Genomic DNA, 72,089 nt, shown 5'->3' on the forward strand with positions numbered 1-72,089 from the left:
GACCATGCACAAAGGACCCCCATGGGAACCATGATCTAGCCGCAATTTGTGCAGATAGCTCGTGGCCCCATATACAGTCGTGTGCACAAAGTTGCAATATAGTTACTGAATTAAATATATGTAGGCGTTTAGGTGACAGGATCACCTACCTGGCAGTTTTCCTTTATAAGTATACGTCAGCCGGGGCACAGGCCAGTCCTGAGGTAGCACAGCTAACCTCACCTTGTCTTCCCTATAATCAGATTGAAGAACTTGTTGTGATCTTTTGTAACTGTGGTTTTGTCACCCAATTAATGATGGGGAGATTCATCAATTGATATAGTTATTCTGGCGATGTTGTAGCCAACCTGTAGACAACGTGTGAAGTTCCTCGTGAGGAATCAACAATCCTAAGAATCATTGTTGTTTGTGTCATCGGCAAGTGAGCAATACTGTAGATCAGGGTCCTCCTACTGATTTTCACTTTTGCAAAACTACAATGCCCAGCATTCCCTGGCAGTGACTATATGTAGCCCGTGCTGGCGTCACTTGGTGCTATAGTCAGAGCGCTCAGTCTTCCCAACTTACACCAGACCTAGAAATATAGCTGACATTAGATTTTTCTAGCTTTTACGATGGTTCTTCTTCCATATCCAATAAAATAAAAATAACAATGTACACGACTCAGCATCTTCACAATCTGATTCTCATTATCCGCGCAGTTCACTGTAGCTCCAAACTAAGAACTGGCATCCATAGCCCATTGTAACATGCAATCCTGGAGAGAAAAGAAAGCTGCGGATAATACACATCGAAGACTTCCAGGGATATTTGGCTGCAGGTTTGTTTCACGTGCGCAGTAATCCTCATTCTAAATTTTCTCTTCCAATAACAGCATCTCTATAGTTGTTATATTATTGGCCTTTATGAGCAATGCTTAAGCGGCCATAAGTCTGCCTTTAATGAAATCACCAATTGCAAAATTTGGGGCCTCTTAACTCTCCTGTAATGACTGATGTCAGGGACTAACACTTCCAACATGTGCACTGCATTGCAACACAAAAATACCTCCCCAGAAGGTGCGCATTACCACATAAAATACCGGAAGCACCACATTACCATAGTACCACACAAAATACCCAATTACCAAACTGTAATGAAACAACACACAAACAACACCCAAGCACTGCCAAATTACTTACTGCAGCACAAAACACCTTCTCAAAAGCGCAAAACAACCACAGTGCAGCACAAAATACTCAGAAATGCCAAATTCCCATACTGCTACACAATATTCCTCCATAGAAGTTCAAAATTATGACAGTGACACATAAATACCACCCCAGAAGCACAATTAACACAGAAGCATCAAATTATCAAAATACCTCACCCAAGCTCTAAATTACCACAGTAAAGAAGACACTCGCCCAGAATTACCAAATTATTAGTTGACACACAAAATACTAAATTTCTGCACCAAATACCTCCCTAGCAACACCAAATCACCACACTGCGGTGCAAAATACCTATTCAGAAGTGCCAAATTAACACAAAATACCTCCCCAGAATCAACAAATTACCACATAAATAGCGGAAGTGCCACAAAGCACCAAATTACCACTATGCCGCACAAAATTTCTTCCCCTACCCTCCAAATTACCTGAGCTGCACAAAATACCTCCAAAGAGGCCACCAAATTACTACACCCAAGCACAAAATACCCACCCACAAGCACCAAATTACCACTGTGACACACAAAATATCTCTCCAGCAACACCAAAGTGCTTCAGAGTGATTCACAAATTGTTCCATATTACACAGAACAGAATAAAGACATTGAAAATATTAGATTTTTCATTCTTCAGTGATTATGTATGGAATAGGATGTTAGCCATAAGGGATGGTAAAAGGGAACTGAGTTGAACTCTATGTCACTTAACGAGAATCAGATCTGAAGATTCTAACATGTGAAGAACGTTAATATTAAAACTTTTTACTAAATGTAAAAGATGCCTTATAATAAAACACCCCCAAGTGGCTCCTTCATAAAACTGCAGCATAAGGCATCAGTCGCACCAACGCTGCACGGTCAGCAAGGATGTGGTTTCTTCAGGAGCTCATTAAGCGTGTCATAGGCCGTACATTCATGGTTGTCACTGACAGAATTCTGCGTTCTATTCCTTATTCCCAGTAATATGGCTGCCATGTGTAGCTGCTAGTTGAAGGGGTTAACAATCTTCCAAGTTTCATAGTAAAAAGTACTTTAAGCGTTTAGAAATCCTGGCCCGGATTCACCTTGACTTCATATATGTGTGAGTGCTGCAGCTCCACAACATATGTCATTTCACTTAACCCCGCGCTGAACACTGGAGGCTTTTGTATGTCTGGAAGTGAAATGTAGTCAAATGAAGTTTCCACGTGTGCAGTAGAGATGAGTAAGGAGGGTCAGTCCCCAGAGAAGACACTGAACTGTGTATAAATACTTGAACATCCGGGTTATGGCTTCTCTTAAAAGGAAAATATTTCCACACGTTTAGGCCTTCAAATGGTTTTCAGGATAGGCCACCAATATGGGATGGGTGGGGGGCAGTCAACCACCCAACTCTGATCATGTGGTCTCACTTCAACGGGAAAGAAGCTGCGATAATGGTGTGCGGCCACCAGCTTCCAGCTCTGGCCGTGAACCCAAATAGCTAATTTGTGTCTGTGTTGGGTCTTGGTCCTCCAGGATCAGATAAGTTAATCTTTTAGATAGGCCATTAAAAAAAAAAGAAAAATCACAAGCAATTCAACCATTTCTTATAATTGTTATCCATGTCCTCCATCATTCTATAATCAACTTTGACAATTATTATAATGAGGTCTCAAGGGCTCCTAGAGGGCATTACCACTGCCTCTGTGCTGCAGCTACGCAGGCTGTTACACAGTCTCCCCCTCCATCTGTCTGCTGTAATCACACAGTAGGAGCGGAGAAGTGCTTCTATACAGTGTAACAGTCTGTGAGGCTACAGCACGGAGGGGCATCGTTAACGACCCCCAGAGCCCTGCTGGCTCAGCATAATTTTAACCTTAACTACCAGGCTTCTTTGTTTTTGTTTTTCACTCCCCAAAAAATCTGTAACTCTCTCACTATGTGAGAGTACTTCATAGTGATGGTATTTAATATTCCATGCGGTGTACTGGGAAGCAGGATAAAATTCTAAATGCAGTGAAATTGGTGGAAAAAAAAACATTTACAACATTTCCTTGTGGGCCTGGTTTTTATAGCTTTCACTGTGCGCCCCAAATGACACAGCTCCTTTATTCTTTGGGTCAGCACGATCACAGGGATACTACATTTATATTGGTTTTGTGTTTTTATTAAAAAACATTCTGTACAAAACAAAAATCTTCATTTCGCCATCTTCTGGCACAAATAACTTTCATACTTCAGTGCACGGAGCGGACGTTTTCATTGCTACTATTTTGAGGACTGTATGGCCTTTTGATCACTTTTTATTAAATTTTTTATGTTTTCGGTTAAACACTGGGAATAACCATTATTATACTTTGATAGATTTGTATTGCCACGTCCCAAAATGACCAAACACGTTTATGTTTACATTTTTTTTTTTTATATCAGTTGTAGAGAAAGGGGGTCATTTGCACTTTAAGGTTTTTATATTTTCTTAACTTTTTTCCCCCTATTTTTTAGACCGCAAACCTTTAACCCTTCGGTGCCTGCTCACTTCTACCATATACTGCAGTATTGCAGTATATGGCATCTTTGTTAGTGATCTTTTAGCGATCAGGCTGAATTATATAGACTCCCAGCTGTCATAGTAACCGAACGCCGTTACGGCCTATGAGCCTTCTCTGTCCAATTGCTACCAACATGCGCCGTAAAAGGAAGGGGTTGAAAGTTGATTTTAGAAGGAAGGAGGCCATGGATAAGAAATATAAGAAGATCACCACAGTCACCGTGCCTGGATCTATGAGTAAGTGTCCCTGGTTTATCATGATGGATCCTGAAGGTAGATTTTCTTTAAGCCTTTTTGCTGTCCATGAATCCTAGTCATATACTCAACAAATAAAATATAGACATCCCAGAAAAAAAAAAGACCTAAAAAGAGACAGTTAGCAAACTGGAAACCCCATTAACCCTTACAGTCCATAACCCAATCTCTCATGATGTCACCCCATCATTAGATCACTTCTATGAAATATATTCCTTATAAAGAAAACACAAAATTAGGGTCAGCAGCAGAAAACCTCAGGCTTGACGGAGGCCGACTGTCTGTGGACTGAGGTTTCACACAGCTAATATTAACCTCTCAGTCCAAGGAACATCTGACAGGGATGTCTGGTTACGCCAATACTCATGATGGGCACATGTCAGAGACTTACTGTGATATATATATATATACATATACATACACACACACACACACACACACACACTAAGACTGGGTATACCGATGAAGAATTAAACCTAAGCATAATTATGTTTCCAGATCTTTACCTTCAGGGAGATTGGATTAGGTCTCATTTACAATAGCTGCTAAATGAAGAAAAAGCTTCCCTATAATTGGAAAAATTTAGTGATGAGGGGTCAAACCATAGGAAATATCTCATAATTTTTATACGAGACTAGCTGTAGCTTCCGTTGTTGCCTGGGATAGAAATTAACTACTCTTTGCTATAACAAAATAGAATGGGTTCCAAAAACATATTTTACACATAAAAGATCACAAATCAGACATTTTATTATGAAAAACAAAAAAACACAAGCATTTCAAATCTTGTATTCAAATATGCAGATTCAACAGATTAAATATTTATCCAGGTAATGAGACGTACCATATCGACTCGAGTACAAGCCGAGGTACCCAATTTTACCACAAAAAAAATGGTAAAACGTATTCACTGGAGTATAAGCCTAGGGTGGGAAAATTTAGACGCTACTCTATAATAAAATGTTCCCGGCCTCCTCTTCTCCCTCTTTGGGTTCCTGGCAGGGCCGGCAGATGCATGTCTATGCGATCTGCCGGCAGAGAAACCAAGACGCGGCAGTGTCGCAGCCTGCTGACATCATAGTTCTGTGCTGACAGATTGCATAGTACTGTGGGGAGAAGACTGGAGTATCACGTATGATATAAGTGGTGCAATTGAAAACATTTCCTCACACCTAAGCATCCTTATGCTAAGAATAATAACAGCAGATTGATACTCCAGTCTGCGATGATCGCCGGTGGATCTATCTTGCTGATCTGCTTTCCCTGCGTTGGTCTTCTGCATGCATAAGAAAGCAGAGGTGCACTACCAACCAGCCAACCAATGGCACCAATTGCCTTTCTAAGGGCGCACTACTGTATGTATCAGTATCAGAATACAAGTCAACGGGGACCAAGGAAAACCAAAAGCTGCACAAGTAAGAAGAAACTGAGGTGCCCTTACATAGGAGACCACTTTAAGATCAAATTCCCCTCAAAATTTTGTCGTACACTGTTGATGTCCAGCTGCAGATTGTTTTTCATAGCCTTTAGCTAATCAGCCAAATCCACCAAAATGTAGAAGGTTAGGATTAGATATCTCAGAGAAAGGCCGTCTGTCGTTCATTTCACAAAGATCGGTCCAGGAATCAACACAACAGACGAATATAAATATCAAAACCAGAAACCATGGTGTAAAATATCATGCAGATTTATTGTTGCACATGCACATATTACATAGCATCACATTCCCATGTAGAACAGTACACATACAGCAAGTGCTCTAGGATCATATACATGGCATTAGACGTCCATAGCATGAGATTATTTCTTCAGATCTTCAATGGCTCATCTAATACGGCAAAATTATTCTCAAAATATCCAAAATATTGTATACACCATTCACTCACAGTCATCCGCGGTGTGTGCCTCTAAGCGGTATATCACATACAAGGTTCATGAACATGGCAGACATCCGCCGGCTTCTAGCTGCCGAGACTCTCTCAAGGATAGCCGCTACGTAGTGCCGAGCCTCACAGCTTAATATACCAAAATATAAGATGGCCTGAACTTTGTGACTACAGCCCTTTAGAGCCACCTAAGTGCAAAAAGATTTCATTATCCCCATATATAATGATTATATATAGTGTGAAGCATACTCAACGTATGCCCTCACACCTACAGTACAGAGTTCAGGGACAACATGGACCCTGGTGTGGGTCCTGATGTGGGCACATTATTCCCATATACCCATTAGTATACCCATCACTCAAACTTACAATCACTGACTGTTCCCAGTATAGAAAATATCTAACGATTGGCAAATAGGCCATGCTGGTGATTCTGCAGTCATAAGGCAAGGGAGATATAATTAAAAAAGGATGCGGCCATGATCCCCTGAAGTGTACAGGAGAGGTACATCGGTGCCTATGGTCCATCAAGGCTCCTCTAGAAAAACCTAACCGGCTTTGGTATGAAATGGCATAACTGGTGTCTTAGTAGCTTAAAAAGAACAATAGAATACACCTTATTATATGATGTAAAGTTAATAGACAGAGGGATTTGCATCTCTTGGCCAGAGATGTGACAAAGAGCGTCCCTCGTTGTGGAGGACCTAACAATCCATTGATGCCAATGTGTACCTTGTTATACTTTGCTTCTCCAGTGGTGGTGCTGCAAGGAAACGGAACCATTTCTGCCAGAATTACCACAGGATTACGAGCGATTGCTTAGGTATCACTTTACAATTAGCTTATTGGGATCGTCCAAAAAAAGGAAAAAAAACTTTAAGATGAAAATTACTGAGGACATGTTCTTAACACAGAATAAATATAATATAGAAATAATGACATTTTTAAAAAAAAAAAGATATCTCCTGCATCTCAATATTTTTTTCTGCTTCCCTGATAGATGTATTGGGTGAAAGTTGTTAACTACATAAAGGTATAATAAAAAAAAAAAAAAACAACAGATTATGCCTTGGCACCTGATACACATCCTAAAGCCTCTTAGCTCCTCCCACACCTATAAAAATAAATAATTGCTAAAAAATAAAAATCTTTCCCATGTATCCCATCCCACTTTATTCACATTCTGTGTGTTTGTTATATTTATCTCTTCATAGGCCGTATCCAGTAAGGTGGGCTTCAACAAAATGGCAGCTGAAGCCTCAAAAGTGCTAAACTGCCTCTACAAAGGCAAAATCTGCCACATGTGTGACTATAATGTGAGTGTGTACCCATTCAGTACGAGGGGCTGGTGGATAGACCATGGTCGATTAGCGGGTTAGTGAAACTTTCAGGTAAACGGCTGCTAGCGAGGGTCACAATAGGAGCAGACGTGAGATCACTTAAAACGCTTTCCAGTTTTTTCATAATATACATTTTTGAAAATGCTGGGCGACTACAAATACATTGCATACATTGTTTGGATTCCTTATTTTGGGGGGCGGGGGGGTTTCTGGGTATTTGAGTTTAGATCAGATAAAAGATAAAAATATCCTGATAATATATCGGACTACTGCTTTAAAGTGCACCATTAAATAAAAGCTCCACCTTTATGTTTTATTATCATGTCATTTTGAGGGTTAAAATTCTGTGCCGATTAATTTCTTAAAATATCTATGGTCTATCGCTGACAGTAGTATCTATAGGGTAAATAGCGTCCGCATCATCGCCAGGCCATACCATTACAGCGCTGGTCCTTAGCATCAGGCCTTTGGCGCTGCAGAGCATAAGGCCATGGGGGTAATAATGGGGGTATTCTGTCTAGGGGGACTGGTGGCTACAATAAAATGTATATTAAGCCCCCCTGTCTATTCTACTTACCACAAAGCTACTGAGGGGCGCTAACAAACAGGCTCTGCACCCATCCTTACTACATAGTTCAATGTGCTCCCTCTACTGGTGGCTGCAGACATACAAAAAGCTTCATATTTTTATTTATCCTCTCCAGACATCTCTATGTAAGTAACTACTTGTATTCCCAAGGAAATAATGAATCTTTCCCTATATATTTCCCGATTGTACCTCTATTATTTCTCCTAGTAATGCATGAATAAATAAATACATAACTTTTACAATTTCGTGGGGGAATGTCCATGCATGGTCTGACATTACTCAATCAGGGTTGATAGTATCGTGTTGTGAAGTGGAACCCCCCCCCCCCCAATTGCCAATTATTCTAGGAGGAGTAACAGAGGAACAACACAAAACAGATTTGAAGTGCACTCATAACTATGTTTTGCACAGGATCAGTATCAGTAAAAAGTGCTGCTGTAAAGATATATAAAGAAATTAGGCAACACAGAATTGAGGGCCTATGTAGAGTAGTACAGCACATACATTCCCTTTAGGATGGAGCACGTGCCTGAACCTGTCACTATATATTCACATTACAGATAAGGAAGCATCGTGTCAGACACTGGTCCCTAGAGACTCATGAAGAAGAACCTGGACACATGAGTTTCCACTTCTACTTGTTGCTGGTGGCCAGTGGGATGTGAGCCAGATGTGCATGGAAGTTCCCTGGAATATTAACAGCCAGCAGATTATCATAAGGACAATGGTGGAAAACTCTAGAACTGGTCTCAGAATCACAAATTCCTGCCAGCAGTTTTAACCAGTGTTGGGTATTGCCCCTGGAGGTCTTTGTACCTTAGTGCATGTTAGTGGCTGCAGAACTGTGAAAAATAGCTTCTCCGATTGCACTGGGAGCGTGTCCGCACACTGCTGTTCTCTTAGTTCTCTGCACTGAACTGCTACACACACCCTGCTGTCCTCTTAGCTCTCTATTGTAGCTCTATGTTGTAGCATCACTACTCCACACACCCTACAGTCCTCTTAGTTCTCTGCACTGAATTGCTACACACACCCTGCTGTCCTCTTAGTTCTCTGCATTGAATTTCTACACACACCCTGCTGTCCTCTTAGTTCTCTGCACTGAATTGCTACACACACCCTGCTGTCCTCTTAGTTCTCTGCTTTGAATTGCTACACACACCCTGCTGTCCTCTTAGTTCTCTGCTTTGAATTGCTACACACACCCTGCTGTCCTCTTAGTTCTCTGCTTTGAATTGCTACACACACCCTGCTGTCCTCTTAGTTCTCTGCATTGAACTGCTCCACAGTCCCAACCCCCTAAAGATATCTGGGTGAATACTATGGCAAACAAAACAGATAGTAGCGGCTATGTAGCAGTTAAATGCAGAGAGCTGAGAGCACAACAGTGTGAGGACAACCCCCAGTGCTCTTGGAAATTCTCAAACCCTGGACTATAAATTCCTATTTCACAATCCTGCTGCTACTAAGAACGTACACACAGATTACGATAATACAGCTCTCCATGTGTTATGCCTAACATTATTAGGTGCATTGTGCAGGCAGACTCTCTATAAATATTACACACGTAATGTGTCCTTATGCCCTCCCCCTGACTGATGTGTATGTGCCATATAGGATTTCTGCATTATGATCAGCCATGATGGAAAGCCCTGAGCATTGTACATTCATGGTACATCATACCGGGTGCGGCCTAGTTTTTTTACGTGTGACCTATACACTACGCCCTACGTAAGCGGTAACCAAGTATCATCAATTACTGCAGTCTACATTACGCCGTGTTCACCAATGCCTACAGCTGGTTTTCCGTGCCCCAGTGCCCACAGCATGCCCCGGCTCTCATATAAGCCTGTCCTCCTGCACCTGCTGCTCACAGACCCCTGTGAAGCAGATGCCCCCGGCCTGTGCATGGCTACCATCATGATTCTCAATCCGTTGTTCAGCCGGGTGGTGCGTCCAGATCTCAAGGGGCAGATCCTTGGGTAGAGGCCGCTCTTTCAGATGGACGTCTAATTGGCGGAAAAGTTCTTTGGGTTTTTTCTTGGCAAGAACTTCAACCTCTACATTGGGAAAGAAGAATTGATAATAGTGAACTGGTTGCTTTCCAGCCATGGCTTTAGCCACATATACTCTGCCCACACATAAAGGGGTTAACACAACACAACCCAAAAGTACAAATCAACCCCCTTTCTCTAGAACAAGTATAAAAAACAAACAAAAACAGAAAAGTAAACATGTCAGGTATCACTGTGTCCCAAAATTCCCAACGCTGAAGTGTGAAATTAATACTGGCGTCCGAATAGGTCAAAAACTAAAATTCATACAAAATTTTTTTTTCTTTTTTTTTTAGAAATCTATTAAAACATAATAAAACATATACAAAATGTGATATCTGTGATCACACCAACCCCAAAAATACAAGGGGAGGTGTCACTTGGAGCGCACAATTAAAAAAACGGAAAAACTTTGACCACAAGAAAATGGGACAAATGCGTTACTGTGACCCCCACCAATCATGAGAACAGGGTGAAAACATTATAGCCGTACGGTAAAGCTCCCAAACGTATATCACATATACATAGAGGTCCCCAATTTCCCGGCAGGCTTATATAGCGTCCTATTGCCTTCTGTATGTACATACACTCATATCCCAGTCATAGCAGCAGAAGGTTAAGTGCCCAACCCCCTCAGCCCCAAGACATCCATAACATTCAGGCATTATAATTGAAGCAGTATGTAGGCCGAGGCCTGTGCTCCCAGGACATGGGCCTGTTCATCCTGGAATTCATTATGTGCTTCTGCCGCCAGGTACTGATAGATTTACTAGAAGGAGGATGGATTTATGTGACTGGAGATATAAGATGAGAAGGCCCGAGACGCCGACCTAGGCCTCGGTGACATTGATATATACACACAACATAACAGCGTGAAGATGAAGCCTTACACTCACCTTTCAGGACGTAGCCGGAGTCGCTGATGGTTTTGTTCTGCGTCTTCCACACGTGGTAAAGGTGGAAGTATACGGCCACGTAGAGGTCATTGAGCACAGCAAACACCTGCTGTCTGCGGTTACACTCCCTATAAGAGGACACATACACATTTAACCCCAAGGGTTGTCCACTTTCAAAAAAAAATATTTATATGGTGTCTAATGAAAAGTTATACAATTTTCCAATATACTTTCTGTATCAATTCCTTGTATCTTGTATCCTATCTTATAGGAAGCTCCATTGTTTACTTCTTGTCCCTGGTCATGTGATCATGGTCACACAGGTACATAGTTCGTTACATACCTGGTCGTGTGATGTCACACAGGTGCACAGCACGTTGTATCCCTGGTCATGTGAGGTCACACAGGTGCACGGCACATTGTATCCCTGGTCATGTGATGTCACACAGGTGCGTGGCTCGTTATATGCATGTTCATGTGATGTCACACAGGTGCACGGCTTGTTGTATCCCTGGTCATGTGATATCACACAGGTGCATGGTTTGTTATATTCCTAGTCATGTGAGGTCACATAGGCTCACATCTTGTTATAATACACAGCTCCAAATACTTCCTGTGGATATAACAAGCCGTGCACCTGTGTGACATCACATGACCAGGGACAGTTTTCTATCCACAGAAAGTAAATGGAGCTTCCCATTGAATGTCATAAGAGAATTGTTACAAAAAGTATATTGGAAAATTCTCTAACTTTCATAAGACGCACAATATTAACAATATTTTGCTGCAGAGTCTTGGTATCAAGAGAAAACAGCGTTAGCCTTCTCCGCAGCAGATATTTAAGGTGGCTGCACTACCCAGGGAGCACAGCATCCACGCCATACAGTTACATGCCGCCAGTCATGGCTGTGCAGGATATTGTAGCATCACTACTACTAAAATAGTGGAAAAAGTTGCATTATCCTGCACAGCCACTATGGAGTAAACGTTATGTAGCTGTCCGATAGTTGCATAATCCTTCATCTAGCCCAGTGCAGGTGAACCAATGGCATGGGCGCCAGAGACAGCACTGCGATCTCTCTTTCCGAGCACATGGGCCATCCCCCCAGCACAGGGATTGCCATCCAGACAGCCCAGTGCTATTTTAAAGGAAAGGCCATTTGTTATCCATGGCCTCATTCCTTCTAAAATCAACTTTTATAATTATTCTAATGACCCTAAAGGGCTCTGATGGGTGTTTCCAGAGCACCTCAGTTTTGTAGCTTCACAGGCTGTTATAATGAGCACAGCACGTCTCCCCCTCCCCTGAACTTCATGCTTCTGCTAGATTACACAGGCAGAACGAGGAGGGAGAGGGGGGGGGGGGGTGAAACCTATTCTGCTCATTGAATAATATTATAATTTAAGGAAGGCGGTCATGGATAAATAATACAATGTAATGTTGGTTTATCACGATGGTAGATTTTCTTTAAAGCTTCCTATAAATAATCACGGATATTGTCATTACTCAAGGTAAGTCTCTTCTGAAGCCAGAGGAAATCTTACAACTGAAGTAAAAAAAAAGTAATCTACATACAGTAATATAAGAAGCCCTGCTACATTAGTATTATACGAGTTACTCACCTGCTTACTCGCTCCTCTCTCAGAACCTGGATACAGATTCTTGTGATGTTGAGGGACATGAGACAGAATGGGAAATTCTGGAAGAAAATACACAGTGTATATACAGCTTTATAGTCTATATATATGTACACATTTACACACAAAGGGGGAAATTTATCATAAGTCTCTTAGAGCAGAACTGTTCTAGTTGCCCATGGGAACCAATCAGAGCTCAGCTTAGATTTCCCACCTGCCATTTATAAAATTAAAGCGGAGCTCCGATTGGCTTCCATGGGCATATATATATATGTGTGTATATATATTACACACACACACACACGTGTTATATACATTATACATAATACAGACCTGTCTGTGATGCTGTGACAGGCGGAAAATGTCATGAGCCAAAGGCAGTATTTTAGGATCCATCACCATGTGCAACAGGTGCATAAGACCAAGCAGTCCAGCGGCTCTCAAGTCAGTGCCAGGATCCAGACCTGCAGGACAAGACAAAGGGCATCTTATTAATAGGAGCCATAGTAGTTTGATAATGAGAAATTTAGATAAATGGACACAATAATATGTTCTGTCTCTATGCAATAGCCACGGATCCTAGACGACACTCACAACCAATATCCACAATACAATTTGTGAGGATGCCAAATAACTCAAACATGGTGTCATCCCATTCCTGTATGACCTGGAATCAAAAAACATGCCAACCTCTCCCCACTAGTACAGTAATAGGTCCCCTCTGCATCTAGTCACTACACTACCACTACCACCATTATCTCACCTTGGAATCCCAGTTGCTCCCAGTGTGATCCAAATAGGGGGCAGTCAAACCTGGCACCGGTCAGCTTCTTGTATATGGTCTGCAGGATTCGGACATGAACTTGCTGACCGTTATCAAGTGGACCTATGGACACGTACAACAGATACCGAATATAGTATTTTTCTGATCAATTCACCAACTTAGGCTACATTCAGACGGCCGTATGGGGGACGTATATACAGCCAATGTATATATACGTCCCCCATCCCCCGCATGGCGCCCTACAGGAGCGGTACGGTGCAGCACACGTGATACACCTTACCACTCCATACACCGTGAAAAGATAGGACATATCCTATCTTTTCACGGCTTACGGCGCAGCATGCCATATATCCCTATGGAGAGGGGCGGGAATGAGCAGCGCTCACCTCCACCTCCTCTCCCCACGCACCGCCGCGTGCCCGCCATGCTACTGTACGGTGGGCAACGGGCGTCTGAATGTAGCCTAACAGAAAATCCACAAAGAGAATATCTCCGAGGAGTCTAATCTCTCATGAACTGCGGAATTCTGAATCCCATGGACATCACATCTCAAGATACCAGGCAAAGCAGATTCTTAAAGGGAATCTACCATTAAAATCCATCATGATAGACCCAGACACCGTGACTGTGGTAAGATTCTTATATTCCTTATCCATGGCCTCCTTATTTCTAAAATTAACTTGTAAAATTAGTTTTATGAGGTGTTACCAGTGCCCCCTTTGTAGCTTCACAGGCTGTTACACTGTCTCACTCTCCACCCTGCTCCCACAGGCACTTCCCTTATCCCTCAGCACGATGTAATCTCACACAGTGGGAAAGGGAAAGTGCTCCTGCATAGTGTAACAGCCAGCGAATCAACAGCACGAAGGGGCTCTAGTAACATCCAACAGAGCTCTTCCAACTCATTAGCATAATTTTAAAAGTGGATTTTAGAATAAAAAATAGAGGACACGGATAACAAATATAAGAATATTATGAGTAAGTGTCCCTGGTTTGTCATGGTGAATTTTTTTCTGGCAGATATGGACACTTTTAGTAAATTTCCCCCCCATCATGATGGAGTAATCACACACAACCCCTCCCACTTTCCCCTCCATGGTGATGAGACAGATGAGCCAGACATGGAAAGGGACAGAATTTATCCTCCTGCTAATGTGCCGCCATGAACCACTTACACTGTGCTATGGTCAGCACCAAGTCCCTCTCTGCGTGCAGATCTCTATGGAGCCGAGGGGGTCCAAACAGCAAATGACTGACAGCAGAGAAACCCGAGCGCCGTACGGTGGGCTGGATCTTTTTCTGGAATATAAAGCATTAATGTCAGTACAAGAAGGAGGAGGAAACTGCAGCTTAACATTGACATTGTTGTATTACAAAGAGCTTTTAGAACTTTTTTTTGATGCTGCAGAATCTCAGACTAGTAATATCACAGTACATTTATGTGTCCGGCACTTGTGATTTGACATTGTAGACTTCTTCCAGCACGTACCATGTATTCGGACAGGTCTGCTGTCTGGAAGTATTGCAGCGCTTCATTGAAGGAGATCAAAGGCGTCTGTCCAGGAAGAACCCCGATAAGCCCTGCATATAGACACAGAATATGGTCATGATTAAGACACTTTGTGTCGAAACGAGTTGATCCTTACATTGGCTGTACGTGTCTACATGAATTTTATTGAATAAAGGAAGCTTTTTTGATATTGGATCGTTTCCGAGTGTGGTACTGAGTGCTGGATTCCATATCTACCTATGGTTATAACCTGGTACAGGAACATGGAACGCTCTCCTTAATGGTTTTTTCATGCACGAATTGATCCCAAATAAAATTCCAGTAATTTAGAAAAAAAAAAAGTCTGATTGACGGGAGGCCGACTGCTATTGGACTGTAGGTTCTAATTGTCTAAAAGTCCCGTAAAGGAGTTTTCCCACAAAGCAAGTTAGTTCCTATCCATAGGACTTGCTGATTGGTGGGGTCTCAGTGATGGGACCCCCACAGATCATGAGAACGTGGGTCTGACGTTCTCTCGTCGCATCCCTCGTAGCACCAAAGAGATGGCCGGGCAGCCTCGTTCATCTCAACGGAGCTGAGATTGTTGAGTGCCACCGCTCGGCAATCTCGTCGGAAAACCCCTTTAAAGGAAATCTACCATCAAAATCCATTATGATAAACCAGGGACATTACTCATAGATCCAGGCATTGGGACTGTGGTAATCTTATATTTGTTATCCATGGCCTCCTTCTATCTAGAAAATTGACTTATCATTATGCTAACATCTTAAAAGGGCTCCTAGGGTGTTACCAGAGCCCCTTTGTGTTGCAGTTTCACAGGCTAACAGAGTGTGTAGGAGCTGAAGACAGTGAAATTACAGCATAGAGAGGCTCTGGTAACACACTCCAGAGCCCTTCTGACTCATTAGCATAAGTTTAAAAGTCGATTTTAGAAGAAAGGAGACCATGGATAACAAATATAGGAATATTACCACAGTCACAGTTCAAGGGTATACGAGTAAGTGTTTTGTCCATGCTTGATGTTAGATTTCAGGCTCAACCATCACTCCATTCATATAGCTTGCTTCAGTGATATTGCAGGCCGCTGCCCATTGGTTGGACAACCAGCAATTGGAATTTCTATATGTAGGAAAACCCTATTCCCTCTACATCAAAGTCTCCCAGTTTTTATAGTGTGGGAGGACAAAGTAACACTAAAACAAAGCATAAAAATCATATCCTAAGTCTATGGCCCGTCCATAAGACATTTTTTATACATACCTGTTTTCTTGCAGTACAGCTCTAAACAAAACAAAAAAAAGAAATAACATTAGGTTTAATTAAAGTCCTTGTCACGTAAGAAAATGTAAGAAAATAATGTAGAGCATAATAAAAGTGAATAATGTGCTAAAAGGAACACTCCAGTCACATTATACCTTGTGCAGGGCCTGGAGGGAGGAGCACGACTCTAGGTTCTAGGAACACAATGAAAATGAGCTCCTCCCTCCAGGCCCCGCACCATGTGTTAGTCAATGAATTATCTTTGACTGGAGATTTCCCTTACACAAAACATGTAAAGGGGGACCCAAAAAGGTGGTGCACTCAGAGCAGTGTAGATTCATGAAGAACATGCGCTAGAAATCCTGAATCTGGCACCCCCTGCACACTACACAGGTAACTGCACATAGTACACACTGCACTGCTTTTAATAAATGTGGACTAACAGGTTTCCCAGCTATACAAGCACAGACATTTCATTGCAAACCAACCTGTCTGGATATTTTCCAAGGCATCCCACTCCTGTTCTGCTCTGAGCAAGTCTTCGCTTTCTGCAAATGAAATCAATGTGTTCAAAGTATGGCGGCACCATAGACAGAGCAATGTCAGAGAAGGGGCTATGAATCTGCAGCTGCTTCTAAAGCCCACAAATAAGTTCTTGAGAGAGAAGACAACAGTCTCCGAGCCTCTTGCTGTTCCTGGTCATGTTTCAAGGCTCTTTTATTGGTCGGACACTGACTAACAAGTTACGTTTCTATAGGTGGAGTGAAAGGGGCAGGTTTCTAACTTCTGGAGGAGAGCTAATCTGCATACTCTATTCTCAAAGGACACAAGCTCCATCTCCTCAATAAAATTAGGAGAGCAGGTAAGACATGGCCTGTAGGCTCAAAAGACAAAAAAAACACAAACTTGCAACTTCCCACTGTCAGATCTGACACTATTATGGTGTAGGAAATGTGCATTATGGGAAGGATTCTGATCTGAAACAGTTTACATGGACGGATTTACAATTTGTATTAAGGATAATCTACCTTCAAAACCAAATAATCTTCTTATATTTGTTATCCATGGCCTCCTTCCTTCTAAAATCACCTTTTAAAATTATACTAATGAGCCTGAAGGGATCCTGGGGGTGTTACCAGAGCCCCTCCATGCTGCAAATTCACCGGCTGTTACACAGTGCGGGAGAAGCGCAGAGCCCTTCAGGCTCTTTAGCAAAATTTATAGGTTGATTTTAGTAGGAAGGAGGCCATAGATAACAAATATAAGAAGATCACCACAGACATGGGGCCTGGATCTAGGGGTAAGTGTCCCTGGTTTATGATGATGGATTTTAAAGGTAGATTTCCTTAAAATGTGGCAAATCCTCACATTTTATTACACTAAAATCCACATTACCTATAACATGATGTGCATAATATATCTATATATATCTATAAGTATATAAAATGAATGTTTCAGGTTTTATAATTTCCCCATTAGAGGAATAATTAAAAACTGGAATGACAGGATGATGACTGTGAGGGGCCACCGTACCTGGCTCTTTCTCAGGTTCCTGACTCTTGTTCACCAGTGTCTGTAAAACACTGTTCTGTTTCACAGCAGAAATCTGAAAAATGGAAACTGAGTATTAAATATTGGTAGATCACAAAGTATATATATGTACATACAGGCAGTCCCCAAGTTACGTACAAGATAGGTTCTGTACGTTTGTTCTTAAGTTGAATTTGTATGTAAGTCGGAACTGTATATTTTATAATTGTAGCTCCAAACAAATTTTTTTTGGTGTCTGTGACAATTGGATTTTAAAAATGTTGGATTGTCATAAGAACCAGAAGTAACACTAAAGCTTCATTACAGACACCTGTGATAACTGTTACAGCTGTTTATTCCAGCCTAGGGCTAAAGTACAGTAATTTACCAATATTCTGAGATCCGTTTGTAACTAGGGGTCGTCTGTAAGTCGGGTGTTCTTAAGTAGGGGACCACCTGTATTTATGATCTAATGCTCATGTGGTAAAGGTGTCCTAGAGATGAGCGGATCAGAACTCTAAGCTCGGGTACATTCCGGACATACTGTCAGACGAAAAAGCAATCTGGCAAAATTGACGCCCCTAGCTAGGGCTGTGATTGGCCAGAGGGACACCACTAGCCAATTATAGCCATGGCTCGTTGGGTCGTCAACTTGCCAGATTGGCTGTTTGGCTGCCAATCCGGCAATATGTCCTGGTCATGCGGGGCACACACACGAACCCCAACTTGGAGTACGAGTCCACTCATCACTAGTGTTCTGGGTCAAATACAAAACCAAGATCTATACATAGACTAAATCCCAACAATGGACCAGTATAACAAAAGACCACAATGTATACTGCTCTGGGGAAGAAGACATATATCCGCACTATATCTCCATCAACTTTACTGAGCCACAACCTGTTTAGTTAAAAAAGAGTAATTTATAGTAGATGCTTAGGTAGGTTCCTACTGACAACTTACACCCCAAACCATTGCAGTGCTGGTTTGTCAGACTTACTGGCATCGATTTGATGGCTGGCAGGAAGTTGTTGTGGTTTTGGTGAAGACCAGGGCTCACGGCCCAACCATTCATTACCTGAAAGAAAGGAGAAGACTGCGGTGGATTACTAGTGATCAGTATAACGAGAGGTGTGATGTGTGCCGCCTCTTACCCCACTATCCATGCTTCATCCTGGGGTGACACCACAGCGCTCAGTGCAGGTTAAGGGCTATACTTGTTAAAGTTGTGCAAGTTTTAGGCTCCATTCTTATACGACGATCGCCATCACAGGCTCCAATTGGCAGTCGCTGACAGAGGTCTGGTCAGTAGAGATTAAAGAGGAACAAAATATAGTAGTGTAATGCTGGGCAATACAGTTAAGTCCCCAAAGAGGTACAAAGTGAGCAGGACTGTCCCCAAAGGGGTACAAAGTGAGCAGGACTGTCCCGAATAATTAATGCAAACTTTCCGAACACCTACATGTTCTGGTCACGCAGGGAACATACTAAAGCGTTTTACACAGCGTGTCACATCTAATAATAGGCTCCAGCCTCTTAGTAGATCCAAAAAACCTTCTCCGCCAGTTTGGAGCTGTTCAGACATTGTCTGACTTGGTGGAGATTTTGGCTGGTCTCCACTAGTTTTGAGACTGTAGTAAATAAGGCGGCCTGAGGTGTTTATGCCCCCGCTCACCTTCAGTCACTCCCACTCACAAAGTAGCATAGGGGTTCGAAAAGCCAAAAAAATGGTCAAAGATGGGGCTTATCAGATGCTTTCTCCGCCAAATACCAGAAAAGTCATAGTAAAAGCCCTCCCAGAGTCTCATTATAACAGACAGAAATTCTGCAGCGTGTTCACAGTATATGATCCCTGCCTAGAGGCTAAATTACTAGCCCCCTCAGGTAGGGGATGAAATGTCCTCTCTAGAATTCCCTCTTTTATGTGAAATCTCACCTATTTAAAAAAAAATCTCCCCCGAAGTCAGACAAATATTCTTTACTAAAACACCATCAGCATGTTTCAGAGGGGTAATGAAATGTAACAGCCTCTAAACTTGACTCGTCTCATGTGAAAGTGAGAAGAGTCAGATTTTCCTTACTTTGAGAGAGATTTTTTTTTTTTGTATAGGTAAATTTATGCAATTTCACATAAGAGTGATTTCTAGAAACAACACTTCACCCCTCACTTGTGGAGGCTTGTAGTATAGTGGGATAAAACCTGGTGAGAGTTTCTAATTAAAACTCACGTGTGATTGATAAATGAACACGTTTAACTGCGATTTGAATCACTTTTCTATAGTGGTGCTATCCGGCTCTGTAATCTCATTCTAGTGTCAGATATTCTCATCTGATTTTGACAGCTCTGAGGGTGCGGTCACACTTCACATTTTGATTCCATTTAAAAGCACAATGAAAGTGCCACCGCATATACTATGGAAACGCGTGTGATCGGTAACCAGCATCCCAGATCTTGTATTGTTTAAATGCAAGACACTGGGTGCAGGTTACCTACTGCACGTGTTTCCATAAAAAGGAATATGCAATTGGGCCGCGACATGCCCTATGTGCACTTCTAAAGTGCTACAAGTGAGCGCACCCTGAGATTCTTACTTTCCAGCATCTCCACGCACAAGGAGAAAAAAAAAAGTGTGCCTTAAATTTTTAATGACTTCTATCAGGTGAATTGGGACAAAGTAGTGTATACTGCCTGTCAGAGCCATGTGCACCGACATTTAGAGGGGTTGTCCATAAGTTGAAAAACATGGCAGTTTCCTTCCAAAAACAGCACATCTGACTACGGGTTGTGCGTGGTATTGCAACTAAGATCGATTAATTTCTATACAGCTGGGCTTCAGTACTGGCAGAAACCACGGTCAGGTGTGGCGCATCTTTGCAAGAAAACATCCTAGGTGACTTTGGACACGACATCCACGCTGAATTTGTCAGCATTTATCACCTCTAAAAAAAAAACTAAACAGAATCGCAACGTAACCTCAATCGCTTTTCATAGAGATGAAGGAGGCGATACCCCCCCTGATTTTTGGCCACAGGACAGGCGTTTTGGTTGGCGTACACCTCTGTCCCTGCGCAGTTATCATCTTAAAACAAAAGAAAGCTGTGGTATAATGTCCGCCTATGTTGCTCATGCACTCTATGAACAGGTTAATAGTCAGTGACTAATATGCAATTAACAGCCTACAATTAGTGATTTGCATAAAGATAACAGCCCCCAAGCATTAGGTGCAGCCCCCTTGCACCATAGCAGCACCGAGCACGCAGCCAGCGATGAAAGCACCTGGCACAGCTGGCAGCACACCATCACTGCACTGGGGCAATGCACAGCAGCTCTCCCACTACACACAGCAGCCCTTACCCCTCATAGCTCCCTCCAATCTCTGCGGCCATCATCAACTTTCCTGAGTCCTGGCAACCGAGCCGCACAATGCACTCTGGGAAGTGTAGTTTACCAAAGCCATTGATTAATGCTAAACGTTCAGTTATAAACCACAACTCCCAGAAGCCATTGCTGCTCAGAACTGCAACCGTTACATCTTCTATTCCTGTCTTCAGTTTTCACCGTTCAAGTGCAAGACGGCGGACATCTTGTTGGAGACTATTTTATATTACTTTAAAGCAGAATGGTCTACGGTAACGTGTCTCCTGAGGTGGAGACATTCATGTAAAATTAGACGTGAAATAGGGATTATGATCAGACATCAAGCTGTGGGCAATGAAGCTGCAGAATTGTGTTTCATAGCTCTGTATCAGGGTGCTTAGGGTCCATACTGTAATACACCCCACACTATTATATAGTCATGATATAGTCATGACTCCCACATATAAACCATATCTCTGCTCAGTTTAGAGGTTAGTAATGAGCAGCTGTAGGATACCAGTCCCTGTAGTAACACAATGCAGTGATATGACATCACCTCCCTCACAGTCATGTTCAGTATCTCACACACTTGTAGATTTATAACCCCTTAATGACTTGTGTCTTCACATAAATATGTGTGAACATGGTTTATGGTACAAGAATCCCATTATTTAGATTCAGGGGTATAACTCCTGGACCACAATAAGAAATGACCCCCCACCCGCCATACACCATTTATAATCTTGCCTACCAAATATCCTGGAATGCCTCAGTAAAAAGGGAGAGCTTCAGGGATCAGTGAGAAGAATAAGACAAGATAGTCCTTTAATGATCCCTGGGGGGAAATTCCTTTGTACATGAGGTGGATGTGGTTGCCGGAGCCGATGCACAGGCAGCGCCATAGTACATCCCATCACGGGTATAGCACCGATCACAGATATTAGCGTTGGGTGTTTGCTGAAATATGCAGCAACCCCCACCTCTATATGAAGAGCTCTTAGCCTGTGAGCTCTCTTCATACAGCCCCCGCACCTAAAAAAAAATCAGTTTGTAAACTTATATGCAACTCACCTGACGTCCAATGAAACTCTGCATATTCATGAGTTACTTGCATGGCTTTTAGTGATGGGGTCATTCACAAAGAGTCGGCTCCCATCAGTGAGCCGATAGTTCACCTAACACCGCCCCTAATAGGCTCACCGGGTTAAAAAAAAAGTGGAGTGGGGTGACTGACTGGCCTGAGGCTCCCTATTATATATTTACTATGGAGCCGTTCAGGAGCCAGAAAAGCCGGCTCTTCTTAGTGAGCAGAGCCTAACGATCCAGCTCACTAAGAAGAGCCGGACTTCCCATCACTAGTTACTCTGCCTACTTGTTCCTGATTGACAAGTCTCAGTGCTGCAGAACATGCTGCTATGTAGAACATTGAGTTAGGCCCCTTCCACACTTGCGTTGCAGATCACATCAGAGTTTGATCAGGGTTTGGTCAGTGAAAAACTGACATTTTGCATCAGAGTTCAATCAGTTTTCAGTCAGAGTTTGTTCAGTGTCTCAGTTTTTCACGCGCATTTTCAATGCAATTTCAATGCACTTTTCACGCGCAGATAATGCTGAGCTCTATCTTTTCTATGGCAATTGATGTGTGAAAAACACATTGCACTTGCATGTGTCTCAGAGTGCAATGCATTTTTGATGCGTCTCCATAGACTTGTATGGTGCGTTTTTCACGCGCATGACTTGCAAAAGTAGAGCATGTCGAGATTTAAACGCATGTGTGTGCGTGAAAAAAAATGCAAGCCTGAAAAGACCCATTGATTACGATGGGTCAGAGTGCAATGCAAGTTCTGCACGTCAAAAGCACGCGCATGAAAAACGCAAGTGTGGAAGGGGCCTTAGAGCTCTGTTACACCATTAATAATAATGATTCTATATTTATATAGCACCTACAGATGACGCAGCGCTGCACAAAGCATGACAAATTGGCCCCTGTCCCCATGGGGCTCACAATCTAAACAACCTACCAGTATGTTTTAAGAGTGTGAGAAGAAACCGGAGGAAACCCACACAAACACAGAGAGAACATACAAATTCTTTTCAGATGTTGATCTGAGTGGGACTAGAACCCAGGACTCCAATGCTGCAAGGCAGAAGTGCTACCCACTCAGCCATCGTGCTGCCCTAACCATTAGCGATTTCATGTCATGTGACCAGGGTGCGATCATCTAAGGTCCTTTTACATTTGCACAGTCTACCCAATGTATGTATCTGTTCACATGAAATCACACCAGCCTCCATGGAGGATGGGGAGGAGTAGAAGTCCACAAAGGCATGCTGTAATAATGCCATGATCATGCCATGTGATCAGATGTATGCATGGTGTACAGTTTGCTAATGTTCATCATCTGTGACATCTGTGTTCATCACCCTGGTCACATGACATGAAGAAGCATGGGGGGGAGGGGAGTAGATGGGAGGGTCTGTTCGAGGAGGACAGGCTGTTGTGAGGGAAACAATTTTTAGCTAAAAGAATAGAATCCATTAATATGAATCTATAGGATCGTGTCACCAGCTCTATATGTGAAAATGTGGTAAACCTCTGTAACCCCCTCTCAAATGTATCATCTAACTTTTTTTTCACAATATTTGCTGGCTAATAACCAGGATTTAGTATAATTCAATGAATCCTTGAAGTGTTCCTTGAACCCTAATATTAATTTAAAAAAAAGTTTTTTTCTGCAGGTCAATATTTGTTGCTCGTGTAGGACTAGGACATGGGGGAAGGAAAGTTTAATTCATGGGAGTAGTCCCCAGACATATTACACTCTTGTGTTACGTCCATCGCTGCGCTAAGGAATAGACATTAAGATCTCAGGTGTTATCAAAGACTTTTATTTTATATCCTAATGATTAAAAAAAAAAAAAAAAAGTTCCAACATAATGATCATGTGATTTCACAGAGAACATCATTTACTCAATCCCTTTACATGAACAATTCAGACGGATTTTCACAGATTAAAGATTAAAAAAAAAAAAAATTATGAATCACACATGAAGACAAGAACAAATAAGTGGCCCCGCAGAGGGCCCGGAGTTACTTCCCCACAGGCCCGGAGTGAGTACATATACTATAGACATGACAGGAGGGATACATACAATTATCAATCAGGAATGTCACCAATTACCTTTCTCTGGGTGCAGATTTACTTAAAGGGGTTGTCCACCTTCAGTAAAAAATTTATATTGTTTGTGTAAAGGAAGGTTATATAATTTACCAATATACTTTCTTTATCAATTTCTCATGGTTTTCTTGATCTCCGCTTGCTGTCCTGCTATAGAAAGCTTCCAAATTTTAATTCCAGTGTATAAAAACCTGTCCGTGGTCATGTGATGGACATGCAGGTGCAGGAGCCATTATTACAGAGAGTAGTCAGAGTTGTCCATCACATGTCCAGGGACAGATTTTTATCAACATAGAAGCTTTCTATAGAAGGACAGCAAGCAGAGATCTTGATAAAAGCGAGGAATTTATATAGAAAAGTATATTGGAAAGTTGTATAACTTTTCCTTACCCAAACCATATCAATTACTTGTTGAAAGTGGACAACCCCTTTAACGTTAACAACTTTTTACTATTAAGATCTTGTATTACTTTTTATGTTCTGTGATACTTTCTTTTTCTTTTTTTTTTTTTTTTTTTAAGAATATCCATATTATGTCACTTTTGTGCTTCAGATCTGCACTGATGTCTCCTGGCTCGATGGGAGAGGAGAAATTCTCTCTAGGATCCAAGGCTAAATCTGTAAGAAAATCCGTGCTTAATCTGCATAGATTACATGTTAGATTTTGCTATTGATTAGATGTGGATTCCTATACTCCCACATATTCTGTACTGGGAATTGCTGCAGATTGAGACAAGTAAAATCCATACTGGGATACAGAAGCAGTAAGTGACCTACTTAAAGTAGGCGTTAGCAGAGAAGAACCATTGCCCTAAGCAAGGGCATCCAGCAGAATTTGTAAGTACATTAGGCACATATTAATGGAGACAACATCATAAAATCGTAAAAGCGTCTGCAATGTCTCTCACCTATTACTGAAGATACGGGAGAAAATACATTCAAAAGAAATGAACATTTTATATCCCGCCACAACCAATAGACTTGTAGCTTTCCTCTAGCACTGTCTTGAAAGCAGGCATGTGATTGGTTGCTTGTTTTTGGAATGCAGTTACTTGCATATTAGCTGTAAATAGTCAGCACACACCTAGAAGACTCATCCAGGGTAAGAACCATCTACTCTGCACTAAACATTGGTCTGAACCGACTTCTAAGCTATTATTGGATATTATTCAGTCTATTATACTGTACTCTGAGGAGTGCATAGAGCAAGGGTAAGAAACAGAGTAAGATCAGGTCTGTGTATTCCAGACAATATTCTTCATACTTAGACCTCACCATATGTGACTACCATACGAAAACTAATTCACAGACTGGGACTAAGCACTAGAAGCTTAGTACTGGGACCGGGTACCAGAAGCCTAGTACTGGGACTGAGCACCAAAGACTAGAAATGGAATGATGGAATGAAACTCTATAATGACATATAGTCAACACTTAGACTGGGACTATGTGCTAGAAACTTAGTACTGGCAACTAATCACCTAGTACTAGAAATGGAATGGTTCTCTAGAATACCAAATTTTGGAGCAAAACTCTGTTGATTATATCTCTCCTTACTCATCATATGTGGCTACAACGTGAAAACAAATTCACAGACTATGACTAAGCGCTAAATACTAGAAGCCTAGTCCCGGGACCAAGTACCGGAAGCCTAGTCCCGGGACCAAGTACCGGAAGCCTAGTCCCGGGACCAAGTACCGGAAGCCTAGTCCCGGGACCAAGTACCGGAAGCCTAGTCCCGGGACCAAGTACCGGAAGCCTAGTCCCGGGACCAAGTACCGGAAGCCTAGTCCCGGGACCAAGTACCGGAAGCCTAGTCCCGGGACCAAGTACCGGAAGCCTAGTCCCGGGACCAAGTACCGGAAGCCTAGTCCCGGGACCAAGTACCGGAAGCCTAGTCCCGGGACCAAGTACCGGAAGCCTAGTCCCGGGACCAAGTACCGGAAGCCTAGTCCCGGGACCAAGTACCGGAAGCCTAGTCCCGGGACCAAGTACCGGAAGCCTAGTCCCGGGACCAAGTACCGGCAGCCTAGTCCCGGGACCAAGTACCGGCAGCCTAGTCCCGGGACCAAGTACGGGCAGCCTAGTCCCGGGACCAAGTACGGGCAGCCTAGTCCCGGGACCAAGTACGGGCAGCCTAGTCCCGGGACCAAGTACGGGCAGCCTAGTCCCGGGACCAAGTACGGGCAGCCTAGTCCCGGGACCAAGTACGGGCAGCCTAGTCCCGGGACCAAGTACGGGCAGCCTAGTCCCGGGACCAAGTACGGGCAGCCTAGTCCCGGGACCAAGTACGGGCAGCCTAGTCCCGGGACCAAGTACGGGCAGCCTAGTCCCGGGACCAAGTACGGGCAGCCTAGTCCCGGGACCAAGTACGGGCAGCCTAGTCCCGGGACCAAGTACGGGCAGCCTAGTCCCGGGACCAAGTACGGGCAGCCTAGTCCCGGGACCAAGTACGGGCAGCCTAGTCCCGGGACCAAGTACGGGCAGCCTAGTCCCGGGACCAAGTACGGGCAGCCTAGTCCCGGGACCAAGTACGGGCAGCCTAGTCCCGGGACCAAGTACGGGCAGCCTAGTCCCGGGACCAAGTACGGGCAGCCTAGTCCCGGGACCAAGTACGGGCAGCCTAGTCCCGGGACCAAGTACGGGCAGCCTAGTCCCGGGACCAAGTACGGGCAGCCTAGTCCCGGGACCAAGTACGGGCAGCCTAGTCCCGGGACCAAGTACGGGCAGCCTAGTCCCGGGACCAAGTACGGGCAGCCTAGTCCCGGGACCAAGTACGGGCAGCCTAGTCCCGGGACCAAGTACGGGCAGCCTAGTCCCGGGACCAAGTACGGGCAGCCTAGTCCCGGGACCAAGTACGGGCAGCCTAGTCCCGGGACCAAGTACGGGCAGCCTAGTCCCGGGACCAAGTACGGGCAGCCTAGTCCCGGGACCAAGTACGGGCAGCCTAGTCCCGGGACCATGGACGGGCAGCCTAGTCCCGGGACCATGGACGGGCAGCCTAGTCCCGGGACCATGGACGGGCAGCCTAGTCCCGGGACCAAGTACCGGCAGCCTAGTCCCGGGACCAAGTACCGGCAGCCTAGTCCCGGGACCAAGTACCGGCAGCCTAGTCCCGGGACCAAGTACCGGCAGCCTAGTCCCGGGACCAAGTACCGGCAGCCTAGTCCCGGGACCAAGTACCGGCAGCCTAATACCGGGACCAAGTACCGGAAGCCTAATACTGGGACCAAGTACTAGAAGCTTAGTACTGTAAGTACTGGAACTAAGCACTGGAAACGTAGAAATGGAACTAAACACCTAGTACTAGAAATGGAATGGGTTCTCTGTGCGCCCAAATTTTGGAGTACAACTCTGTTGAATGTTCATACTAAGACCTCATCATATGTGGCTACTATGCGAAAACTAATGCACAGACTGGGACCAAGTGCTAGAAATTTGGTGCAAAACTCTGTTGTCTTGAATGTGAAGAACTCACAGATAAAACTGGAATGTAAAACATGAATGAAAGATACAATCTCAAGTAAAAAGGTGACAAAGAACAGGAGAAAGAAAGTGTAAAGGGAGCAACATAAGGAGGAACTCCCCTTCCCTCCCAGCACAACTGTGACCCCAGGAAACACTTAGCAATGAATCTTTAAACCCTGCCCCCTAGAGGTGGCTCAATGCAAAGACAGGAGGAAGTACCGTGATAAACCGTGGTAGTTGAGTGACCCTAACTCCTTGGTCTATGTGAGTGCAGAGGAAGGAAGTAATAGCACGTGTACATGAAGCATGTGTACCCCCCGCCTGCATCACAGGTAACATACAGTTACATTAAGTACATTAGGTGATTCTCGTGTGGTTACAGCCCATGATAAGATAACCGTTTCAGTGCAATAGGGTCCTCTCTCATCTTAAGGTCCCTCCTCAATCTCTTCTCCCCATTGTCTCATTCCAGCAGTTCCACATAGTTGGCAGGGAACATGCCATAGTGCCCATCGGGTCCATATCCGCGCCACCAGCCCTCATCGATCATCTCGATGTGTGTGATAATCTGGTCGGGGTCGAAGGAAATTTCTGTATCATCAGCTGTTTAGAGAGAGAGAAAGAATTGAAGGTTACTGCGCCAGAGCTTACAATCTACAAGGGTCAGGGGTGCATTGGAGGTCAAAGTGTGTTAGATTTACAGTAGTTACAGAAGTGGTCAATGAATTTGGATTAGGAGCACAATGAAAAAAGGACTGGAATGGAGTTCTGAATGTCTGAACAAGGAAAAACTGGAAAGGTTATAGTATTGCCACTACCCTACAAATAAATCTATACAATTTTGGCAGATACTATATCGCTTTAAAGTGAACCTGTCACCAGGAATGTCATTATTGGCTGGTGACAGGTAATAGCCTATACTATGCTAATTTTGGAATGCATTTGTCAGCATTCTGAGTCATTTCGGTACTTTATAGAAGTTTATTTCACACTACCTGGCTCCCTGCCAGCAGCATGTGGTGAGGGGCAGCTGCAGCCAGTGTGTTCCTATGTCTCCTCATGCACTCCACACCACCCTTCTCCCTCTCCTGTCTGCTCAACGCACATGACAGGAGGAGAGGAGACTGACACAGGGACACACAGGCTACAACTGCTCCCTCCTCAGGACTCAGCACATGCTGCAGGCAGGGATCTGGGTAATGTGAAATACACTTGTATAAACTACTGAAATGATTCAGAATGCTGATAAAGGCATTTTTAAAATCAGCATAGCATAGGCCAGTGATGGTGGACCTTTTAGAGACCACATAGGCGAACTACAACCAAAACTTATTTATCCCACTGAATTATCCCTTATTTAACACAACATTAACTTATTCTTTACTTATCTGCCACATCTTTAAATTGTATTGGAATCCTGAGGAAAAGATGGAGGGGAAATTTGGATTATCATTGTAGCATCCCTTCCTAAACAGGAATTGTGTTCCTCAGAGAACAAACTCCAATGCATATACTGGGCTGTCCGAGTCCTGTCCAAGGAACGCTGTTGTGGGGGCAATGGCTTGGGTGCCCACAGAGAGGGCTCTGAGTGACACCTCTGGTTTCACCAGCTAAAAATCACATATCTGATGACAGTACAGGCAGTCCCCAGGTTACGGACAAGATAGGGTCCGGAGGTTTGTTCTTAAGTTGAATTTGTATGCAAGTTGAAACTGTATATTTTATAATTGTAGATCTAGACAAATTGTTTTCTTTTGTCCCAGTGATAATTGGAGTTTCAAAATGTTTCCTGTAATTGGACCAAGGATTATCAATAAAGCTTCATTACAGACACCTTACAGCTGATCATTGCAGTCTGGGACTATAGTAACATCCAGAGAGCTTCACCAGAGGTCACAGGGGACAGAGGGGTCTGTCTGTAACTATGGGTTGTCTGTAAGTCGGGTGTCCTTAAGTAGGGGACCGCCTGTATAAAGACTTCTTTATAGGACAGGGAGTAAGTGTAAGTCCACTGGGTCCACTAGTGATCAGGAGTGGACAAGTGCTTCTCAGTATCCCATATGAATTAAGTGGTTAGTGCTAGTATACTGCACTTAGTTTATACCTCTCTCCTTGTCTACAGGTCAGAGACACATTGGGCTCGATCTCAGCACTAGAGGCCCGACACCCATTTACCCCATAGTTATAGCGTCCCTGCTCTTCAGTTCTTCTAAACATCCCAGAGCATCATTTTGGACAAACATTTTCGGTTCCCCATAGCGTGTGATAAAATCCACAAGTTATAAGGTGCTGGTGCCTCGGATTACTGTATTTCAGCTATATTTCATACAACCGCACAGTAGTTTGTGGTTTGCAGTGTGCAGGATTAAGCCCTGTCTATTTAGTTTGGATACAGGGATAGAACTGTGTATAAGGACTGGGGAACTTCCAACTATAACATTCCACAGCTTCTTACCGCTCGGGGGGGTTCCTAAACTAATCCCTTAACCGTCTGTGTTCTGTCAACTGTATTTTACAAAAGAATTTTATTAAAAAAAAATTAAAAATGTATTAATTCAATAAAAGATGCAAAACAAGGATTTTTTTTAATTTAAATGTAAAATGTTTAGTTCTGGTTCGCCAGCTTCAACGTCTGCCCATCCTGACTGCCGCCAACCGCAGGCCTTAGCACAAATGGCTGAAACGGCGCTGCCTCTTTCCGCGCCGATTGAGTCACCACAGTGACGGTGCCTGCATCTACGAGTAAGTGTCCCTGGTTTATCATGATGGATTTTAATGGTTAACTGCCAGCATAGACCGCGCCAGTTCCTGGCAGGTATCAGCTGTGTAATCCATCCGTGAGCCCTCTCCATACATCTTCACACCCACCAACGTATAGTTACATTAGGTGGTCATGAAGGGGTTAAAAAGGAAAACCCACTAAGGCCTCATGCACACAACTGTTTATTTTTCAGACGCATTTTAGACTTTTTTTGCATCTAAAAACAGGCCATGTATCTGATCACCGTATTTCTCACCACTCCGTGAACTGACCGTCAGACTGCAACATGAAAAATAGAACATTTCCTATTTTTTTTTTAATGTTTTTTGCAGTACGGTCTCTCCATAGAAGTCTATGGGAGTGCAAAAAATAGGTCTACATACAATGTTGTCCACTGCATATGACTCGTTTTTACGGTGGGTTGCCCAGGGGACCGGGTCACGTGGGTGACACACGGACCGTTTTTCCGTCTGAAAAGCAGCCGCAAAAACAAGACCGCAAAATGCTTACAGTCGTGTGCATGAGGCCTAAGGTTATGTTCACATTTACTTTCAGCCTTCTGAAGCAGGTTGTTATTTTAACAGATGTCTTAACGGATCCTAAAAGACCAAAGTACAGGCAGTCCCCTACTTAAGAACACTCGACTTACATACGACCCCTAGTTACAAACGGACCTCTGGATATTGGTAATTTATTGTACTTTAGTCCTAGGCTACAATGATCAGCTGTAACAGTTATCACAGGTGTCTGTAATGAAGCTTTAGTGTTAATATTGATTCTTATGACAACCCAACATTTTTAAAATGCAATTGTCACAGAGACCAAAAAAGTTCTGGCTGGGATTACAATGATAAAACATACAGTTCCGACTTGCATACAAACTCAACTTAAGAACAAACCTACAGACCCTATCTTGTATGTAACCCGGGGACTGCCTGTACAGTATTTTTCGGACTATAAGGCGCAACGGAGTATAAGGCGCACCATCAATCAATGCCTGCTAAAGTGTCTAGGTTCATATATAAGGCTCACTGGATTATAAGCGCACCTGATTACAAGGATGAATGACCAGCAGATGGCAGACTTGTGCACTGTTCAAGGCAGCTGTTGTCTGTAAATACAACCCCCCTCTGTTCCCATAATATCCCCTCATATAGATTATACACATGTGCCCCAGTTCTGCCATGAGTCACACAGGGGAGGGAGGGCGCTATATACTGAACGCATAAATCGTAAAATCTGGATTTTACCATTTTCCTCAAGGTTTATGCAGATTTATTAAATGTGCTTCATTCTTAACTTTTTGTGTATTAAAACTTTTTGAGAGACAAAAATTAAAGGGGTTGGCCGGAATTCGTAAGGATTCCCAATCCCATTGACCAGAATTATCTATGAGGACCCATAAACTATTGTGAAACAAGCTCTGCCCTGGTCCCGCAGGGCACTCACCAGCTTGGTAGTCATACAGCGCCCTGGCACACAGTCCCCGGTCCTCATCTATCCCAGTGTCATAGACGGCCTCCTCCGGCTGCACCTGGGGGTAGAAAAGGGGGAGAGCAGTCAGTAATGGCAGGTGGAGGTGACAACATGGACTGTCATGTGTTACTCAGGAGCAATCTCCACCTGAGGCGGCTCTTCATAGACATTGTCTTCTTCTGCTGGCTCCTGGTACAGGTCCTCCTCCTCTTGCTCTGCAGAGACATACACACTCCCCATGTGAGCTGACAATCTATCTATCTATCTATCCGCCCTCTAACACTACAGCAGGTTACAGTCATGTACCTTTCACATTGACAGTGGGTTCAGGAGGTGCATGAGTTACAGGGGCAACAGGAGACTCTGGGGGTGTCTGATGGGCACGAGACACAGGGGATGCAGGGGGTTCTTGAACACGTTTTACAGGGGATGACGGTGGAGACTCTGGTTCGGGCTGACTGGTCGACTTCTGCAGGAAGGGACTGCGTAACCTTCCTGAAAACGTACACCACGAGACACAAAAAGACATACTCCATGATGCCATGGAAAACACAAAGTGAGGGACAGACACCAGAAGGACAGGATAGATCTCTATGGGTGACTGTGGCTGGTACTCACCAGGCTGGGTGCCCACTGGGGGTGCACTGGGCATAGAGCGCTCTTTCTGTAGGAACATCTCTCGGGCATTTACTGACCTCTGGGCAGCAGCGTCCTGGGGGAGACAATGGTCATAGAAGGACTTTGATATCACTGTCATGAGCAGGTGTCTTGGTTATGCGCTTGATCCCTGCACCCATCTCAGCAGTGCCAGGCATATGCACCCATGTTGTAAGATCTAACTAGGTATTTGTGAAAATTCCTTTAACTCTTTGCACATTCACTTACCCGATCTTTCTTCTCTGTCTCCAGCTGTACCCTCCTGTTTTGCAGTAAAAAAAAAAAAAAATCTGTAAGTAATTTTACAACTTTAACTACAACTCCCAGCATGCCAGAGATGTCCATTTGCAATGACTGGAGACCTGCCACTTACCTCTGAGCGTCTATTTCCCCAGCCCTTTCCTTGAATCGTCTCTCCCGGTCCTCGGCTTCCTTCTGCTCCCTCTCTTTGCGCTCCCTCTCCAATCTCTCTCGCTCCAGGTTTGCTTTCTTCTGTTCCTCCAGCCTGCGCTCCTCTTCATCTTTCTGTGTGCATGGAATAAACAGCAGGTTATGCCAGTCTATGCCAACACCGGGCAGGAACCAACATCACCAGAACTGGATGTTCTCACCTCTGCCTTGGCCCAGAAGTTTTCTTTTCCAACACGTTTTATTTCAGACATTGCATTGGTTTTCTGGTATACAGAGCCCTGTGTGGAAAAGGACACAGCAAAGTCTTCGTTATTCACAACCCATGTGATGGACTTGCACCCGCCACTAAACCGGAGGACCTTCTGATGTGTATAGAAGATGAGCATTACTTTGGTTATTCCTCTGCATGGTCATGGTGTGGTGAGACAGCGTGTGCTCACCGCACCATGACCGGGTGCCATAGATGTCTATAGGGCCCTGGATCCGGCCGCAAGTTGTGCTGCTGCATCATGGTCCCCATTACATCCATGTGCATCATGAAGCATTAATCGGAATACATGCATGCTTGGCCGAGCTAGCTGAGCATGTGTATGGGCAATCACAAGGAATAGCTGTCACTTAAACAACTGTATCAAAAGCTTAGGGCCTGCTAGAGAACAAAAATAAAATAAAAATAATTTTGATCAACATTCATGAGATGGGATCAGATAGATACCCACCACCTTAGCTGATGGCTTGTCTGCATCTCAGTCTGAAAAACTGTACAATGCCGCACTTGGTAAGCAATAGAGAAGACATAATGCCCATCTAAACGTGTCTTTGACAGGGTGCAGGCCCCTGAATATCTTGGAATATGTCTTTAGTCCCATCATCCTACAATCTCTGACCACTAGGACTTCCTCACCACTGGGCCCTGTGGAGCATCGCTGCCTCTGCTGGTCTCCTTATGGAAGTTGTAGTTGGCTCCGGAAGCTTTGGCGACCTTCTCCATGATGGAATCTGGCTCCACGTCTTCATCAGCGCGGGCATTAACCGTCACATGGGCTCCCTAGAACAATACGATCATTACAGAGAAAGTTAATGTGGCTGGTAACCAAATGCCCCACAAGTGACAAACCTGCTCCATGCGCTTGTGGGATTTACCAGACCCAACCTAAAATAACAGAACCAACTCAGAATGTCCATTCAGTTCAGTGATTGTAGGTTCGGACTGATAAATCCCACGGAGGGAATCTCCCATGTTTTTAAAGCAAGGACAACCGCATCTCCGGCCCTAGATTTACTACTCCATGGGGCTCAAGTATCTATTTTTTGACTTTTTCTTTCTGCATGTCAACTTTTGCCTCTTTTGTTTAAAAGTTCACAAATTGACTAAAGACCTTAATTCCTCAATCACAAGATGTATCAAAGGTGATAATAATAGTAATTCCTTTATTTATATAGAGCACACAGATTACACAGTGCTGCACAGAGCTTCCCAAATCAGTCCCTGTCCCCAATGGGGCTCACAATCTAATCAACCTAGCAGTATGTTTTGGAGTGTGGGAGGAAACCGGAGGACCCGGAGTAAACCCACGCAAAAACGGAGAGAACATACTAACTCTTTGCAGATGTTGACCCTGGGACTTGATCATGATAAACCAGCAACCCTTACTCATAGACCCAGGCACCGTGATTGTGGTAATCTTCTTATATTTGTTATTCATGGCCTCCTTCTTTCTAAAATCAACTTGTAAAATTATGCAAATGTGCAAGGAGGGTTACTGGTGCGGATCCCAGAGCCCCTACGTGATGTAGCTTTATAGGCTGTTACACCGCCCCCCTGCCTGATGTAATATCACTGCAGAAAAGGATATTTTAGCACAGAGTGGGAGGAAGTGCTCCTGCACAGTGTAACAGCTGGTGAATCTGCAGCATGGAGAGACTCTGGGAATCACTAAAGTAGCCGATTTTAGAAGTAAAGAGGTCATGGATAGTCGATTACCAGAGTAACGGTGCCTGGATATAGGAGTAAGTCCCCTTGGTTCATCAGCGCTTGATGTTGTTGGTAGATTTTCCTTTAATGCTCTCCCGTGGAGAGTCACTTAATAGTTAAAATGGAAAATCTCTTTTTTTCCTTGTGCAGAAAGCACAAGCAGGAAAAGTGAAACTGGATGCCGCTGGAATGTAAGGAAGATTTATATGTAAAAATATTCCACTACCGGGGGTCGCTGTCTATTCACTGCAGCCGTCACAACGTCAATTATCTGTTCCCCATAGAGAGATCCGTGTTATCATCTCACTTATCTGCTATAGCCGCCCGCGCCTTTGGTAAACAATATGTAGTCTGCTACAAGGTTAGGTAGTCGTGTGTAATGTGTATCATAGGTCTGACTGCCATGGGCGTAGCTGGTGTATTAGTGGGCCGTATAGTTAAAGGGGTGACGTCTCCCGAGACCCTCATGAAAGGGTCACATATAGATATGTTTTAGACTCCGCTTTATAGATCCTAAGAACATATGGACAGGGGGTATCTGGACAGAACAATTCTTATCACAGTCTATTAAATAGAAATGCCGCAGTTTGATGTCAACTTTGCCTTTTCCATAGGAACATTCACAGATTGCTGAATACATCCAATCAAATGTATAGAACGAGATTCTAGTATCAGAACATTCAGCAAACATGCAAATCTGCCACAGCTAGATTCCCTGCAGTGATATATTTTAATTTATACTAAAATATATTATATCTATTAGCATAAAGACCCAAAAATTACTTAAAGGAAATTTAACATCAAATTCCATCATGATGGAAACTTACTCAGATCCAGGCACTGTGACTGTGGTAATCTACTTATGTTTGTTATCCATGGCCTACTATCTTCTAAAATCAACTTTTATAACTAAGCCAATGAGCCAGAAGGGTTCTGGGGGACTTGTGGCAATCTATGCTGTAGCTTCACAGGCTGTTACACTGTGCAGTATTTTCCCCCTCTCGCTGTGTTCTGAAACTTCCTTTGCTGCAGCGAGGTTACATCAGGAGAAGGGAGGAAAGGGGGAAGTGCTGAGGGGAGAGAGAGAGACAGAGAGACAGAGACAGAGAGAAACACCCTGTGAAGCCACAGCTCAGAGGGGCTCTGGTAACACCTCCAAAAGCACTTTTAACCCATTAGAATCATTTTAAAAGTTGATTTTAGAAGGAAGAAGGCCATGAATAACAAATATAAGAAGATTTCCACAGTCAACGGTGCCTGGATCTATGAGTCTTGCACATAAACAAACGCAACCCATGTAAACGTGCCGTATATTAACTATAGTTCCGGCGCAGCGGTTCGGCCAGCAGAGGGAACGTCCTTGCATTATATTTCCATGTGGCAAATGATGGATGGCCGACAGAATGCACATTCTGGTTCTGGTCTCCATGGATGGATGCTACCTGTATGAGAACGGTGCGGTACAGGTAGGATATGGCCGTTTTCACAAGTGAGAGTAAAGCCTTTTTCACCAGACGGATGCTCAGCCGGGATGTAGCCCAGGAAAGCAAACAGTCGTGCAAAAGAGAGATAAGGGCGAGCGCTGTACACCCCCCCCCCCCCTCCATCGGGAGGAGCGCAGCCCGGCCATACATAAGGGAAAAGTTGGAGCATGCTCTACCGTTTTCCTGCCGCCGGTACAGTAACGCACATATGTGCTCGCAAATTGTGCAGCCGGATATCGGTCCCCTCAACTTTCAGCCTAAATGGCATCCGAATTGTATCCCTTTAATTAGACAGAACATACTGTACAGCACAGAAGCTAAGCTGTCATTAGTCTTACTTCTCAACAGCAGGAGTCCTAATGGTTGCTATAGTTTATTGCGTGTATAAGGGAACAATGCCAAGATCCAAGCAAGTCTGACACTGACGCTGACAAGGCCTTACTTACAGCAGAGATCCTGAGAACGAGGGGCGACATAACGCTGGTATAGCCACTTGTCACCGCATTACAGCCCTGTTCACATGGGGCATAGCTATATGGAAGGCCAGGGCATTGCACAAGCAGTGAAGGAGAAGCACACTAACCAGCGCTATAGCCTCTCCCGGGTCAATGGGGGTCCCACAGGTCAGGCACCTCATATTATCCTATTTCTCTATAAGACAGGTACAATCCTTACCTTTAAAAAGTTTGCCATGGTACTGACGTGATTGGCACAAGCCCCCTTCCTGGCATCGTTGACCCCTTCCCCTGTCTGGAGGAAAGAAAACTCAATATGAGTCAGAGATAAGGCAATGGGTGGTGATGGGTGGGCACGAGGCTGGTACCACATAGCGATGGCCTTACCCAGTTTATCAGGACATATTTGGGGAGGCCGGAGTTGGGGTCTTGCACCCGGCAGAAGGCGTACATCACTTTCCCGCTGCTCAGCTCATCCACAAGTTCTTCCAGGCCTTCATCTGGAGGAGAGAAGAGAGGTCACAATAGGGAGACTACCATAGACGGGAGAGGACCACCTACACCATATGGTGACCCTGCACCGGGTCAGGGACCACACACCTCCAGTCCCTGCGAGTCTGATGTCATTGCTGTTGCCTTCATATGTGAAGAGAGCCCTGCAATAGAAACATATAGATCACATTAGCAACTATTTGCTAATTTATACAGATACATTATATCTCCAGACTACAAAGAAACCCTGTGTAGTCTGATCCTCCCATCACAACTTTACATTTTACATAAACCTTTGAAACATGTGACCGGAAGCTCTGACTACAAAGGGATTATAACTAATAACCACAGAGTTTCTAAAAGTTTAAAGTCCTAAGGTCCTTAAGCACATAAACACTTCTAAATTGTAGAATATTATGACTATTCGACAATCTACTTAATTTTTATTAGAGGTACAAAAAATGCTTACAAAAGGTGAACGTTTTCTAGAAATGAATAGGCGACCAGATAATATGTAGACAAACCCCCGGAGGACTACAGGGCAGGATGTGGTCACATCACTCTACAATGTATGCAAGATAATCAGAGTGAACCTCTAATAGCAAGTCACAAAACCCACTCCATTTATCTTTCTCCGCTGATAAATTCAGCAGATAAAACGCATATTAAAGGCAACGTGCTTCCAATGACATGTATGGGTATTCACAGGCTAGGTGATGAGATTTATATTTCAGAGAAGGAAATTCCTCACACTGCTGTGCTCTGAAGTCTCCACACTGATTGGCTTCACAGACTCTTTCTTCAACTTTGATTGACTGCTGTAATATCCAACCAGAAGCCTTCTACAGTTTTAGCTCAGAGCAGAGAAGGGGTAGCTGAGAAGCTCAGTGCAGAGAACTAAGCACAGCAGAGTGAGGACAAAGCTTCACACGGCTAAAACTGCTGAAGGATTCATTCTAACTGAGGAGATGGCATTACTGAAAGAGCACAGATACGTAAGGAAATTCATTTATATGCATCACAGTGATCGGAACAGGCAGCGTGACTGGAGCCTAACCCCATCTACCCAGGAAGAACACAGCTTGGCATAGGATAGCTTCACCATTCCACCAACATTTTAACCCCCCTGTGTGTGAGCCGCAGACTTGTCACCCACCCGGGTGTCGCACTTACTAGGGGTCAGGGCACTGTGTCACCGTGGAGTTCAGCAGATGAGGAGTTAAAAGTGACTTCCTACATAATGCTATTTCCCATTTAAAAGGAACATTACTTCCTCAAATAACATACAACTGCAGAGGCGTCTAGAGGCCGCATGGAAAACAGAGACCTCCCACATGCAGTGCAACATATGAGCACAGTGGCTTAGTGATTAGCATTACAGCGCTGGGGACCCGGGTTCAAGTCCCAGGGTCAACATCTGCAAAGAGTTTGTATGTTCTCTCCTTGTTTGTGTGGGTTTCATCTAGGTCCTCCGGTTTCCTCCCACACTCCAAAACATACTGGTGGGTTGATTAGATTGTGAGCCCCATGGGGACAGGGACTGATGTGACAAGTTCTGTGCAGCGCTGTGTAATCTGTGTGCGCTATATAAATAAAGGAATTATTATTATTATTAGGGCTACGGCAGTACCGTGGTGGTGCGACATGTTGTTTCCATATACACAACATACAACGGACCCCTATGATGTATAATGGGGTCGTGTAGGGCTTGAGGGAATTGTGGCAAAAATTAAAGAGGACCTGTCACCCAAAACTAAAGTAAGCAGCTCCTAGTACTTGAACAAACGCCGCAGTGTTAGAGTGATAGCGTTACCGGAAACCTCCTATCTAACACTGCGGCGGGGTACAGTGTAATCATCGGATCGCTCACAAAGCTGTCCGATGATTACCGTTATTTCCAGTAACGCTATCACTCTAACACTGCGGCGTGTGTTTTGGGTGACAGGTCCTCTTTAAAGTCCCCCTTTAAGCCCCCTTCATTAGCCCTCTCCTCAAGGCCTTGTACACAAGGACTATGCAGCCATGCATGACCACATTATGTATTACTACGAGGATAAGGTGTCTCATGAAGACACCATATGGCGGCACACAGTCTATAAGACGATACTGTCTTAAAGGGCATCTAGTACCAGTTTGATCGACAAATGAGCCTGAGGGGCTCCAAGCTCCATTAACACCTATGGAGCCTGGAGCCCCTCAGGTTTATTTGCATACAGTCCTTTATCCTGTGGCAGATGTCCTTTAATAATAATAAAAATGTCTGTGAGGTCTCACTGATGACAAACGAGTCAGAGAGTTTTGCATTTGTATGCATTTCTAGGTGTAGCGCCCCTTTAAGCGAGTCAGGTGACGTCAGCCAGCGATACATTACTGCTGTATAATTATACGGGTGGGACGTACGGCTTGGGGTTTGGTTCTGAGCCAAATTCTAAAGTTTATTGAGAACATCTTCCGAGTCTGGCTCTGATCATGCACGCGGCCATATCACAGACAAAAGGGTCCGCAGTAACATCACAGGGCGGATCTCACGCCTCCATCATTTTACTATTATCCCCTGCCAAAAAGTTTTGGTCCCTGTAGGTGTCCCAGGAGTACTGGATCTGTGTCACGCTCATAACATCCCAACTATTTTAATGAGGAGATTATAGACGTAATACATAAAGGTGACTAACCGGACGCAGATATGCTGGGAATGAATCCGAAAATCCTATAATGTACTAGATGGGAGTTGTACATGCTGCTATTTATAGGCCTTATACATATGGCAGCTTTGGGGTGAGACTGTAGGACAATATATACTAAATATAGTGATGTATTGAGCACTATATGGCGGTATACTGTATGGACACTGTGTTCTGTACGGAAGGTTTCAGCAACCATCAATCGGCGTAAGACACCGGAGGGTTGGTTACATCCGCATTATCATACACCCACAGAGACATTACAGCTTCTCTAACCCGAGCTGGTACCACCACAGGCAGCCATATTATTACAATGAGGGGGGGGGGTCATGGGATAGGGGGATCAATATGGGGGGGGACGCCCCTTTATGGCATCCTAAAAGGGGAAGTTTTGTTCATCAGATACAAAGGGCTATCCCCAATATCATAAACAGATGGGATAATGATCTGAAGCCGTGGCACGGATACAACATGGCAGACCCCCTATTAATAGGGGCGCCCCTGTGTACCGCCCGCAGAGGTTACTATACAGCACATATAGGGGGGTCTGTGGGTGTCATAGGGTGGGAGCCCTGCTATGGAGAACTTCATGCAGCCATTCATTTATCTAGGTGCTCCTCTGCCTCCATCATGGGTCTGCTGGTGGCTTCAGTGATCGGTGCATGCTGGGGGTTGTAGTTCCCTTTATAGGAGAAGCTGCAGGATAGTGAAGCATTGGGACTACACGTCCCAGCATGCCTTGCAGCTGCAGACCCCCGTCCATACCCAGCCGCGGGCATCACTCACCAGTTGGTCTTGGTCTTGCCGTCCACCACGTCCTTGTAGGCGGCCTGCAGGGCGGCTCCATTCTTGCTGAGGTTCACAGACATGATGTGAGGTGTGTGCTGTCACTGCTCCGCCAGCCCCGGGACTTCCTCCACTCCGCCGCCGCTTCCTCCTTGTGCTCCTCCCCGGGCAGCGCCACCTGGCGGCCGCTCCGAGCACTGCGCTGCATGAGTCACCTTGTAGAATTGCTTCAGGTTCCCTTTCCTGTCTCTTCTATTGTTCTGCATTTCCTACCAGTTGCTCAGCACTTTGTCTATAGGGGGTTAATGACTGTGAGCTTTATATTAACCTACAGGAAATAATAGTCTGTACAATCAGAGTCCATATAGTGACCACTAGGGATTTCCCTTTATTTCATGACATTTAAAGGTATCTACCAGTATAGAGAAACCCAAATAGACTCCTCTTTATGTTGATCCCCTCCACTAGTCTTGACGCATCGGGATCACCTAGAAAAGAAGCTTAGAATTAGCAGCCCGGAGCGCGGGGATGAGATGTCCAGGGCTCCGGGCTGCTAATTATGCATGTCCCTCCCCCCACTTCTTCTTTCTCACATTATGGAGAGGGAGGTGACGTCACACAGAAGGTGTGAATAATTAGCAGCCTGGAGCCCGGACATGTCGTCCTAGTACTCCGGGCTGCTTATTCTAAGTTTCTTTTTAAGGTGATCTCGGTGTGTCAAGCCCCTCCAGGTTAACCTCCCGGGGCCCTTCAGACTCATGAGCATAATTTTTTAAGTTGATTTTAGAAGAAGGATGGCAATGGATAACAACTATAGGGGTGGCATGGTGGCTGAGTGGGTAGCATTACAGCCTTGCAGCGCTGGGGACCTGGGTTCAAGTCCCATCCAGGTCATCTGCAAAGAGTTTGTATGTTTTCTCTGTGTTTGCGTGGGTTTCCTCCAGGTCCTCCGGTTTCCTCCCACACTCCAAAACATACTGGTAGGTTATTTAGATTGTGAGCCCCATGAGGACATGGACCAATTTGGCAAACTCTGTGCAGCGCTGCGTAATCTGTGTGCGCTATATAAATAAATAATTATTGTTAAGAATTATTAATCCCACAGTCATGGTGCCTGGATCTATGGGTAAGTGTCCCTGGTCTATGATGCTTGGTTTTGATGGTAGATTTCCTTTAATTCTTCAGCACGAGGTCATGTAACCTTTTTACACTGCTGCGTTCTGGACACAACATTACATTCAATGCTGTAGCGGGCAACCGGAAGCTGTCGGATCTGAGCGCCTGCCTCTGTATACAAACAGACAAAGGAGCATCAGAGAAGGTAAGTATAAGCTCTTTTTTGTTTTCTTAGTGCTCAGTCCCATTTATTGTCCGGTGCCTCAGGGGAATGTGCACCAAATGTTTTGCATTAGTTTGTTTTTTGGAAAATACAGATTATATTGACCCACAATGAAACAGTAGCAAAATAATATGATAACTTGTATCTTTACAGATAACTTGTATCTTCAGAAGTGAGAAGATGTCAGAGTGCACTGCGTATTCTTCAGCATGGTGCAATGAATATGATCCTTCCTATTTCAGTTACAAACAGGAAGGAACGTGTAAAAAGCTTTACCAGCAGTTTTGACAATACTGTACAAAGCTGTAGACAGTGTTATTGTTCCCGGAGATCTGTGGTAATATGTGTATGTTGTTAGTAGCAGCAGGACTGTAAAAAATACAATTATATTCCAATATTGTAGCTGGACTTGCAGCAATTGAGGGTGTGTCCTCACACTGTTGTTTTCTAAGATCTCTGCATTCCAACTGTCCATCCACTTTGCTGTAATTGCTAACCAGAAGTCTGTGTGCTGTGTTCAGTTAATCGATCTCCATGTCCAGCAACAATCCTGGAGTATAAATCTATTTTGCACAGAGCATTGGATACCCTGACCCCCAGGCCTGCTACCTTATGTCGTTTGCCTCCTTTTGAAAAATTTAAGGGAGAGTGTAAGGCCTCATGCACATGACCGTATATTGCGACTGTAAGCTAGCTGCAGAAATTGACTTCTATTATGCACGGCTGCAGTGCCCAGTGCCTATGGAAAGCGCTCACCCCTCCTATTTACACCCGTCCAAAATATTCCAGAATCCTTGTGTGCATGAGGCCCTAGACTTTATGTAGAGAAGAGACCCAATATCACTTCAGCCCCTATAGAAGTCCTACAATGCAACAAACTTGCACCTGGATAAAGATTAAAGGGGTTCTCTAAGTTTAATGGCAAACATTTTGGATGGCTGGATTCGGTGCAAGCAAATAATAAAAGGTACTTACCTTTTGCTGGCTCCTGTCCTCGTGATCAGGTCCTTGCAATCAATCGGTAACAGGAGTGAGGATAGTGATGTTACTGCTGTGTGTCATTGATCTTCTTTCTGTGATCGTTGAGGCAGACACTATTACAGATGGTTACGGTAACCTCTTAGATGCTTTGTTCCTTATGTGACCACGGCATCTGAGGGGTTACATTTTGTTACAGCAAAACTCAATGGCATCTCCCATTTCATGGCCATCCTGTTTTAACCCTTTATCACTAGTAATTTTTTGTGTTTCTCTGAGGTCAGCCGTGTTTCCAATGCTAGCTTGGTACTAGTGAAAGTATCTGAACACTACTCACCGCTCTTGGGTTCTCCCCTGCTCCAGGATCTCCTGCGAGTAATATGCATTGGCAATAGGACCCAGGGCAATGCAGCGCCCAGAACCAGACCAATGAGAGATGACGGTTTCTTTGTCTGGTCTTGAGTATTATTTGTTATTTTACTGTTTTGGGGCCCAAATTACTATTGTTTGGCGCATTTAGAGTCACCATTATAATTTTTATCTATTATTTTTATATTGTTCTAATCTTTAGATCTGTATTTTTGTTCTTTGTCTAATCTGGATCTTGATTATTAATCTTCTCTGGGGTCTCTATTATTATAGAGATCTGCTCTGGGGTATTCATTATTTTTGGTGGGGGTGGGGTGGGGGGGGGAGGAGTCTGTATTTATTGATGCCTGGTCTGGGAGTCTGTATTTATATTAATATTAATTCACTGTTGTGAAGTCTGTAGACCGCCTTAAGAACACCCGACATACAGACGACCCCTAGTTACAAACGGACCTCTGGATGTTGGTAATTCAATGTACTAGGATATAATAATCAGCTGTAGGAGTTATATAAGGTGTCTTTAATGAAGCTTTATGGTTAATTCTGGTTCTTATGACAACCCAACATTTTTAAAATCCAATTGTCACAGAGACCCAAAAAAATTTGTCTTGGGTTACAATGATAAACTATACAGTTCCAACTTACATACAAATTCAACTTAAGAACAAACCTACGGAACCTATCTTGTACATAAACCAGGGAATGCCTGTATTTTTGTTCTATGTCTCTAATGGAGTCTGGGTCTATATAGTTATTCATTGTCTGGTCTGGGGTCTTTATTAGTTATCTTCTATATCCAATATTTTGTTGGTTTCTATGTTAGTATTTAGTGCTGTGTATAATTCCTGGGGTGGTATTTTGTGCTGCGCTGTGGTAGTTGATGCTTCTATACTGCTGTTTACTAGAGTTGCCTCTTGAAGTTGAGCATTACACTCACCGGCCACTTTATTAGGTACACCTGTCCAATTGCTCGTTAACACTTAATTTCTAATCAGCCAATCACATGGCGGCAGTGCATTTAGGCATGTACACATGGTCAAGACAATCTCCTGCAGTTCAAACCGAGCATCAGTATGGGGAAGAAAGGTGATTTGATGCCTTTGAACGTTGGCATGGTTGTTGGTGCCAGAAGGGCTGGTCTGAGTATTTCAGAAACTGCTGATCTACTGGGATTTTCACGCACAACCATCTCTAGGGTTTACAGAGAATGGTCCGAAAAAGAAAAAACATCCAGTGAGCGGCAGTTCTGTGGGCGGAAATGCCTTGTTGATGCCAGAGGTCAGAGGAGAATGGGCAGACTGGTTCGAGCTGATAGAAAGGCAACAGTGACTCAAATCGCCACCCGTTACAACCAAGGTAGGCAGAAGAGCATCTCTGAACGCACAGTACGTCGAACTTTGAGGCAGATGGGCTACAGCAGCAGAAGACCACACCGGGTGCCACTCCTTTCAGCTAAGAACAGGAAACTGAGGCTACAATTTGCACAAGCTCATCGAAATTGGACAGTAGAAGATTGGAAAAACGTTGCCTGGTCTGATGAGTCTCGATTTCTGCTGCGACATTCGGATGGTAGGGTCAGAATTTGGCGTCAACAACATGAAAGCATGGATCCATCCTGCCTTGTATCAACGGTTCAGGCTGGTGGTGGTGGTGTCATGGTGTGGGGAATATTTTCTTGGCACTCTTTGGGCCCCTTGGTACCAATTGAGCATCGTTGCAACGCCACAGCCTACCTGAGTATTGTTGCTGACCATGTCCATCCCTTTATGAGCACAATGTACCCTGTAACATCTGATGGCTACTTTCAGCAGGATAATGCGCCATGTCATAAAGCTGGAATCATCTCAGACTGGTTTCTTGAACATGACAATGAGGTCACTGGACTCAAATGGCCTCCACAGTCACCAGATCTCAATCCAATAGAGCAGTGGTGGCGAACCTATGGCACTGGTGCCAGAGGTGGCACTCGGAGCCCTCTCTGTGGGCACCCAGGCCATCACCCCAGCATGAAGTTAACCAGACAGGACTCAAGGATTCTTCCTGCAGAATCTTCCTACAATGATAGGCGAATTTGCCCTCCTCCTTTCAACTGCGTTGGTGTCCTTAGGAGGCTGAATGATTGAAAGTTGTCAAAGAACAAGGAGAAATACATTACTGCTTAATTGCTGTGCTGGCACTTTGCAATAAATAAGTGGCTTTTGGTTGACGTTTGGGCACTGAGGCTCTAAAAGGTTCGCCATCACTGCAATAGAGCATCTTTGGGATGTGGTGGAACGGGAGATTCGCATCATGGATGTGCAGCCGACAAATCTGCGGCAACTGTGTGATGCCATCATGTCAATATGGACCAAAATCTCTGAGGAGCTTCCAGCACCTTGTTGTATCTATGCCACGAAGAATTGAGGCAGTTCTGAAGGCAAAAGGGGGTCCAACCCGTTACTAGCATGGTGTACCTAATAAAGTGGCCGGTGAGTGTATGTAGCCTTCAGACCACAAAATGTGAGATGTTCTGATCATGGAAGAGAACAGTGTTCTTCCTCCCTACAATTTCATGGACCTTATGGGAATGTAAATAAGGCAATGCTTTGATAAATATTTGTATTCTGCAACTTATCAATTCCCAGAAATAACTTATGAATAAATTGACCATTGGGTGTTACCAGTGTGAGGCGACCTCCATTCACTCCAGACACCTCTCTGACATTGATGCCACCCACTTGTCCATAAAGTTCTAGGAAGAATAACAGAGGAACATAGATAATGCAGAATGAGTAAAAAAGATGTTTCAGAATGGAAGTGGAAATTTCAGTCACTCAGTGGCTCAGCAGTAGATGGGAAGTATCAGTGAGTACATGGGGCTTCTACTCTTTGTTCTCCGTGTTTATTTGGGGATTGCAGATTTTTTTCTGATCCTTTGTACAAACAATGGAGAATCATTTCTGGTCTATTTCCAGTAAGTGTAACATTAGTGTATATAAAACCAGTATTGCTCCTGGTCCTATTACTGACACATAATCTCAGTGCCATATTATTTTAGTGTAGAATAACAGCGCTAGAAGGACTATGGGAGAAGAGAATCTGCTGACTGTGCGGAAAAGGGAATCTCTATTCATGGAGCGACTGATCAGGATCACCACTAGTAACTACTGCAGGAGGATAGGGCTGCCCACACCTAAAAGTACTTCTTAAATTAGAATATCAGCAAAAAGTTATTTTTATCAGTATTTCAATTCAAAAACCACTTAAGCCACCAAGACATTGGGCAATGTCATGGTGAGATTCTGTTTGCGCCACCGTGATGTTCCCCAACGTTATGTTATGGCATGGAGGCATGAGCTGATAGCGTTGCAGAGGTTTTATGGCATGGAGGGATCAGCTGATGGCGCTGCAGAGGTGTTATGGCATGGAGGGATCAGCTGATGGCACTGCAGAGGTTTTATGGCATGGAGGGATCAGCTGATGGTGCTGCAGAGGTGTTATGGCATGGAGGGATCAGCTGATGGCGCTGCGGAGGTGTTATGGCATGGATGAATCAGCTGATGGCACTGCAGAGGAGTTATAGCAGGAGGGATCAGCTGATGGCGCTGCAGAGGTTTTATGCCATGGATGGATCAGCTGATGGCGCTGCAGAGGTTTTTTGGAATGAAGGGATCAGCTGATGGCACTGCAGAGGTTTTATGGCATGGAGGGATCAGCTGATGGCGCTGCAGAGGTGTTATGGCATGGAAAGGATCAGCTGATGGCACAGCAGAGGTGTTATGGCATGGAGGGATCAGCTGATGGCGCTGCAGAGGTGTTATGGCATGAAGGGATGAGCTGATGGCACTGCAGAGGTGTTATGGCATGGAGGGATCAGCTGATGGCGCTGCAGAGGTGTTATGGCAGGAGGGATCAGCTGATGCTGCTGCAGAGGTGTTATGGCATGGAGGGATCAGCTGGTGGCGCTGCAGAGGTGTTATGGCATGAAAGGATCAGCAGATGGCGCTGCAGAGGTGTTATGGCATGAAGGGATCAGCTGATGGTGCTGCGGAGGTGTTATGGCATGGAGGGATCAGCTGATGGCGCTGCAGAGGTGTTATGGCAGGAGGGATCAGCTGATGCTGCTGCAGAGGTGTTACGGCATGGAGGGATCAGCTGGTGGCGCTGCAGAGATGTTATGGCATGAAGGGATCAGCAGATGGAGCTGCAGAGGTGTTATGGCATGAAGGGATCAGCTGATGGCGCTGCGGAGGTGTTATGGCATGGATGAATCAGCTGATGGCACTGCAGAGGTTTTATGGCATGGAGGGATCAGCTGATGGCACTGCAGAGGTGTTATGGCATGCAGGGATCAGATGATGGCGCTGCAGAGGTGTTCTGGCAGGAGGGATCAGCTGATGGAACTGCAGAGGTGTTATAGCAGGAGGGATCAGCTGATGGCGCTGCAGAGGTTTTATGCCATGGATGGATCAGCTGATGGCGCTGCAGAGGTTTTATGGCATGAAGGGATCTGCTGATGGCGTTTCAGAGGTTTTATGGCATGGAGGGATCAGCTGATGGCACTGCAGAGGTCTTATGGCATGGAGGGATCAGCTGATGGCGCTGCAGAGGTCTTATGGCATGGAGAAATCAGCTGATGGGGCTGCAGAGGTTTTATAGCATGAAGGGATCAGCTGATGGAGCTGCAGAGGTGTTATGGCATGGAGGGATCAGCTGATGGCGCTCCAAAGGTGTTAAAGCTGGAGGGATCAGCTGGTGGCGCTGCAGAGGTGTTATGGCATAAAGGGAACAGCAGATGGAGCTGCAGAGGTGTTATGGCATGGAGGGATCAGTTGATGGTTTTTCAGAGGTGTTATGGCATGGAGGGATCAGCTGATGGCGCTGCAGAGGTGTTACGGCATGGAGGGATCAGCTGGTGGTGCTGCAGAGGTGTTATGGCATGAAGGGATCAGCAGATGGAGCTGCAGAGGTGTTATGACATGGAGGGATCAGTTGATGTTTTTGCAGAGGTCTTATGGCATGGAGAGATCAGCTGATGGCGCTGCAGAGGTGTTATGGCATGGAGGGATCAACTGATGGCGCTGCAGAGGTGTTATGGCATGGAGGGATCAGCTGATGGTGCTGCAGAGGTGTTAAGGCAGGAGGGACCAGAATGGCGCTGCAGAGGTGTTATGGCATGGATGAATCAGCTGATGGCGCTGCAGAGGTGTTATGGCATGGAGGGATCAGCTGATGATTTTGCAGAGGTGTTATGGCATGGAGAGATCAGCTGATGGCGCTGCAGAGGTGTTATGGAGGACCAGGTTGTATAGCAGCCTTCATCTCGTGTTCATTGTTAGGTCTGGTGTCTTTCATCTCTATGTATATATGGAAATTGATTTCCATATGTAATTAAAAATTTACTTTCATCTGAAAATAAAACCTTGGACCACTGAGCTACAGTCCAGTTCTTTTTCTCCTTGGCTCAGGTAAGATGCTTCTGGCGTTGTCTATTGGTCAGGAGTGGCCTGATACATGGAAGGTGACACTTGTAGGCCATGTCCTGGATATGTCTGTGTGTGGTGGCACTTGCAGCAATGACTCCAGCAGCAGTCCATTCCTTGTGAATCTCCCCCAAATATTAAAAAGGCCTTTTCTTAACAATCCTATCAATGCTGTGGTTATCCCGGTTACTTGTGCTCCTTTTTCACCCACACTAATAGGGGAAGAAGAAGGTTGAGTATGGACACATCCCATCAAATGCCATGGCACTTTACAGATTCTGGGGAACATATACAAATAAAATAAGACATTACAGAGTAATAACAGTCATATGGAACAATAGGAATGAGGGCCCTGCTCACAGGAGCTTATAGTCTATGAGGATGAGGGGGTGACACAAGAGCTTACAGTCTATGAAGATGAGGGGGTGACACAAGAGCTTACAGTCTATGAGGATGAGGAGGTGACACAAGAGCTTACAGTCTATGAGGATGAGGTGGTGACACAAGAGCTTACAGTCTAAGAGGATGAGGGGTGACACAAGAGCTTACAGTCTATGAGGATGAGGGGGTGACACAAGAGCTTACAGTCTATGAGGATGAGGAGGTGACACAAGAGCTTACAGTCTATGAGGATGAGGAGGTGACACAAGAGCTTACAGTCTATGAGGACGAGGGGGTGACACAAGAGCTTACAGTCTATGAGGATAAGGAGGTGATACAAGAGCTTACAGTCTATGAGGGTGAGGGTGTGACGCAAGAGCTTACAGTCTATGAGGATGAGGGGGTGACACAAGAGCTTACAGTCTATGAGGATGAGGGGGTGACACAAGAGCTTACAGTCTATGAGGATAAGGAGGTGATACAAGAGCTTACAGTCTATGAGGGTGAGGGTGTGACGCAAGAGCTTACAGTCTATGAGGGTGAGGGGGTGACACAAGAGCTTACAGTCTATGAGGATGAGGAGGTGGCACAAGAGCTTACAGTCTATGAGGATGAGGGGGGACACAAGAGCTTACAGTCTATGAGGATGAGGGGGTGACACAAGAGCTTACAGTCTATGAGGATGAGGGGGTGACACAAGAGCTTACAGTCTATGAGGATGAGGGGGTGACACAAGAGCTTACAGTGTATGAGGATGAGGGCCCTGATCACAAGAGCTTACAGTCTATGAGGATGAGGGGGTGACACAAGAGCTAACAGTCTATGAGGATGAGGGCCCTGATCACAAGAGCTTACAGTCCATGAGGATGAGGGGTGACACAAGAGCTTACAGTCTATGAGGATGAGGGGTGACACAAGAGCTTACAGTCTATGAAGATGAGGGGGTGACACAAGAGCTTACAGTCTATGAGGATGAGGGGGGACACAAGAGCTTACAGTCTATGACGATGAGGAAGTGACACAAGAGCTTACAGTCTATGAGGAGGAAGGGTGACACAAGAGCTTACAGTCTATGAGGATGAGGGGGTGACACAAGAGCTTACAGTCTATGAGGATGAGGGGGTGACACAAGAGCTTACAGTCTATGAAGATGAAGCGGGTGCAGGAGCACACCTCCCGTGAGGCGACTTGAGCCGACACTACCATAGTATAGCATTGAATGGAGGAGCAAGACACATGTTCATCCAGCTGGGAGTCCTATTCACATTATCTGTGGGGCCCTTTCCTGTTTTTTCATGTCCTTTTTTCACTCCCCATGTTCAAAAATCTATAACTTTTATTTTTACACGTAAAGAGCTGTGTGGTGGCTTGTTTTTTGCGTAACAAATTGCACTTCATAGTGATGGTATTAAATATTTCATGCCATGTACTCGGAAGCGGGAAAAAAATTCCAAATGCAGTGAAAATGGTGAAAAAACGCATTTGCACCATTTTCTTGTGGGCTTGGATATTACGTCTTTCACTGAGCGCCCCAAATGACATGTCTACTTTATTCTTTGGGTTGGTACGATTACGGGATACAAAATTTGTATAGGTTTTATAATGTTTTCATACATTTACAAAAATTAAAACCTCCTGTACAAATTTTTTTTTTTTATTTTGCCTTTTTCTGGCGCTAATAACTTTTTTATATTTTGGTGTACGGAGCTGTGGGTGGTGTCGTTTTTTGCGACATTTGATAATATTTTCAATGATATCATTTTTAGGACTGTACGACCTTTTGATCACTTTTTATAGATTTTTTAATATTTTTCCAAATGGCAAAAAAGTGCCATTTTCGATTTTGGGCGGTATTTTCCGTTATTCGGACGCGTCGATACCTAATGTGTTTATGATTTTTACTGTTTATTTATATTTATGTCAGTTCTAGGGAAAGGGGGGTGATTTGAATTTTTAGGTTTTTTTATTATAATTTTTCTTTTTACTATTTTTCAGACTCCCTAGGGTACTTTAACCCTAGGTTGTCTGATCGATCCTGTGCCTGGATCTATGAGTAAGTGTCTTGGTTTATCATGACAGATGGTAGATTTCCTTTAACTGGTTCACGACCAGCGGTTGTGTCTCACTGCATGGAGAGGGCTCACGGGCTGAGCCCTCTCCATAGCCGGTAAGTCTTTGCTGCATATTGCAGCAAAGGCTTACCGGCAACACCCGCGATCGGTGTCACAGCAATCGCTGCTGGCAAAGCTGCCTTGCCTAGGATCGTCTCCGTGGTAGCCTCGGGTCTTCCGAAGACCCGAGGCAATTGTTTTAGCACATTGTAATGAATGAGGAGGAAAATCCCCATATACTGCCATACTGTAGTATGGCAGTATATGATAGTGACTGTAGTAATATTCTTAAATTTGTTAACCCTTGCCTCCTTCCTTCTAAAATCAACAATTAAAATCATGTTAATGAGCCAGAAGGACTCTGGGGGAGGTGGGGTCTGTAGCTTTACAGTTACACTGTCTCCCCCTCAGTATATAGATAGGTAGCCCCAGCACATCTCCCCTCCGTATGTAGATAGCCCCAGCACAGTTATTTAAAAAAAAAAAAAATCTTCCTGCGCTCCCTGCAGCCTCCTCTGCGCTGACGGATGCAGGGTCCTCCTCTCTATGACCTAAGCACCATCCCCTAAGCAAGGGCATTGCCTGCGTCGCACAAAGGATGCAGGCAGCGGAAACATTGCTGTCTGTGTCCAGTGATTACCTGCCACTGATCACTATTGAGGGTCGGGACAGCGCTCTGGAGTGGGGGTTGTGGGCTCTGTGACTCCCACTAAACCCGTAATGATGGAAGCCGTAAAAGTTAAAGGGGTATTCTCATCTGGGCAATGACATTTTATTTAACTCTATTATGCACATACACTTCTTTGATTGGATCTTATTAAAATATATGTACATGTGTAAAAAAAATTCCCATAAATGTAGTAATTTGGTTCTTTAGAAACAAGATTCCAGTCCCTGGTAATGACCACCGCCGCTGGAGTGATTGCACAAAGAAACAACAACCGTCCTGTGGTAATGAATCATTAATCCAGGTGGTCAGGCAGGACCTGGGTGCAAGGTGGTCGTATCCATGGAGGTTACCTGTTTTTTAAGGGACAAAATGGCTACATTTATGGGAAAATTTTCTTTACGCAGGTAAAAAAATTTTTAAAAATAACATCCAATTGAAAAAATGTATGTATACATGGGGAAAAAAATTAAATGTGAATGCCCAGGTGAGAATACCCCTTTAATTTTAGAAGGAAGGAGGCCAAGGATAACAAATATTAGAAGATTACCACAGTCACGGTGCCTGGATCTATGATTAAGTGCCCCTGGTTTATCATGATGGATTTTGAAGGTAGATTTCATTTAAAGAGTACCTGTCACCCTAAAAAAGTAATTAGCTCCTAGCGCCACCCCATTAGCAGTGTTTAACCGGTGGCAACTGCTAGACTTCATGCGGCAGTCACCGACTCATCGGACCACCCCCTCATGAATACACCGGACCGCTGTGTGCTTGGTCCGGCGTTCCGAGGCTATTGCGTTGCAGTGTGTGCTAGCTTTATGGGAGGGTTACAATAACGCTAGCAGTGTAACACCGCTACATCTGGGGTAGCTGTAGAAGCTGCTTACTTTAGTAAGAAGCACCTGTACAACCTATAGGGAGTAAAGACTACGGTAGAGAAATACTGGAATCAAGGAATTGCCAAAACATTTATCAAATGCCTCAATTATCAAACCGTCTGAGAGCAAAACTGCTCTAGTTGCTCATGGCAGCCAACCAGAGCTAGGCTTTCATGTTACAAAAAGCTGGGCTCTCATTGGTTGTCATAAGTAACTAGAACACTTTAGCTCTCAGACACTTACAGGGGTTTTCCCACGAAGAAATGTTAGAAAACCCCCCGTTTTTGTGATCTGTGGAGGTCTCAGCACTGAGACCCCCACTGATCAGCAAGTTAGGCCCTATGCCGTGGGCAGGGCCTAACTTTTCTTCATGGGAAAACCCCTTTCATAGTGACTTATGACACCAAATGAACAACATCATACATGTCTTCAGGGTGGGACTGGTATTGCTGGTAGACAAGGAGGGTCCAGGCTCAGACATGTTTCTTTAATAGAAGACAACCCCTTAGAAGTGATAGATGGGTATTTGGGACGTGCAAGATAAAACTCTGTGGTTTGTTACGTCTGCATTCATTTGGTGATAGTAGCCATCTTGTCCATGTACATTACCGCGCTGTGTACACACTGTACATCTTCATGGTCATCTCTGAGGTAATCTTTGGACCTGTTCACATTATACAGCTTTACCTCGGAGTCTGGGGTGGATGTTGCAGATGGATGGTGGTAGCGTGGCACAGGCACTGCACACACATAATACAGCAATATACAGATTTTGGTCAGATCTATGGCAAAACTTAAAGTGGAGACCACAAGTCCATGGCGCTTAACGTCCCAGAAATATTTAACTCCCCTCTTTACCTTTGGCCATGTTGTAAAGAAAAAAACGTGTGAAAAGCTGGCATGGGTCCAACAAGATGCATATTTGGTACCCTCCACAATATTTTTGGGGCGCTAAACCCCATCCATAATAAGTCATGCTTGTGGTTTAATGGTCACAAACTGCTTGACAGATTTCCTTTGAATGGAACCCGTCACCAGGAATGTCATTTTTAGCTGGTGACAGAATTCTGAATCCTTTCTGTAGTTTATAATAGTTCGATTTACATTACCGATTTAGATACTGCTAGTGCAGGCGCTGAGGCTGTGGTTTGGGTTTGGCTGTCGGTACTAGCAGAGTTGTGACTTTATTTTGCACCTCCTATTGCTGAGCACTTATTGCTCTTAGTTCCAGCCCCCAATATGCTACATATTTTGCATATTAAATACGAAAATTAACCAATGGTGGGGGTGGGGGGGGACTATTGAAAAAAAAAATTCCAACTGTACCTGAAGCTGTGGAAAAACAACCTGTTGCAAAGAGTTGGAATTGGTGGAATTGGCGAGGTGTCCGCAATGGAGAACCTCCCGAATCCAAGAACACAAGCGTATAGAACCTACCACAGCTTGGTTTTTACATTCAGGAATAGAGAATGAGCATCTACCACCAGGATGAAGGACTCTATGCAAATTAGTCTCAGGGGCTCTGGGCTTCATAGGTGTTAATGGAGCCTGGAGCCCCTCAGGCTCATTTGCATGCAGTCCTTCATCCTGGTGGTAGATGTCCTTTAAGAGTTGTCAGGCAGCCTTTTCTACATGGTAGTTTGTCTTGAAGCTTAACTTCTTGGAACAACATGGCAGATCCATTGTCTGATATCTGCCGTTGATATCGGTCACGCTCATTCATGCCAGGAAAGTTTGTGGTGGTCACTAGAAAGTCGACTAAACCTGCTACTTCGGCCATCTTCCATCTCTAGTGTATGGGCAGTGTCAGAGAAAAAGCTGCTGTGGTTTTTGAGAATACTATTGTGCTCAACTGAATCCTAAAGTAATCTAATTCTGTTAAGGAGGGGCATGGGGGGTCCTTAGTTTAAACACATGCTACAATAGAAGGAGAGTAGCTGAGCTCTGTGATATATTGATAAATCCTAACAGGACTCCAAAGAGAGACCATAAGAGTCCTGATTAACCCACCCACAGACAGTGATTGACAGCTCTTCCAGCTTGATGATGTCAATCACTGTGTGTGAACAGGGCAATCAGGTCACTCCCTGTCAATCAATGTGTGTGGGGGCAGAGTAATCAGGACTCTCCCTGTCAATCAATGTGTATGGGGGCGGAGTAATCAGGACTCTCCCTATCAATCACTTTGTGTGGATGGGCTAATCAGGACTCTCCCTGTCAATCACTGTGTGGGCGGGGCAATCAGGACTCCCCCAGTCTTTATCAGGAGTCCTGTTAAGATTTAGCCAGAATTTTCCCACATATCTCAGAGATCATCTTCTCTCCCTCCTTTCAGGAATCACACTTTAATATATGAAAAAAAAAAAAAAAGATTTATAAATATACTCACTGCCGTAAAAAATAGCAGAGAGGACTTAGTGCAGGAACAGTCTATAGAGACAATTGAGGAAGAAAGGGAAGCATTTAATACAGATACCAGTCTATCGAAAACAGAAACTGTGTGTTTGAATAGAAACAGAAGAATAAATAAGTTATGGGAAGTCGGCCTTACATTTGGAGTCGGCTGATTTTTGCAGATATTTCGCCCAAAAGTAACATTTCACTAAGTGTAGGTTCTAACTTCGGTGCACATGACACATCTACCTCTGTGGGATCGCTGAGGTCACAGCCATTCTGCAGGGTTAATGGACCTCCATTCCTTCATCTCATGATGTAGCACTTTAGACTGAATAACCCTGCATTACTTTCCATTAAAGTCACTGTATTGATCTGGAGTTTACGTCATGTCTTGTGCGCACATTAACAATCCACCCTTCTGCTTAGCCAATGGCCTATGATGCACAACGTGTGCCTAGAGCTGGATTATTAAGTAGAATAAGCCCAGGTACTGCACAAAGCCTGGTGTAATCATTACTATACCACAGCACATGCCATCATGTAAATACAGCCATTGAACAAGCAGGGGGTGCCAGGGAAGATGTGAGCTCTGAATAGGAAACTCAATGTAAATCTTCAAAGTTATTCACCCCGATTCTAGGGCCAATTCTCATTCACTCGGACAAATTGGATGTCGGAGACCCCCTCCACCTGATGCACAGAAGGAAAGGGCTGAGTACATCTGCGGTCTCCTTAATTATTTTTTTTGCCACCATAAGGAATTGCAGAATGTCCTTGTTTTGCTTGCATGGGACCACAAGAAAGCTAGCAAAGGGGCTCAAACAAACACTGCCCAATCACCACATCAGTGGGGGTCCCTGTAGTCAAACATAAGGAGGGCTCATTTTACTGATCGGCCATTACTTTATTTATACAACCCCCGTCTTTAGCAGTAACATGATTTTTTTTTTTTTTTGTATGGAAGGGACAAAATATTTACGAGAACTCGTGAAATCTCCAGGCACATCCAGACCAGTCACTACTCATGATGTCTCCCAAAATATTAGGACGAGTTCACACATGGCAAGATATTACCACCAGATCTGTCGCTGCAAGACTTTGCTGCAAAATATTAACATAGGTTTCATTTTAGTAATAAGTATAATCTGCAGACAGATTCATGGCGTAACCATAGCCCCTGTGTGACTCCACTCCTGGGGTATTAAAGGGAATCTACCTGCTCATACATCACATAACAAGTAAAACTAACATTGTATATAATATTTTATAAGCTTTTCAGACATCCCTTTGTTTCCCAGTGATAAATTACATTAGAGACAATTAAAGGGGTTGTCTACTTCTAGCAAATAATTGCTATTGTACGTCTAATAAAAAAAGTTACACAATTTTCCAATCTACTTTCTGTATAAATTCCTCATTGTTTTCTAGATCTCTGCTTGCTGTCATTCTATATGAAGCTTCAATGTTAACTTCCTGTGGATAGAAACCAGTTCCCGATCAGGTGATATTAAAAGGTGCACGGCTCATTGTATCCCAGGTCATTTGATGTCACAAAAGTTCCACGGCTCGTGATATAGCTCTGATTACTCTTTGTGAAATAACGAGCCGTGCACCCACGTGACATCACTTGGCCAGGGACCGGTTTCTATCCACAGAAAAGTAAACGTTGAAGCTTTCTATAGAATGACAGCAAGCAGAGATCTAGAAAACTGAGGAATTATTACAAAAAAGTTTATTGGAAAATTACAAACAATATCAATTATTTGCTGGAATCAGCTGAAAGAGCACAACCCCTTGTGCAAACCAGATTCTAAGTGTATTAAGGATGGGGTTACGTTTGGCCAATGCACCAGTTTTCTTAAAGGGGGATCTACCACCAGGATGAAAGACTGTATGCAAATGAGCCTGATGGGCTTCAAGCTCAATGTACACCTATGGAGCCCCTCAGGCTCATTTGCATACAGTCTGAAACCCTTCATCCTGGTGGTAGATGCCCTTTAAAATGCCCATTCCTACCCAGCTGTGCCTCAATTTTTGTCATCCTTCACAGAAATAAAGTGCCCCAGTACGCACAGCCCCACCTTCAAAGCACCAAGAAGCTCAATTGCATTATGTAATTTCAGAGAAAATTATGCTATCACTGAGAAACAGGAAAAGTATATCTGAAAAACTTGTAAGGTGCCCTACACAATGCTGGTTTTACTTGTTGGGTTATTTGGGAGCTGGAAGACTCCCTTTAATGGAAACCTACCATCAGGAATACACTGAGGTATAACTGATGGTAGATACCTTTCAACATACTAATCCCTACATTGCCTTTCCCTTAAGTTTCAACCATAACCAATTAAAAACTTTATCTATGCTTTATTCAGATGAACTGCAGAGGCTTCTGGGGCGTGGAGTAGCCCGGTGAAGCGTCCAGAGGCTATGGCTACATCACACCCCTGTAGCCTCTGAACTCTTACCCCGCAGCACTCGATGGCTATTCAGCCTGTGCCCATGCGGTAACTTCTTGCACTTTTCGGCAGTGAGCCAAGTTACTGCGCATGCGTGGGCACCGGCTGAATAGCTGAAGAGCTCTGCAAGTGCACACTGGGGGCTCAGACTTCAGAGGCTACAGGGGTGTGGTGTAGCCTTAGCCCCGGGCATTCCCTGCCCGAGTAGCCTCAAGTTCTTCTGCATAAAGGATAGAGAAAGTGGTTAGTTATGGTTAAAAGTTTAGGTAAAGGCAGTGTAGGGCTTAGTAGGTTGCAAGTCCGATGGTAGTTTTCCCCTTTAACACAGTTGTAATGTTCGGCTCACCCCCGCCTTTAATATTGTAGCAAATCTCAGAATCACAGCTGGAAATTTCGGAACACGGTTACCAATTCTCAGTATTGTAATTCAGTGCAGCACATTCATAGACATCATAGTATACAGATACTCTGCATCATTACACAGTGCAAGTTTTAGTAGATACTCAGCAACAGAAAAAAAACAAAAAAAAAAAAAACAAATGTAATATTAGTACTAGAGATCCTCTGCCGTTGTACAGTGCATCGTCATCAGAAGCCGGATGTCATGACCACTCCGCAGGTAAAAGCTTGTAGAAATCAGAGTAGAGACCCCCAATACAATGTACAGTATCCCGCAGAGCCGCCCCCCTCCCCACCGAGAGAGGGATCATCTTGTCCCAGAGTTCAGAGAGTGAGGTAGGCTGGGACAAAAGCTAAATTCACAGTGCTGAAAAACATTCTCCTGCTTGTCACGCGTCGCGCTCCTGCGGTTTTGGAGACCACCGGTTACTTGCGCTCAATGGAAGCCACCATATCGGGAGCAAAACCAATGCTACAGATTATCACTGGGGAGGAGGGGGATAGTACTAATAGGGTTACACGCTAACGGTAAAGTGGCTTAGCGCGGGATATGGCTACTTCCATGGCGTGCGGTGACTGCACTAACAGTATAGCCTGCAAGATCTTCCTCCAATAGAGAATGAGGGGGGATAACAAGACCTGATCAATCATTTTGGGGGGGCTTATCAAGTATTGGGAGGGGGGGGGGGGGTTAATTCACTTTTGTAAACGAGGCTAAACTTACAGAGCACATGTAAGGGCATGGTAGCAGAGACCCCCGATATGCTGTGTGTACAGAGACCCGGGATTACGTATTTACATTCGCGTGTCCATACGGGACTGCACTGGTACACGTTTATATAGGAGGTCATGGCACCAACATATAGGCAATGGGATACATTCAGATGTTTATATTCACACCTAAAGGACACATGATTGTATATGGGTCAAATCTACGGGAAAAAAAGAAAAACAAAAGGAAAACAGCACCGCTCTATGGGCTACACCTGGTATAGCAGCTCAGCCTTGTTCACATTTGGTGTTCAGGGAGGAAACGTTTTTTCTCGAATCACTGACCCCTCTCCTGTTTTGCCCGATTTTGTAATACTTGTATTCCCCATGGAATCATCTTTTCTTACTATTCTGCGTTGTGCCGTTCCAGGAAATGTGTGAAATTTGACAACTGGGTGTGGCCAGTTGGACATAATTGGAGAAGAGATGCTCTAAACTAAGCAATGTCTGCATAGGGACAGACTATCCTGAAGAAAGGAGTCGGTAATGCTGCCAGGAGGAAAAACAGAGGAACGGGACATCACAAAAAGATGAGAAAAGTTGCTTTAGTTTCACAGGGAATTAAATTATTTAGGAACGGACGTATCAGGAGAGGCTACATATGCAGCGTTTAGCCTGGTTTACAATCACGGGACACTCCAAACGATACAGAAAGAGTTAAACCTACTACTAAAGCACACAATGATATGACTGATAGCGTGATGATAAAAGTAACACAATGGGGGGGGGGGGGGGGAAATATTACACACAGCGGGGTCTACCCTTCTAAGAAATGCTAGTACCACCATGGGACCACCAGCATGGTGTATGTGGAGTGTAGCCCTGCAAAAACAGTACCAATAGCGTGCCCAGTCACGTCGCTCACACCGTTCCGTATGCGTTTCGGATCTTCTACTCCATGCAGATAACAAAAAAAACAAACAAAAAACAAAAAAAAAAAAAAGGGACGAGAATGACTTCACGGTGAATAAAAGGCCTGGAGACTCGGGACGACACTTGATCTTCCTCTAGATTTCCACAAAGTCTTCTCTTGCTCCAGCGACAGCAGCTGCCAGCCATGCTACTCTGGACTGGGGAAAGGGAGGGCTACAGAGGGGTAAGGGTGGGGGGGTAGGAGGGGAGGATCATGGGACCCTTCCCAAACAAAACCGCTATGTCCTGAGTTATTTAAAGAAGGGTGTAAGGTGATATGAGCATCTGGAAAGCAGGGCGAGGGGAGTTCAGTGCACGGGTGGGGGGGGGGGGGGTGGAGAGGGGGTACGGTTCTCGGCCCATGGGATGAGAAGGAGAATATTATAACAGCAGCAGCAGAATGGGTGACTATTCCTCAGCCAGGCTGCAGAGAGCTGAATGTAAAGGGCGGGAGCATCCTTGGAGTTGCTCTATTTTTGGTTGGTCGGTGTTCTATAAAAACATTGCGGGCATGTTGGCACAAGAAGATAAACAAGAGAAGTGGGAGGGTCTGTACCCCCTCCAGTCTGTCAGTCTGGCTGTGCTATTCAGAGTGTGTTACATTGCATATTTACTTGTCCATTCTCGTGCTAGTCTGTTATACCTGCAGAGGGAGAAGAGAACATCTGGTCATTGTACACCCTCCACATGTGCCTACATCACCCTCTATACATCCATCATGGGGGACTGCGGGCAGGAGTTATACCACCTCTCTGCAATGCTTTGTACCCAAAATTGAAATTTGCTGCAATTGAAATGTTGCAGTGGGCCCCGGTTGTCCAGAGGTTGAAAAAAAAAAAAAATTGTCTGCCATCTTCCAAAAACAGAGCCACACCTGACCACGTGTAGTGTGAGGTATTGCAACTAAGCAGTGGGAGAATACGGAATACTGCTCATTCTAACTCATTCTAAAAACTTTTGGTTCAAAAGAAAGACCCCATGATACCAGACTGTTCTTTGAAGGGGTTTCCCAATAACATAGCACCGCGCCAGTCAATGAGTTATGCCTTGTATGAAGCTCTGCCATGCCGTAGACAAAATGCAGTGCGAAATTTTTATCGATCTAACAAAGGGGTTGTAAAAAAAAAAAAAAAAAAAAAAAAAAAAAAAAAGTAAAAAAATAATTTTTTTTCCCTTCTAGAATATTTTTAATCATTTATTTTATAATTTCAAGAAGGCTAAAGCTGCAATAAGAGACAACCACTGACAGGTGTGGCGCAGTTCTTGCAGCCACATTATATAAATTCTGTATAAGCCATTAACTACAGATGAGCACAAATAATCAAAAAAAGGATTTTCTATTGCTAGATCCCTGGCTCAGACCCTGCACTAGGCTTTACACATGGTCAGAATGGGAGTTTCCATGAATATAGTACAGGCGGTCCCCTACTTAAGGGCATTCAACTTACAGACAACCCCTAGTTACAGACTGACCCCTCTGGATGCTTTACTTTAGTCCCAGACTGCAATGATCAGCTGTAATGTGTCTGTTATGAAGCTTTATTTATATTCCTTGGTCCCATTACAGTAAAAAAAAAAAAAAAAATTTGGAACTCCAGTTGTCACTGGGGCAAAAAAGATTTTCTACAATTATAAAATATACGGTTTCGACTTACATACAAATTCAACTTAAGAACAAACATATGGAACCTATCTTGTATGTAACCCAGGGACTGCCTGTAAACCCCCAGGGGGCTCCTCGCCTCTCCACATAGAAAGCTGGGTCAGGTCCCATATTTTGCACTGCGGATGCATGGTCACAAGTGCAAATGACCTCTATGGGGCCGTGATATCAAAGCCCCCCTATACTGTATAGGGTTATGTGTGCATGAGGCCTTAAAGGGATTTTACAGCCCAAACCTATTCAGGACTGATCCATAAGATAGACACAGCCACCAATCAGTTGTACTACTGTACTGTACAACCAGAAGTCCTATCTGTGGTGTATGGGTCAGCTCACGTTCACCTGCAGTACAGCCGCACCACCAATACACCACAGAAGGCACAGTCTACTCTTAGATATCCAGTTTGCACTGAGTTTTATAGTAGTATCAAATCATCAAAAATTAGGTTAAAAATAAAGTTATACAGAACAGATACTAAGCCAAGTCCTACGTACTTCTCCCGGTCTGCTTTGTACGTGTGAGCGATCTCTGGCACCAGAGGGTCGTCTGGGTTGGGGTCACAAAGGAGTGAGCAGATAGACAGCAGGACTGCGGAGAAAGAACAAAGCCTCAAAATATCGTACAGAAATATTCCAGAATGTTAAACCACTGGCTCCTGCTTATTCACATCAAGTAGTGAAACTATTTACATGTGGTATTCCGCATCTACAGGTCTAGTGACACGTCCCCCATCACTAGACATTGTGTGAGCCATCCGGTGTACATGCTCAGCCGGTCTGAGGGTGCATGTGCATATACAGTGTGTACACAAGCCTACTTACCCTTGGATACAGTCAGAGCTGGGGACCACTGGCTCCTCAAGATGTCCAGGCAAATGCTGCCATTACTGTTAATGTTGGGGTGATAGATTTTGGTTGTGAATGCCACCTGTAAGGAGAAAGGTCGGTATCACTGACCCATGTAGGAAGAATCAGTACTTTATAGCCTCTGCTAATCTGTAGTATGGACTTCTCCAGGCTGTGCATGACATCTGCTCACATTACTTACCTTAGGGGGCTTAAAGGGGTAATCTGTGGGAAAGTGAATGGTGAGGAAGAAGACTCCACCTTGGAAGGGGCTGTCATTCTGAAAAAATGAAACACAGGTCAATGTTGGGGAGAGAAAGAGGAACCAGAAAATAAGATTTCCTAAACTGGATCCTGATATAGATAAGATACTCACAACCCCAGGCGCAGCAGAGACTCACCGCTTTATAGTCATAGCCGAGAATAATAAATATATGTTAAAGGAAATCTACCATCAAACTCCATAATGATAAGCCAGGGACATTTACTCATAGATCCAGGCCCCGTGACTGTGGTAATAATCTTATATGTGTTCTCTGTGGCCTTCTAAAATCAACTTTTAAAATGATGCTAAAGAGGAGTGGGGGGTACACTAGCATCAAAGACTGTTACACTGTCTTCCCCTCCCAGCTGCTCCTTTCAGAACCACCCCCCTTTCTGCCTAATATTATATCACACACCGGAGGGTCAATGGTTATACCCCCCCCAGAGTGTTTGTCTCATTAGCATAATTATAAAGTTGTCTGGATCTGTTGATTAAGTGTCCCTGGTTTATCATAATGGATTGTTTTGGTAGATTTCCTTCAAACTACAATATTTTACATTTCCTTGAAGTTTTGCTGAGCGGTAAATAACACTTGTCATAAGAAAACATTGCAGGGTTGTAAATCTTCATAAACGGTCACTGACAACGTACACAGCAAACGAGGGGGGGCAGGCATCATACACAACAAATATTATTCACTTAAGAGCCCCTTCATGGGCAAACATGGCAATCCAGCTGTTTCCTAGATTATTCAGGAATTGCAGCCTCAAAAACTTCACCTCATGTTGTTGTAATGTGTGTGTAAGTGTATGTGTGGGCGGGCAAGATCTGAGGTCATTTACCAATCCTAATAGTTCTGCTCCGCTTTCTTCATATCCTCCTGTCTTTTACCTCATCAGTCGAACATTCCTGTCCATAAAATGGCGGTAGATGGAGGGTCTTATCTGTCAATGAGCAATCGCCCTGCCAGGACTTTATGATAGTGTTCATGAATATAAGATAAAGGTCCTGGCAGGGTGATTGCTCATGGACAGTTGGAGATCACATGACCCTCCATCTGCAGCCATTTTATGGTCAGGAATCTCTGGCTGATGAGGTAAAAGACCGGAGGCTTCACTTTACATATCAGGAAAGCGGAGCAGAACTATTAATAGATGTATATTGCTAAATTACCTCAGATCCTGCCCCTGCCCCCCCCCCCCCACACACACACATACATTACACAAAACATGAGGTAAAGTGGCCAACCCCTTTAACACAATGGAAACAGTGCGATAGCTGGACAGCACCACTGCGGCTCCATGCTGCACTATATGGCCCCACACTATGGGGATCCATATGAGGCCTAGGGAGGAATAGAAGGCCCTGCTACAAGTTGTGCGCCTAAGTTTCATCTACCTGGTATTAGTCGCTGGTACCACCCAAAGTTTACCTCTAATTGCGAGTATTACTATGCGTTTTTTACTTTTCCGAAGTGGTAGATTTTATTTAAAAGAAATCTACGATCAAAATCCATCATGATAAATCGAGGACACTTTCTCATGAATGCAGGCACCGTGACTGTGGTAATATTCTTATATTTGATACTCATTACCTCCTCCCAGAGAAGCTAGTGCCCCTCAGTACTGTAGCTTCACAGACTGTTACACTGTCCAGAGCAGATCTCCCTTTTCCCTGCACTTCCTGCTGCTTATAGCTTACAGAGGAAGAGGGAGAGCGCAGGGGGTTGGGTGCGACATGTTCTGCTCATTGAACCTGCAGAACAGAGGGGCTCTGGGGGTATTCCCCTGGCTCATTAGCATAACATTAAAAGTTGATTTTAGAAGGAAGGAGGCCATGGATAACAATCATGGTGCTATGAGTAAGTGTCCCTGGTTTGTCCACACTTTAAAAGGATCTCTACCACAAGATCAAGCTTTGTAAACCAAAAACACAGACATGCAGGTATGTGACCCCTCTAGCATGAACCCTATTCTTTTAGCTTTGTATGCCCTTGTTTTTAAGAAAAAAAAAAAGTGCTTTCAAAATTATGCAAATGATCATGAGGTGCTCCAGGCTCCATTAACTCCTACAGAGCCTGGAGCCCTTGGGGCTCATTAGCATATATAAATTTTTTCCCTTAAAAAAGACAGGGCATAAGAAACTAAAAAGAAGAGCAGATCTTGCCATAGGGGGCACACACCAGCAATGCAAATGTGCTAGGTTTACTATCTTTGACCTGGTTTTAGATGTCTTAAGACTGGAACAGAGATCCGAACACAGGTTTGAACTGGACCTAATAGCACCCTAATGATAACCTCATTTACTTATAGATTATTTCCCCCATCTATTTTTGTAAATACTATTCAAGGAACATCAAGGGGACATTTCTGTGCCGGGGACAGTTACCATATTAGCCATACTCCGCTGCCTGTGCTCACAATTCAGCTATGTAGGTAACAGGGGCTTTATAGAAGTAGAAATTATTTACCAACTACAGGTGGTCCCCCTACTTAAGAACACTCGACTTGCATACGACCCCTAGTTACAAACGGACCACTGGATATTGGTAATTTACTGTACTTTAGCCTTAGGCTACAATGATCAGCTATAACAGTTATCACAGGTGTCTGTAATGAGGCTTTATTGTTAATCCTGATTCTTATGACAACCCAACATTTTAAAAATCCAATTGTCACAGAGACCAAAAAAGTTCTGACTGGGATTACAATTATAAAGTATACAGTTCCGACTTACATACAAATTCAACTTAAGAACAAACCTACAGACCCTATCTTGTATGTAACCTGGGGACTGCCTGTAGAGAGAAATTCGGCTTCATCCTAATACCATTCCCTGATAAAAAGTTAACCACTTGACCTTCCTGTCCACCATGGATCATGGAGAGGAGATAGTATGACTGCTACCATAGCTTATGGCAGTGATGGCCAACCTATGACACGCGTGTCAGTGCTGACATGCATAGCCATTCTCAGTGACACGCGGCCGCCGGAGAGTTAAGTTTCATCCTCGGCTCCTACACGGCCAGGTGCACTAGCCAGGAGGCTGAGAGATTGTCCAGCACATTGTAATAAATAGATGTAGTATGGCACTACATGGTAGGATCAATCACACAACCTAGGGTTAAAGTACCCTAGAAGTGAAATAATTATACGTATTTGTTATTTAAACTATAAATATCACAAAATTATGTTTTTTTTTGTCAAGGTGACACACCACCCGAGTTATGCTCAGTTTTTTGGCGAATCTTGACACACCAAGCTCAAAAGGTTGCCCATCACTGGCTTATGGTATACCTGGACAATACCTTTAATCCACTGAGAAGTGACCAGTCTGCATAGCCTGTATGATACAAGGCCATTGTACTGTAATATGCAACCCAATATATACACAAAGAAGAGAAAACCTCAGTCATATGGCATATGACAGCACTAGCCACTTTTCTTTAACTGTATGAATCAGATTCGGAAACAACCCCCTCCTCCCCAATTACATTCGTCCAACGAATTGGACACCTACATAACAGATTTATTACAGAATTCTGTCTGTATCAGATCCAGTCATGTGAATAGAGGTATATTCACTGCTAGTGCACAGAATCCTTGCATCCTTTCAGTATAGAAGATTGGGAGGGATCATAGAACCGCTATGGGGTCAGCTGAGATGCACGGGGTCCACCATACCAGGATCATGCATCCATATAAATAAGCGCACCCATGCGTATAACCCTGAGGCAAGTTGCACAATGTCATTGTCCTATACAAGGTAACAGTATGGCGCCCCATATAGTCCTTTGGATCTAGGCTGCTCCTTCTACATGATGCAGTGAGTATATGGCAGCCGCTAGCATTTTGCAGAAGTTCTCACCCCCCTGCCGAGGAGGTGATGTGACACGTTAGTTCATACACAGACAGAGGAGTGGTGCACACATTGTGGGACGAGATACTTACAGGGCCCATGATAGTCGCCTGCCAGTGAAACACTGAAATACAGAGAGACACAACTTGGGGGATATTTAATGATAGAAACACTACACTTTAGATTGTGAGATGTATATGGGGAAGTGTACGGATGGAAAATCATGTGGCTTCACCGAATTAACACATTAGAAATAACTAATTTCTATTACTGCATCCGATATGAGAGTGCTGTAGCATGCATTATATGGTAATGGTCTATTATGTCTGCTGTATAGCGGTATTATATGGTAGTGGTCAGCATAGTGTCAACTACGGTGTATAGGCAGCTTATGAGTGCGTCTACTATACCACACCGGATTACGTACAGTCTTCTCCAACCGGACCGGCAGAGCACTGAGCAGGAGGATCCCTCTGCAAGTCCATCAATTCCTGGAGGAAATGAGAGAAAGGAAAAAATGTGTGAATAATACAAAAAATATAGCGGTGGAAGAAAATTAGACACCAATTATCAGGATGGCTATGAAGGGTAGGTTGCCAGCTGTAACAGCACTATACAAAGTACTTCATCCGGTCTATTTTGTGGATCATGCAGCACACAGATCATACCTTGTAGTAGAATATACCATGTCTGGATTTGGCAGTACCAATATGGTGCACTACGGGCTGCAATACAATATGTTTCCGCCCAGGCAGTCACATGAGGTCCGAGTCCAGCACTAGAGGATTAGTAGAGCAGTTGTATAACCAGAACCTCATGGAGCTCCGATACTGTATTACTATCCTGTGACTATTGTACAGAACAATTACAGGTCTGTGCAACCCACTGCACACACTACAGATATGAATCCGAGTTACGAAAGTGAAAACTCACTGTATTTTGACAGAGTTGTCCAGCCACTAACGTTAAAATTCAAGTTTCCCCTCTATGCACAGGGTAGGGGATAACTTGGTGATGTGAACCCCACAGATCATAAAAACAGGGGCAGTTGTCCCCCAAAAGAACAGATAAGCATCATGTAGATAGGGCTGCAGGGACACGAACGCCGATGCATGGGGGGGAATGGGGGTGTTCCTGCCCCCGTGTGCCACTTTCTAAAAACCTGCAGACATTCCTCGCTGAATGTTCACAGGTTTTTGCACAAAACTATGACAGGTCAGACCTGGGGTAGTTTTGTCCGCCAGCACACACACATACATACATACATACATACATACATATACACACTATATTATAATAAATATTTTCATGCTGAGGTGTCAGGAGGCGGCAGATCAGCTGTAAAGAAGTCCACATACATTTGTGCAGGGACACTAAGACTCTGTAGCACAATGGGCTCTGGGATTGAGCAGTAATTTCACATAACAGGTCACAATTCTCTGGTTTCTGATGGGTTTTTTTAGAAACAGTTTTGCTGAAATATACAGCATGTGGGTGACCATATGATAACTATGGCTTGGAGATCAAAGGGGTTGTCCCAAGTATTTACGTGGGTAGGGGATAACCAGCTGATCGGTGAGCCAAGAACAGGAACACAACACAATAATTAGTGATGAGCGGGTCTAAACTTTAGGTTTGGCAGCTCTGCCCAAGGCTACATTCACACACATGTATGGGGAATGTATATACGGCCGATATATGTCCCCCATACACTTCTATGGGCTCACGGCCCTGTACGGGAGCGGTACGGTACAGCACCAAACCGCTTCGTAGCCCTGGAAAAGATAGGACATGTCCTATCTTTCTATGTAATAGGGCGCCGTGCGCTGTATCTTCCTATGGAGAGGGGCGGGGGTGAGCGGCGCTCATCCCCTGCTCCTCTCCGCAGCGCCGATGTATGCCCGCCGTACTACGGTACGGTGGGCATACATTGTGTGAATGTAGCCTAACCCGGACATGTTGCTTCATGGGCTGCAGAGAAACCAATCACATCCCTTAGAAACTAGGCATGGCTGTGATTGGCCAGGTGTGTTAACTAGGTATCTATCTGGCCAATCACAGCCTTGACTAATTGCTATAGGAGTAAAGTTGCCCAATTAGGCCGCGGTCACACATTCTGCTAGCAATCCGTTCATAACGTGACACTAGTGTACAGGGGGTGGGCCGAAGCCCGATTGCATATCTGTTTCCAGACAAACGCATATGCGATCAGCCTTGCGCCCCCTGTGCCCTAGCATCGCGTTATGAACGGACTGCTAGCGGATCTTGTGACCGCGGCCTTAGCTGCACTGCAACTGATCAAACAACATGTCCAGGTTAGGCGAAGCTGCTGAACGAAGGGCGCCAAACCTAGGGGTGCGTCCACATGTTTAGTTTTTAGTATTCCACATGCAGTTTTTGAAGCCAAAGGCAGGTGTGGATGACAATGGGAGAAAACATATCATTAAGAAGAGCTCACTCCATTCTTGGTTTGGACATCAAAAACTGCATCCACTGTGGCTAGGGGATAGCTTTGTAATCCAAATCGCTCGTATACTAAAGCAGGTTTTCCCATAAGAAATCATTTAGCTTAGGCTGATCTCTTATTTTTCCTTGCTTTGAGACTTCTATAGCATATTTATTTACAGGCGGTCCCCTACTTAAGAACACTCGACTTACATACGACCCATAGTTACAAACGGACCTCTGGATGTTGGTAATTTACTGTACTTTAGTCCTAGGCTACAATGATCAACTATAACAGTTATCACAGGTGTCTGTAATGAAGCGTTATTGTTAATCCTGGTTCTTATGACAACCCAACATTTTTTAAATCCTATTGCCACAGAGACCAAAAAAGTTCTGTCTGGGATTACAATGATAAAATATACAGTTCCGACTTACATACAAACTCAACTTAAGAACAAACCTACAAACCCTATCTTGTATGTAACCCGGGGACTGCCTGTATAGCATTTTAGTTTGCAACTTTGATGCAAAGTTAGACACACAAGAGTGTTGCACACGAGGGTCCTCCCCCCTCCATAAGAAACAGCGGCGCACCGCCCCACAGGCAGGAAAAGAGGGCATGCTCTATCTTTTCCCAGTGTACAGCGCGGAATGTTGCCACACATGTGACACTGTACCACCGCCGGGCAGTCATTGCCGTCTAAGGGAACGTACACAAGTGATATATCTTTAAGGGTTCATTCAAAGTCCCAAACCCCATAAAACAAAAAAAATAAGACACATAAGTGTCTAAAGATAAAGAACCCCCATTGAAATGCAAACGATTCGTTCCACACAATATTTATTGAGTCAGATGCAGCCCATTTATTTCGTGTACTTCCTCAATACTGTATTGTGTTATACCGTTTTTTACCTTTAAAATACAAGCTTGTAAAACGAGACCAGGTTATTCGTAAACCAAGGTTTCACTATAATATATATAATTATATATATAAATTTATTATTTCTAAAAATCTGCAGTTGCACATTACCCTACACATACTGTTGACCATACACTTTATGGTCCATGTGATCAATAATCGCTTTGTGATTCTGCAGAAGAAAATGAGGCAAAATATATTCATTTACAACCTAAGGATATTACATTTATGACACACTGTAAATTTTACAGTCTCAGAAAAGGTGTTTTCCGCTAAGAACACTCATTTCCTTATTCCCAGTAAGTGTCAGACTAAAGTCCCCTGTATCCTGGTCCCGGGCAGTCCTATAGCAATGGAAAGCCCCAAAATATATTATATACCGCAATGATGACAGACGCTTGCAGCCCCATAAATCTGGTTACAGAAACAGAGATAAAATGTCCTTCCGGACCCAGGTTCTTCACAAAAATTTTTTAAAAAAAATCTGCCGCTTTCTACGACACATTGCGCTTAAATTGTTTAAAAAAAAAAAAAAAAAAAAAAAAAAAAAAAAGGCGTTATTCTGGAACGTAGATGTGTTTAGCACTAAACGCTCGCATATGGGAACTAGCAACAAGTGTTCCAGCTTGTTAACGTGTTGCTAGTTCCTGAACGCAACACATTTGGATATAAAATGCTTCTCCGTTCTGAAGTTACTCCTTCGCCATCTTTCGCAGCATTTAGGGTTGTGTACCACCTAAAGGACTAGCAAAAGTTACAAAACCACCCTTCCCAATATCAGTGAGTGCCGCCATCCTCTGTCGCCGTGGAACGATATTATCTCATCGTTGTATGTGGTCATGTGAGGTCACAATACTAAAAATAGGAGTTACCACCTCATCGCAACACTAGGCCTGAGGATAACCTAGGCACCGGGTAAGGAGGAATGTATGACCGTGGACATAACACAGACAGGATTATTCGAGGTGTTATTCAGCCACATGGACTATCCCTTTAAGTACAGCTCAGGCCGCAAGGTTTCACCAGGAAGCGGTGGATCTTGCTGACACATCCTCTACACTATCAGTACAGATAAGGTCAGTCTCTATTCCACCATGAGGCCTCTTGTCACATAACCCATGACGCTCTCAGCTGCCCCCCCCTTTACACCTCTCTGTCCCCTCTTCCCATGTAAGGTCTGTCCCCAGCAGCTGCCCAGGGATCACTATTTGGCAGAACATACAAGAGAAAGAGAGGGGGAGGGGTCAGAGCAGCTGTCACCCCGGGAGCATGCGCACACAGAACCCAGACCGGCCGCCTTCTGTGAGCATGCGCAGTGGGAACGAAACGGCACCGCCGCCAATGTACGCAGGCGCGACATCACGGTTCTAGGGGAGTGAGCTGCTGTTGACAAGCTGCACGCATGCGCAATTCCTCGAACATGGGATCACTATTTGGCAAAGGTTCCGCGCTGCCCTTGGTTCCGCTGAGAAGCGCTAAGCTGCGGCCTCCCCCGTCCCCTCCCTCCCGGCGTGATGCCAAAGCAACTCTCTCCCTTTCCCCGTGGCTGGCAGGGGCGGCACTAGCGGGCGGAGGAGAAGCCATTCCTTGGTTGGTTCCAGCATGTAATATAGTCTCCTTCCCTCCTAGGCTGCACGCGTCTCACCTTCTGAATCCTTTTCAACGCCATGTTGTCCCAGAACCGGCGGAGCGCGCTGTGCAGGGGCAGCAAGAGCCCGACACTGACACGTAGCCCCGCCCAAACCGAACACCACGCAGGCGTGCGCAACACTGGGTGCTGCTGGGAAGTGTAGTTTCTTTTCAGAGAAACGCGCAGGCGCAATACAAACAGGGAGCGCGGAGCACGCCGGGATTACTAGTGTTGGTGAGGCGCCTTCGTGCGCATGCGCTGTTAGGCTTTTTCTTTATTTTTAGGATTGATCATAAATGGGCTATGGATGTTTCATTTTCTATTTTGAATCCAGTTTACATCTACATCATTTGAGCTACACTGAATCAATATGATTTCTGCAAGTCTTGAACTGCAGTACAGGCTTCACAGCTGCAATCTCCCAGCATGCAGTGTACAAAGCAATCTTTAGTGGTCTGCGGTCCTTGCATATCAAGTAACTGGACTCCTATTTTATTGAAAGGGCTACACCGTATCCAATAGCAACCGGCAGAAATGTGTTTGCGTTTGAGGAAGGTTTTTGGGGAGGATCTGCAGTGCACAGGGCCCTGGGGTGAGAGACAGCACAATATTATGCTACAGCAGACTTCCATATGTTGGTCCATTGCTGGATTTGGGAAATTCGGACACCACACAGTCTCTGATTCCTGGACTGA

The 72,089-nt window shown here is 44.3% G+C and overlaps 3 protein-coding genes across 6 annotated transcripts; all 3 read right to left on the reverse strand.

The window, feature by feature from the left end:
- Positions 1-5,645: 5,645 nt before the first annotated feature.
- ELMOD3 (ELMO domain containing 3) lies at positions 5,646-20,930 on the reverse strand. 3 transcript variants are annotated; one of them, XM_072149063.1, is made up of 13 exons: positions 20,817-20,930; positions 18,616-18,762; positions 18,462-18,557; positions 17,465-17,537; positions 16,420-16,479; positions 15,932-15,952; positions 14,651-14,742; positions 14,337-14,460; positions 13,141-13,263; positions 12,711-12,841; positions 12,363-12,439; positions 10,740-10,867; positions 5,646-9,849 (listed from the first exon to the last, which is right to left on the reverse strand). In XM_072149063.1, the coding sequence occupies exons 2-13, from the start codon at positions 18,625-18,627 to the stop codon at positions 9,629-9,631; spliced, it is 1,158 nt and encodes a 385-aa protein (XP_072005164.1). In that variant the 5' UTR covers positions 18,628-18,762; positions 20,817-20,930; the 3' UTR covers positions 5,646-9,628. The 3 variants fall into 3 exon arrangements, with proteins under 3 accessions (XP_072005164.1, XP_072005166.1, XP_072005165.1); XM_072149065.1 differs by having other exon boundaries at positions 18,462-18,539; positions 20,817-20,928; XM_072149064.1 differs by lacking the exon at positions 20,817-20,930 and adding an exon at positions 20,739-20,797.
- A 6,017-nt stretch (positions 20,931-26,947) lies between these two features.
- DBNL (drebrin like) lies at positions 26,948-40,822 on the reverse strand. Of its 2 annotated transcripts, XM_072149066.1 has the most exons (13): positions 40,645-40,821; positions 37,286-37,341; positions 37,073-37,185; positions 36,906-36,980; positions 33,676-33,819; positions 32,972-33,049; positions 32,734-32,885; positions 32,589-32,622; positions 32,322-32,415; positions 32,010-32,198; positions 31,851-31,918; positions 31,677-31,761; positions 26,950-28,069 (listed from the first exon to the last, which is right to left on the reverse strand). In XM_072149066.1, exons 1-13 carry the CDS (start codon positions 40,725-40,727, stop codon positions 27,930-27,932), a joined length of 1,311 nt encoding a protein of 436 aa, XP_072005167.1. In that variant the 5' UTR covers positions 40,728-40,821; the 3' UTR covers positions 26,950-27,929. The 2 variants fall into 2 exon arrangements, with proteins under 2 accessions (XP_072005168.1, XP_072005167.1); XM_072149067.1 differs by lacking the exon at positions 32,010-32,198 and having other exon boundaries at positions 26,948-28,069; positions 40,645-40,822.
- Positions 40,823-56,142: 15,320 nt separating this feature from the next.
- Positions 56,143-71,559, reverse strand: UBE2D4 (ubiquitin conjugating enzyme E2 D4). Its single transcript, XM_072149068.1, has 7 exons — positions 71,410-71,559; positions 66,824-66,887; positions 66,489-66,520; positions 62,476-62,553; positions 62,250-62,355; positions 61,923-62,016; positions 56,143-60,407 (listed from the first exon to the last, which is right to left on the reverse strand). Exons 1-7 carry the CDS (start codon positions 71,431-71,433, stop codon positions 60,362-60,364), a joined length of 444 nt encoding a protein of 147 aa, XP_072005169.1. The 5' UTR covers positions 71,434-71,559; the 3' UTR covers positions 56,143-60,361.
- Positions 71,560-72,089: the final 530 nt, after the last annotated feature.

This window comes from Engystomops pustulosus, chromosome 4, assembly GCF_040894005.1.
Source record: "Engystomops pustulosus chromosome 4, aEngPut4.maternal, whole genome shotgun sequence".
NCBI classification, from domain to species: domain Eukaryota; kingdom Metazoa; phylum Chordata; class Amphibia; order Anura; family Leptodactylidae; genus Engystomops; species Engystomops pustulosus.

Coding starts and splice junctions, on each gene's coding strand:
- DBNL (XM_072149066.1), bottom strand. CDS start 40,727: ATGTCTGTGAACCTCAGCAAGAATGGAGCCGCCCTGCAGGCCGCCTAC. Junction 36,981..37,072: donor AATATGTCCTGATAAACTGG/GTAAGGCCATCG, acceptor TCTTTCCTCCAG/ACAGGGGAAGGGGTCAACGA. Junction 33,050..33,675: donor ATGCTCCACAGGGCCCAGTG/GTGAGGAAGTCC, acceptor TTTTCCACACAG/GGCTCTGTATACCAGAAAAC.
- ELMOD3 (XM_072149063.1), bottom strand. Junction 15,953..16,419: donor CTTGGAAAATATCCAGACAG/GTTGGTTTGCAA, acceptor TGTTTTGTTTAG/AGCTGTACTGCAAGAAAACA. Junction 12,440..12,710: donor TGTCACAGCATCACAGACAG/GTCTGTATTATG, acceptor ATTTTCTTCCAG/AATTTCCCATTCTGTCTCAT.
- UBE2D4 (XM_072149068.1), bottom strand. CDS start 71,433: ATGGCGTTGAAAAGGATTCAGAAG. Junction 66,521..66,823: donor CGGTCCGGTTGGAGAAGACT/GTACGTAATCCG, acceptor TCTGTATTTCAG/TGTTTCACTGGCAGGCGACT. Junction 62,017..62,249: donor AGCTCTGACTGTATCCAAGG/GTAAGTAGGCTT, acceptor CTTTCTCCGCAG/TCCTGCTGTCTATCTGCTCA.